The sequence below is a fragment of the Zeus faber genome (assembly GCF_960531495.2).
Source record: "Zeus faber genome assembly, chromosome: 8".
NCBI classification, from domain to species: domain Eukaryota; kingdom Metazoa; phylum Chordata; class Actinopteri; order Zeiformes; family Zeidae; genus Zeus; species Zeus faber.
In genome coordinates this window covers 7,481,579-7,553,667 of record NC_137195.1, presented here as the reverse complement: position 1 = coordinate 7,553,667, position 72,089 = coordinate 7,481,579, and the positions used below count along the sequence as shown (strand labels likewise).

The window sequence follows — 72,089 nt, the reverse complement described above, 5'->3', positions numbered from 1 at the left end:
TTGTGGAATAAGGTTTTGTTTTTTTGTTTTTTTTTGTCCACGTCCTCACGCAGCTCGTTTTCAATGCGCGTTTCCCCAGGTTCCTGCTCTGCCCCATTCCAAAGCGGTATGTCGGATGAGGATTCACGTGCCAGCACCAGCTCTTCCTCGTCTCCCTCCTCTTCCAGCCAGAACCGTCAGAGAGACACGCCTTGCAAGAAACGGGAGAGCAAAGCCAGCATGAGCAAGACCTCCAAACTGCTTTCCACCAGCGCCAAAAGGTAGCCGCAAGGGGTCGGCCGGGGCGTATTGACCGGGCCGCCCGTGTTGCCCCGCGGTGTATAATCGAGTCTTCCCGGACCTAATCTGTCGCCGAAGACTTTGTCACCGTGACAAAATCCCTCTACTTTGGAAAGCAGATAACGCTGGAATTCCAATTTGACGGAAGCAACAGCCGCCGGCCGGGGTCCTCCTTTGGTTTATTCGGATCCTCGTTAGTTACAAGCCACGCGGCAGCCGCTGCTCCTTGGGAAGCTTCATTGCCGGGCTTCCTTTGTTCCGTGGTTCTTTTAATATATCGTAAGATGTTATTTATTCAGCAAGTGTCGCTGAGATAACGGCCTCTTTTCCAGGCGAGATCTGAGGACAACGGCTCATGAAATTCATACAAGCAAATAAACTATTAACACTGACAAGCCAGAGCCGTGGCGTCCGATGGGAGAGGAGCGGGCCACAGCGCGGGCCGACGGGGTCTCCGTAATGAAGTGTTTATATGATAGTTGGTCGTATCATGTTTTGAGGTCGTTCACGTCTTTATTTGATGACGGGCGTATTCGCCGGTTTGATTTGTGTACTTTTCTGTGCAGGATTCAGAAAGAGTTGGCGGACATCACGTTGGACCCTCCGCCAAACTGCAGGTGGGTTCCCGACCCCCCCCGGGGTCCGCTCGGTCCCGCCCGGTAGTTGGTTTTCGTCGAACGGAGCCGCTGACAACAGACGTGGGCGAAACATGCCCAGGGCGAGCGCTCGGTGCTCTGATTCAGTTTAAGAATAAAACGCCGTCGGTGCGTGCCGCGAGAAGGAGACGCACACAACCCAAACCAATGAACAAATTATTTATTTTTAATAAAGTTAATGACGGAGAGAGAGATTTAGAAGAAGAAGACGACGACGACAGGCAGATTGAGAGGGACGCTATCAAACTGTCACCTTTGCTTTGACTGGGAAGAAGGAGCTCTGCGCTGTCAGGCGTGTTTATTTGAAGAAGGGATTAAAACTTGAACTCTCATTACAAATGAGGGAACGGTTTATTGGAGGGAAAAATAATGACGTGTTTATTTGACTTGATTTATTTGACTTGTCTTCAGTTGATGACATGTTGCCTGTGACTGCACAGACATTAAAGTAGAGCATCACGAGGGCAAGATGCCCATGGTAGGACGCATACAGCTTTAATAAACAGCAAAATTACACTTTATTATAGAGAAAAGATGTGTTATGTAGGTATGCAGTGTTTATTGTACAAGTGCTGTATAGAAAAAAAAAATATGTTTTTTGGAATGCAGCCCACACATGAGACACAACGAAAGGCTGAGACGGAGAAACACGTACGACCACAACGAAGTTTCAGTGTGAAACAAAAGCAAATCCAGCACGAGTTTAGAGGACAAACAGCGAGAGCTTTGCCATGATTATCCATATCACCGCGCAGCGTGCCGTGCACCGGTGGCTTAGTGACAACAGAGACCGGGGCGGCTCGTGTTGAGCACCTGTTCCACTCGTCCGCTCAGACAAGCTGCTAAATCCGTGCCCGACGCCCGGGGCGCCGGCGTCACCGCCGCCGCTCGGACAGGCTTGAACGACCAGATTAAAAAAACTTTTGAGATGAAGGATGGAAAGCAGCGTCCCCTTGCCGTGACGGCGGTGGCTCCGAGCCACGGCCTATTTACACCTTGTTTTCACAGTCGTACGCGGCGCTGCTTCCTACTCACCCCTCAGAGGTGTTAACACCCGGCCCTTGAAGCAAGTTTAACCGCGCAAAACAACACAAACGCTCTATTTTCCAGTGGTATCGAAGCATTTCCTTTTGAAATACACCGCCCCCCCACCCCCCCACAAGTAGTTTCTTAAAAGCACCGGCGTCGGTGCCTGTTACAAATGGCTTTTTAACAACGGTGACTAAACAGTCATGCTTTGAAAGTGATGTCAAAGGAAAGTCAGAAGTTGGACAATGTGTCCAGCTAGGACCACGATGATGATGATGATGATGATTAGACAAGCGGCTTGAACCTTGCAGTCTTTAGCTCTGTCTCAATGTGTGAAAGGACCGAGTGTACAGCAGAGAGATCAGTAATATATTATATTGTAATATATTATTATTATTATGTTGGCGTTGGGTGTTTTCGCACAGAAGAGTTCTGGAGACTCCCTGAAGGGAACTAGCAAGGTCCCCCCAGAGCTAGAAACCTTCAAGGGTTTTGTTTTCTTCCACTGGTTGTATTGGCACCGCCAACAGGAGCTCTGAAGTGACGTCAGCATGAGCTCCTTGTTCTGTGTTGTATTTACTCTGTAACCGTCACCGATTTCACCTCCTCAGTCCACCAAAATTAATTAAAATTATTAAAAAAAATAAAATAAAAATTGAGTTGAGAAATAAGCAAGCCAGCTGCTGGATCTCATCATCATCATATCATAGATCTGCGAGACCTAATTTAAAAGTATGGTAGGGATTGTTTCTTTCATTCAATTTACTTTGCAAAATAAATAAATCTACAATAAAAATACACTTTATTTATTTTTTATTTTTATTGGTTTATTTTTTAATTACGGCTGAGTATACCTGGGCTGGTCTCCACCCAGAGCGATGCGACTCCACCGGGTGGACTGTCCTCGGTCCGAGGGAGCGTGGACTTACGTCTGGACCCATCACGGCGCACGTACTTCACTCAAAAGTCCCGCAAAACAGCTCTAAGAACAACCCTCCTTCCTGGTTCCTTCTGTGCGGACACAACAAAAAAAAAAAGAAGCGGGGCACGGTTCCCCCAAAAGTTCTGAGAACGATGAAAAAGTTCCTGCCGTGCGAAAACGCCCATTTATGCCAATATATCTTACAACCCCCGCCCAAACACCACCTGCTCGCTGGAATAACACCGCTGTGTGTTGTTCTGGATTATGGAGTCCTGTCACGTTAAACATCGGAATCTGAGCTGCCTTCTTGGAACCTGGTCGTTGTGGAGGGAATCAAATGCTCACATTTCCCCTGACCATGTCGACCACAGGCCGCTGCTCTACTTACCGTGAAGAAACCGGCGAAGCATGGAAATGAAGTAATTCAACCGTTTCGTGGAGGCAGGACGTCGACTTGTTTATACATCGAAGAAACGGAGTCGCTGAGGAAGCGCCCGCTGGCTTCGTGCGAATGCCTTTTTTTTTTTTTTTTTTATGTTCAGCCACTTGAAAGTCCTGTTTCGTTTCCTTTTTTTTGTTAGATTGTGATTTCAATCGCGTCTTTAATATCAAGTTAATAAGCTCCAAGCGGCTCTCTCTCTCTCGGGGTCCGTTCCGACTTCAAACGGAGCGGGCGCTTGTACCGAGACTCTCCAAGAAGCCCCCCCCCCCAAATCCACAGTTTCAGATCAATAATATGATGTCTTGTAGTCGCGATCGCAACCTCCCCGGGGGGTGGGGGGGGGGGATTCCGGACCACATGTTGGGCGTGCAAGACGGATGGAGGCGGCGCTGCTTTGAGGCGAATCAATACGGATCGTGACGCGGAGGGTTCTGCCGTGAAGGGAAGCGTCTCCTGGACGACGCCCGGGGGAGCGGCAACTTTTACCGACTCCCTCCGAGTTGTGCTTCCGAGTTTTTTATTTATTTTATTTTATTTTTTATTTTATTTTATTTTCTCGACCGCCGAAAATAGTCTGGAGCATCCGCTTGCCGGCGGTGCCTGGAATGATAGATCTCAAGCTCATTTGCCCACATCAAGGCTTTGAACACGTTCCTAAAATGCTGAATGGTTAAATGGTACTTGTCATGCTCCTTTTTACACGAGTCAATACAGGTCAATGAGCCAATACGGATCTCTTAGACAATGCGGGTCTCCGAGTCAATGCGGGTCTCTGAGGTCCCCAAAACATGTTTTGGAAGTTTGCTGGCAAAAAGCGTTCAGATAATGCGTTCTAACCACTGTAACATGCCTCTAAAACCCTCTTATTCCAAAACGGGCTGTTTTTTTTTTTTTTTTTTGTGTTTTTTTGTTTTGTTTCGTTGTTTTTTTTTTTTTTTTTTTTAGTCTGTAAACTCTCGCCAACTTCACCTTCATCAGTCCACCAAAATCAGTCCCCGAACAAATTTGAGGCGAGGAAATAGTCGATCCAGTTGCCGAACCTTCACTCATATTGGATCTACGAGGCCTCGTTTTAAAAACCTCGTTCCGACTTTGGCTGCCGTGCTCCAGGCTCGAGGGGCAGGCGGACGCTGCGGCCCCCGCGCGCCGGGGCTCTGGCACGCGGGGATTGTTTGTTTCGTGTCACGTCAGAAAATAAAATAAATAGGCCTACAATAAAAAAAAAAACTCGCTATTTTTATTGGTTTTGTTTGGAGAAAGGCCGATCCCGCTCCGCAGCCTACATTCGATCTACCGCATGAATACGCTATTATTTATCTATTTATATATATATTATTTTTAGAGAGAACTATTTTGTAATACTTTTTCCACCGTCTGCAGTTTCCTCACGGACGGTTGGTGTCAATTCCTCTTTCTTATAAAAGATTTGTTTGACTTACTCGGACGGGGGCGGTTCTCATTCCGCTGAAGCCCGGCGTGACTTCTGACTTTTGGGGTTTTGCCGCCAAGCGGAACGGCTCGCTCGCCGTCGAGCGGCTGGGTTGTCCCGGCTGTCTTGTTTCACAGGCTGTGTGTTGGTGGTTCCGTCAGAGACGCCACACGTGAGCGCACGCAGCCAAAACGTCACTTTTACAGAGCGGGTCCCTTTTTAAGAAAGTGCCGGCTCACCAGACCTTCCTGGGGATTGGATTTTCCTTTTTTAAAAGCCTTAATGTTTAGAGTTCATAGTCTACAGATTGTATCGCGTTGTGTATTTGCAGCCAGAGTGGCCGTCTCTCTGAGGTTTTCTTTGCCTTTTATGAATCTTTATGCATGGGTTGGTAATAATGCTTAGAATTTTCCGGACGTCCCATTGGGGAATTGCTGGAAAGTCAGGAAATTATGTTTTTTTTTTTTTTTTTTTTTTTTAATCTACAAATCCAACAAATTTTCTCGGGGGGGGGACTTGGAAAAAAAACATAACCTTCAGGCAGAGTATGAGTACTGAAATCAGTTTTATTAGACACTGATTTTGGAGACCCCGTGTCGTTGGGATTTTCGGTAAACAATTTATTCGCAGCTTTGTCGAAACACAATTTGATACAGAATGAAACTCACCAGGTTACAAATATGGAACATGTGTTTTGAGGCTCAAAACCATACCAGATGTGTGCCGCCGTGATGTGGAAGTGGCTTTCGTCGGCGTGGTGGTTTGACTGGGTGTGGATTCCTGTCCCCCGCAGCGCTGGTCCCAAGGGAGACAACATCTATGAGTGGAGGTCCACCATCCTGGGACCGCCCGGCTCCGTCTATGAGGGAGGGGTCTTCTTCCTGGACATCGCCTTCACCCCTGACTACCCCTTCAAGCCCCCCAAGGTTTTTAATGGAGTGGCCTCTAGGGCTGTCGAACGGTGGTTCGATACTCGATGCATGTTATTGGAATTCAAAAAATAAATAAATATATATATATATATATATATATATAAATAAAGTGCATTTGAATCTGAAAATTAACATTCGGGGGGAAAAAATGCAGCGTTTGAGCAGGGTGTATTTTTTATAAGAACTGTTCCACATACATACCACACACATCCTCTCTGTCCGTGCGTTTCCACAGCTCCCTCCGTCGCTTTCAGCCAGCAACACTCTTTTTATTTACTTTGTTTGGAGAAAAGACCGGGGCCCAAATAACTTTTAAAATTGTAATAGATATTTGAATATTTTCAAACATATGTTTTGGGGTTTTTTTTGGAAGGACTTTTCAAATGTTGCGAGTTTTGGCCAATGTTGACAGCCCAAGCAGCTACACAAGGAATCTGTTGTCTCTGTTGAATAGCCTTGCATGACTTGTTTGTGGAAAGTAATTTTTTCCTGATTACGCATATCAAGCACATCAAGCACATCAAGCACATCAAGCACATCAAGCATATCATGCTTGGTTGACGCAGCTGCTTTTTAGGGATTGTGGTTGGGCTCTGAGTTTGGGACACACTTGGTCTATTTTTCTAAGTTGACAACCCTATCTTGTTTGTGGTGAAAACAAATCCCAATCATTTAGCTTTAAAGAAGGCCTGGGGAACCTTGTTCTTATTTGTGCACGGTTAATAATTAGACGTAAGATGACGGCACAGAGCACTTGGAACTCGCAAGTCAATTGCAAACATATTTACGTTTTTATTTACATTACTTACATTTACATATTTAGCATGGTTTGCTGATTGAATAGATGACACTGAGTACATTTGAGCTTAAACTCAACATGCCTTGCATTCATTTGAAGATGTCAGTTAAGGGGGGGGGGAGTTTTCCTCATAAGGTTTATTGATATTGTTTTGCAAATTGCTGTTGAATAAGATATGACCACTGTTCAGTATCTGTTCATTCTGCCAAGTACATTTTCATCTACAAGGAGCTTGTCGTGGTCAGGATCGGTGCGTTGCTGTGCAGACGATTGGCATAAAAAGCTTAACAGCCTGGGGGTAAAAAAAACCAAAACTGTTATAAATTTAAAAAAAAACTAAAATCAAAAAATATAACTCTTATATCAGTTCTAGGCAACACCCGGCGGGCAGGGCGATTCGTTTTCTTCACAGGCATTCCTTTCTATTCAGAGGTGCAGAATGTTTCCCAGCCACTAGAGGACGCTCGTCACTTGCAGAACTATGACGCCCCCTGTGTCAGCGCTCGAGCGTGACACCAGTCTGGACACATTACTTTTCCATAATACAGTAATAAAGTATGACTTTTTAAAACAAACCTTGTTTATTTTTCAACCCTGGGATACAATTTAAAATTTGTTCGAATTAGGTTGGCATTCAGTTTCCCCAATAGTGGAGAATATTATGTTTCCAAAAACGCCCACTCAAATAGAGGGGAAATAACCTTCCATCATCCTTTTAGTTGTCAAGTACGAATGAGTGACTGATAACATGGTTTTAGCATTATATTACTTAAGTGAATGGTAATAACTTGTTCTCAACGTTGAAATAAATGCAGTTTTGATGACAGAATCACTTGAACAATGACAAATGATGGAGGCTGTGGTATGACACAGAAGTACTTTTTCCACTGAGGTCCTGTGTCTTTGTGCTTCTCCAGGTGACTTTTCGTACCAGGATCTACCACTGCAACATCAACAGCCAGGGGGTGATCTGCCTGGACATCCTGAAGGACAACTGGAGCCCCGCCCTCACCATCTCCAAGGTGCTGCTGTCCATCTGCTCCCTGCTCACAGACTGCAACCCAGGTAAGGCGGTGGGAGGGGAGGGGCGGGGAGCGTGGGGGCGCTGCCGCGTCCGTCCCCGTGGTCGTCACGGGTCCCGCGATGCCGACCCGAAACCCTGTTGCGCCCGGGATCCAACTGCAGCGGACGATTTGGGGGAAAATGCATCGATAAATGAAATACACAGAGTTACAGAACCGAGCCCATGCATGTCCAAGGGGGGCGAGGGATCCGAGTCGGGGAGGGTATTTCCTGGATTGATAATGATGACACTGACGATTAAAGTTGAGTTGTTTTTCTAGCCTGTCGATGCAGGGTGACTTGGGGGGGGGGGTGGCGGGGTTAGAATAAAAGAAAGATATAAGGATTTAGCGAGAGGCGTGCACCGCACCTCCGCAACCCCCCTCCCACACAGACCCGACATCCCAGGCGATAGAACGCAACCAGACCCCGAAACCCAATTGGGCATCATAAAATTGGACCCCGTGAAGACCTCCGGGCTGTAAACGCCGAAACGCAGCCGTAAATTCTGCTGCATCTAGCCGCCTCACCGCTTCCCTGAGCCCTTAAGGGGAGGGAGAAAAAAAAAAAAAGCTGTAGATATCCAACGTTTTTTTGCCTTTTTTTCGGCGATCTCGACCGCCGGCGTCGTCAAGCGTTCTAACCCCGCCTCTCTGCCCCCGCCCCCAGCCGACCCTCTCGTGGGGAGCATCGCCACCCAGTACACGACCAACAGAGCCGAGCATGACCGAACAGCCAGACAGTGGACCAAGCGATACGCCACATAAGCCGGCGGCGGACGGCGGCGCGGGCGGGGGGCTGGACTCTGGGTGGTTTGTGTTGGGGATTGTTTCTATCTCAGATTTTTAATACTTTATTGTCTGGTATATATTTTTTTTTTTTTGCTTTCCTGATTAAGTTATCTCCGCAAATATGGTAATAAAGAAAATCGTGAAAAAAAAGAAACTGTCGTCGGGAAGCCTTCTTTTTATAGTTGAATAACCTTCCGACTCTGCAAGATCTCATTGAAGCTAACATCGAAAGCGCACGCTGGTTTGCAAAATGGCGATACCATTTTCAGTCTTTTGACATTTTAGCTTGGTTAAATAAAGAAAAAGCTCAACAATGCACGCTTGGTATGAGAGGAACAACTCCCAGTTGATTAATGAGTGGTGTTCGTTCCTCCCTCAGCAGCTTCCTCTCCAGGGTTTACTAAATGCCACACGTGGTGAAAAGACAGTTAATTCACTTGTGTTTGTAAAAATAACTAAGTCAGCATCTCTTCATCCATCATCTGGTACATTTGGCCACACTCGTGACAATATAATTCTAGGATTTGGGTGGTAGGGGGGGAACTTAATCTATCATCCCTAAACAACGGAGTGTTAAGGGAGTTGGGAGTGTAAGGGTGGTATTTCTAGTTAAAGGTATGTTACAAAAAGTTGTGAAGAGTGCTGGCTGTTAACGCGTTTCCCCAAAATTGTGAATCTTCTCAAATGATCTTGAACAAGGTGAGTTGTCGGTTTTTGGTTCGGAAAAGTTACCTTTACTGTATAAATAAACATTTTTTTGTTGAATATCTAATGTTCTGCTGTTCGCCAGAATTGTTTTTTTATTGCTGTGTTAAATGGAGGTTATTTGGTCCTATTACTCAACGTCCAAGTAATCCGTCTTCCCTCAGAAAGAACAGTTTGCTTCGGTTCGAGTTGAAGTAAACTTTGCAAGCGTAGTTCAAACATTCGTACTTTAAAAATCTACATTTATTAATAATAAAGTGAAAAGTGCCTTGTACTTTTAGAAACGGTAATGACGGTATAAGAGGGTAAAACAATCACCTTGAAAGAAATATCCATTATTAACAAATATAAGTAAATAGCTTATTATAGTATAGTCTCCAAAAATAAATCCCAAAACATTTTGTACTTTTATTTATTGGCACTCTTTTTTTTATTGTTTTAAATTTTCACAGTGTGGAAAGTGTACAATAAATCGAACGTGACTGATTTATTTTTGTATGCCTGTGAATTTTCTGAACAGTTGGCTTAAACGCACAGTACAGGGCGTTGGGTTTGTGAAAATAAAAATTAGGAATGAGAACTACACTCCAAATGTAATGAATTAACTTTTTTTTTATATAGTGTTTATTACAACCGTACCTGCCAATATAACAACCAGCAAATGGTGTAGTGGAAAATGAGTGTGTACCAAAGGTGGTGGTGTTTATCTCGCTGCTCCTCCACCCTGTACCCTTGGCTGCGTCTCCACCCACTTACCCTCACTGGTGTTTGTCTTATACTCAAGGAGCTTAAAGGGGACACATTGTGCTTCTAATACAGTTATATGAGGATGAGGGCCTATACAAATACATAAAGTATGTCTTCATGTATTAGGGACAAAACAAGGAACATTTTAAAGCTCAACCGATGCTCAGTTCTGGATTGGGAAAAGAAAAGTTTACGCTGACACTTACATTTATATTTTTACATTTATTCATTGATCAGACGCTTTGTCAAAAGCAACTTACACACGAGGCTAGAAACAACCAAAGCAAACACATATCAGCCACAACATTAAAACCAGTGGCAGCTGAAGTGAATAACATTGCTCATCTGGTTCCAGTGGCACCTGTCAAGGGGTGGGATATATGAGGCAGCAAGTGAACAGTCAGTTCTTGAAGTTGATGTGTTGGAAGCAGGAAAAATGGTCAAGCGTAAGGATCTGAGCCACTTTGACAAGGAGCACATTGTGATGCTAGATGACTGGGTCAGAGCATCTCCAAAACCACAGGTCTTGTGGGGTGTTCCTGGTGTGCAGTGGTTACTACCTACCAAAAGTGGCACAAGGAAGGACAACCGGTGAACCGGCGACAGGTTCATGGGCGCCCAAGGTTCATTGATGCGCGTGGGGAGTGAAGTCTAGCCCGTCTGGTTCGATTCCACAGAAGAGCTACTGCAGCACAAATTGTTGAAAAAGTTCATGCTGCTATGATAGAAAGGTGTCAGAACACACAGTGCATCACAGCTTGATGTGTACGGGGCTGTGTAGCTGCAGACCGGTCAGAGTGTCCATGCTGACCCCTGTCCACCTCTGAAAGCACCTACAATGCACACATGAGCGTCAGAACTGGACCATGGAGCAATGGAAGATGGTGGCCTGGTCTGATGAATCACGTTTTCTTCTACATCATGTGGATGGGTGGGGTTAGGGTCCGATCAGATGGAGCATCTGTGGGATGTGCTGGAACAACAAGCCTGATCCATGGGGGCCCCAGCTCACAACTTCCAGGACTTAAAGGATCTGCTGCTAACGTCTCGGTGCCAGATACCACAGGACACCTTCAGAGTCTGGTGGAGTCTATGCCTCCACGGGTCACAGCTGTTTTGACAACACGAGAGGGAGCTACACAATATTTGTGGTTATTAGTGGTGGTTTAAATGTTGTGGCTGATCGCTGTACATCGGCACTTGGGGCAACTGTTAGATAGTCTGGCTCGAATGTCAAGGAAGATGGAAGGTAGGCAGACTCGCTAGACATCTTGACTGCTCAGAGGTTAATATTCATTAACAGCGTATTTACACGTAGAATTTAGACCAAATACAAAAACTCAAGAAAAATAACTAAGTAAAATAAAAAAGTAAAAGTAATTAACTCAGTAGATCAAACAAAAGGCGCGTGTTTTTGGCAGCACGGCCGCACCTCACTCTCAGGGAGTAAAGACCCAACTGACTATGTATGGTGTTCAATTCACACCTAGACCGCTTCAGTCGGTGCCATAACCAGGAGGGTTAACCTGCACATTAACCTTAAAACCAGGAAATCAAATGACATCCTCGGGCTCATTTCATGTACATGGCAAAACGGCTTTATAAAAGTCAGGTCTTACGCGTGACTTTAGAACGTATCAAACAATCAAAAGAAGCATTCCTACAGAAACTAAAAATAAACCCCTCCACTTGGTTTGGCCCGGTGATGTCAGCCATTAACAATACCAAAAACCAGGAAATTCCGGGCGACGCCCTCCCACGCGGTAGTCCTGCCCAGTGAGTGTGAAGAAAGGGACAAGCAGTCCACAATGTTCGAACCTGCAGCATAATGAAGTGAACTGAAACCAACTGTGAATGAGCATACGTAGAAATAAGATGCTGTACTGTATAAGATGAACACGTGGGGGATGAGTGGTGAGTACAGGAGCTTTCTCAGCCACTGTCGCAGCAACCTCGAATCGAGGTGCCTGAGCGTCTAAATTCACCCAGATTCAAGTGCAAGATAGCTGTAAGGAACCAGAATAAAAATTGGGTTTTTTTTGTTTTGTTTTTTTGGCAGTGCAATATGATAAGTACTCACGTGTTGTTAGTGCATGTCAATAAGCTATTTAAAACTAGTCAACACGAACAAAAACGAGAGGCGTTAGTAATGGCTGAGATGGGATCAGGTGTTCCTAATGGAGCGGTGGCTCCTATCAGTTGTTGCCTTCCCTGCAGACACGTTCAGAAATAGAAGCGGGTAAAGCAGGTCACGCTGGGATTCCATTTCAACTGCCCTCCGAATGTTTTTACAGCCCCGCTGACTGCGGGCCAGGAGGTTTGCACCTTATGATGACGCTCCGTTTCCATTTGATAGCTCCACTTTGGCTTCTCATGGAAAAAAAATTAAGTAAATAAGGTTTTGCATGTAAAACACATTAAAAAAAACACTGTTTATTCAAATCTGACACGAATATGAATGAGCTGACACAAATATACAAGCTGATTTGAAGGTCCTAGTTCAAGACAATTAGAGCTGTGAAATAACAAAGTAAAATTCCACCACTGGATTTTAAGTCAACCATGCAATTATTTAACAGGCACAGCAGCTCATTGGGAATCAGCTGGATCGGTGCACGGGTGGGGCAAAAACCTGGTAGGAGTTTCATTACATGAACCTGGATTGATGCACTGCTGCAGGTGCTGCATGTTGGGACAGCCAATGGGAAAAGTCCACGTTAACGTTGTGTCGTCGTGAATGTGATTGGTGACCATTTAAAAATGATATAATTACAAGATGTTCCTCAGCACTGGACAAGCAGTGATGAAAAGTTTGGCTCTTTTTTTTTGCTCAATTTTCCTGACTCTCCGTTCGTTTGATTCTGTTGACGTAAAAAGAGTCAGAAGAGTGGGTCCGGCGTGAATTAGTGTGCGTGGGAAATAAATTCAGCTTTAATGTTTGTTTTGTGCGTGATGTGTAAACAATGCTGTAAACAACATAAGGGCCTGTGTCGCACTAGGGCTGCGACACCTTTGTGATGCATATGTTGTGTTCCACATATCTGTGTGGATGAGGATGGGAAGGACGTTCCGCTGAGCAGCGCCTGAGGCCAGACTGGGGGTCAACCGCCGGCAGGAGTAGATTCAGGGAAAATTGCGCTCCGAGAAATGGATGGACGGACGGTGGCCGCTCCACCCATTTAAAATGAGGATTTCCCTCACGCGTGACGGGAATCGTTTTACAGTGTCAAAATGATTTGTTTAGGAAGCATACGTGCAAAAGGTGTAAATCAGTCACGTTTAAACGGAGCCGGATGCCTTCACCCTTTTCCACATACGTTGAATCCTCAGTAACTTTTTCTATTTGTGAGAAGAAGATTTGCCGCGGAGCTCGAGTGGAATGCGTGACTCGCGACTCAGTCACAGCTCTTTGGTATTTAAAACGACATAAAACACCCGTGGAGAACAGGAGGGGTGTGGAGGCATGCTAGAATGGTTAGAATGCATAATCTGAGTGACATTTTTCAGCAAAAAAAAAAGGAGTTCAAAGACATGTTTTGGGGACCTCGGAGAAAAGGAGTAAACTACCGTCTGTGACCTTTAATGTCAGTTAAATTGAATTTCACTTTCTGAGCATATTTTTTTTTAAAAGAAGAGGAGGCGGGAGAAATGGAAATTATCCAGGTGTAGGTCGGGTGTAGGCCCTGACGTCATATCCTGCTTTAGCCACTGGCGAGCTCAGTGTCGTCCCCCCGGTCCAGATGTATCAAAATCTCTTAAACTCAGTCGACAAAGGCGTAAAAACAAATAAAAATCTGAACCTTTAAAAATTAAATTGTTATAAACTTTGTTCGTGGACGGACTAATCGTTACAGAGGAAATCGGAGACAAATACTTTACGTTAATTAAGTATTTAATCTTGTACAAGAGGAGCAGTTTCAGTGTAACAACACAACAGAGTGCCACAGAGGAAGTGCTCAGTTCTCACTGGAGATCGGAGTTTTTTTTATACAGTTTTCTAGGAGTGGCGAAGCTGACGAGTCGTCGAGATGTCGGTCAGCAGACGTGGCGAGGCCTCCGCATGGGTCCTGCTGACGAGACGGTTTCGCTGATGGGGCAATTCCGTTTGGAGAGATCATCTGTTGAAGTTCCCGTATCTCATGGTCGAGACATCACATTATGGCACAGAAAGTGACTAGTTCATGTCTTTTTTAAGACATGAACTCTATTTAGCCTTTATAAGAAAAGCAAAGTACACATACCTTGTACAAAAGTTCACGTGAACAGCACGGCAAAACATGGACGTATAAAATTCTTATAACGGAACCCACCTGCGTCACGTTGACATTCCACAACAGTGTTGGAACTTAAAGAATCCTCCTCAATGAGCTGCATTCCGGCCACGTTTGAAGCTTTAGAGTTCACAGAACCGGTTTTACGACAGATGAACAGAAGACTCCACATGACAAAATCCCCCATTTGGGATATCTGGGCATGGAGTGAATGCAATTTTCTTTTTTTTTTTTTACTCCTATCTTAAACCCCCATGTTGAAGAAAATCTTAAAATTGGGGGTTAAAATCTCTTAACATCAGATTAAAATTTCTCAACATTTAAAGCTAAATCAAATAATGTGCCATGTAAATGAATATGGCGTTAGTATCGTCCACTATTAACAAACTTAACAAGAAGCTGCCGAATAAGTCATGTTTCTTAATATAAAGTGATTCTCTACTGCAGACGTGCTCTGCCCAGGGATGAAGTCATTAATACATCTTTGTGAATTCTTTATAATCTGTTAACTGTTAAAAATTAGGCATGTCGCCCATGATTGAAGAACAGACACAGATTATTTTATATTTTTCCATGTTTTGGTTGAATCCCCTCCCCCATTTAATGTTTTTTGGAGATATCTTATTTTCGTTATCCTTTTTTCCTCTTTGACAAAACTATTGGACTGAATTTAATATGTACTTTCTGGTTACAGGACCCTGTTGGGATGTTTTAGGTAGGTTTCCTTATGTATGAGCTACACATAAAGGTCCAACATTTAAAATAAAGGCCACTGTAGGCTGAACTGGGGGGTGATTACACTTTTATTCCTCAAGTGTTGCACTTTGTCCAAAAAATCTGCTTTGAAGTAAAATGGCGACAACTGATTTCTATTTCTTTGTAAACCTCAAAAATTACTCATCGCTCGACTAAACGTATTCATGGAGTTTGTCACGTGTCGGTCCATATTCAATGTGCAACGCTTTGATGTGAACTGATGTGATCTGAACAAATGGGCAAACTGGTTTAGATTACATTGAGGCCTCGAGACACTTTATATGCATCAGCCAGCAGAGTTTCCAAGAACAAATAAGAGTTTGATATTTCAATAACGTCAACAGATATAAAGTATAAACCACGTCAGAATGTGAACTGTTCACTCAGAGGTTTATTTTTTCCATCCATTTTCCAACCCGCTCATCCTAGTCAGGATCACGGTGGCAGAGGGCCAACAGAGCAGCCCAGACGTCCCTTTCCCCGGCAACTTCCTCTAGCCCTTCCCGGGGGATCACTAGGCGTTCCCAGGCCGGCCGAGAGATATGATCTCTCCGGCGTGTCCTGGGTCTGCCCCGGGGTCTCCCAGTTGGAGGTGCCCGGTACCCCTCCAATGGGAGGCGTCCAGGGTGCGTCCTTTCAAGACACCCCAACCGCCTCAACTGATTCCTCTCCGTGTGAAGAGCAGCGGTTGTACTCGGAGGTCCTCCCGGATTGCAGAGCTCATCGCCCTACCACGGAGAGTGAGCTCCGCCACCATACGGAGAAACCCCATTTCAGCCGCTTCTTTCAGTCACTACCCATAGCTCTCGACCATAGATGAGGGTGGGAACGAAGACCGACCGGTTCGCCTTGCGGCTCAGCTCTCTCTTCACCACCATGGTCCAGTGCCCGCATTAACCCCAGCCACTGCACCTAACCGGCGCTCAATCTCCTGATCCCCTTTACCCTCATTTGTGATTAAGACCCCGAGATACCTGAACTCCTACACCTGGGGCAGTTGCTCCACCCTCACCTGTAGGGGACAAGCTATTTTTTTCCCCATGAGAGAACCATGGCCTCAGATTTGCAGGTGCTGATCCTCATCCCAACCGCATCACACTCAGCTGCAAACCGCTCAAGTGCGCATCGAAGATCACGGTGTGGTGGTGCCAAAAGGACGACGTTGTCTGCAAATAGCAAGGATGCCACCCTTAGGTCACCAAAATGGACACCCTCCAGACCACGGCTACGCCTCGATATCCTGTCCATGAAAACCACAAACAGGAAAGGAGACAAGGCGCAACCTTCTCGGAATCCGACGCCCACCTTGAACAAACTTGGCTTAATGCCAAGAATATATATGGACACAGCTCTTACTTTGAATATATAGAATAAGGACTAAATGGCTCGCAGAAGCGGGCCTGGTAGCCCATAGTCCCGCAGCACCTCCCACAGACCACCTTGGGGAACACGATCGTAAGTCTCCAAATCCACAAAACACATGTTGACAGGTTGGGCAAACTCCCATGCTCCCTTGATCCTCTGTGACAGGGTAAAAAGCTGGTCCGCTGTTACACAGCCAGGATGAAAACCGCATCATTCCTGCTGAATCTGAGGTTCGATAATCGGTCTCCTTTCCAGCACCTTGGCATAGACTTTCCCTGGGAGGGTGAGCAATGTGATTTCCAGATAATTGGAACACACCCTCCGGTCCCCTTTTAGAAAAATAGGGACCACCACCCCAGTCTGCCAGTGCAAAAGGCACTGTTCCCGATGTCCACACGACATTGCAGAATAATGTCGACCAGGACACCCCCCCCACAACAAACAGAGCCTTCAGCATTTCTAGACGGATCTCATCCACTCCTGGCACCTTGCCACTGGGGAGCTTTCCAGCAACCTCAGTGACCTGTGCCAAGGAAATAGACTCTGACCCCCTAGACTCTTCCAGCCCTGCCTCTTCAGAGGACATGTACATCGGGTTTCAAGTATTCCTTCCACCTCTCTGCGATATGCCCAATCGAGGTTTTGAGGTTACAGCCTGGGCAATGTGCCTCTTTCCCCTCCTGAGTCACCGAATGGTTTTCCAGAACCTTTATGAGGCTGCCCAAAAATCCTTCTCCATAGCTTTTGGGAACTCCTTCCACACCCTGGATTTTGCTTTGCAACTTCTGTTGCTGCAGCCTTTTTCCCTTGCCGATACCTCTCTGCAGTCAGGAGTTCCTCGAGCCAACCAAAAGACCTCCTTCTTCTGCTTGATGGCCCCCTCAACTGCTGGTGTCAGCGAGTTCCTGGGTTGCCACTATGAGAAGCACCGACCAGCTTTTGTCCACAGCTCCTAATAGCTCCTTCCACAAGAGAGGTTTTGAATGTCCCCCAACCTCCTCCAGATGTAGGGAGAAGCTATTCCGGAGGTGAGAGTTGAGGTCATTCCGGGCAGGTTCCTCCACCAGTGGTTCCCAGCAAACCCTCATTACACTTTTGGGCTTACCAGGTCTGTCTGGCAGCTTCCCCCTCCATCTGACCCAACCCCCCACCAGATGGTGATCAGGTGACAGCTCAGCCCCTCTCCTTGCCTGAGTGTCCAGAACATATGGCCGCAGGTCTGCTGAACCGACTACAAAGTCGATCATTGCCATTTGGCCCAAGGTGCTCTGGTGCCAAGTGCACTTATGAGCATCTTTATTTTTGAACATGGTGTTTGTAATGGACAATCCATGATTTGCATAGATATACAATAACAACGCACACCTTTGATTCATATCAGGGAGGCTGTTTCTCCCAATCACGCCCCTTCAGGTTCCCTCATCGTTGCCAATATGACTGTGGAGTCAGTGAATGGGGCCTTCTCTAGCATCCCTCCCGGCTTCTCTAAGAAGGCAGAATACTCTGAACTGTTGTTAGCTGCATATACACAAACAACAGTCAGAGTTTTCCTCTCTGCAACTCTTAGTCGCATTGAGGCGACCCTTTCATCAAAAGGGTTATTAGGTGTCCAGCTTGCAGGGCTGGAACCCCGATTGTAATTGCTTGGGAAAAATTCTCTGAATTTTTCAAGCAACAACTATTTGAAACAGAATGTCAGAAGTTACGAAAATGTGTCTCATTTGTACCGGCACACCACAAACATTTTGTGGTATAACTTTCATCCAAATTGATCCACATATGGAGCAGCAATTAGTGAAAAACCGACCAAATTTGACTCAAATCACAGACAAGTCATCGAATGTCAAAGTATCTACAGCCGGGCTAAAAGTATCTGAAACACAACAATAAGAGAAGTTACAAACACGGTTGAGGTGTCGTTTGAACCAGTATGTCACAAACATCTCTTTGTTTAAGTTTCATCCAAATCGATAAAGGAGCAGAAATTAGTGAAAATCGTACCTAATTTGACCCCTAGTAATCAGGTGGTCGTGCTTGACCGGCACGCCACTATTCATAAACAAAATGAACGAGATGAGATTTCGAGTACGACGCTTTATGACGTCATTTTTCTATTTACTCTAAATGTGCAGGTTCTGGTTCAGAATGTACATTGGCACCATGTCCAGTGTGTGGTGTAGACTCTGTCGCTTTGTAGTGGTTCGACATCACAAACTAGGCAATGTGTATTTGTGTACCTTCTTACCTGGTAGATGTCTGTGGATCTGTTCCATTGATATTTTATTTGCCGGGTTCATGAAAAACTACGAAAAAAATTAGTCCACAAAAAGTTGTGACCACGTCGATTCAAATGCACTGGACTGTACGAGTAAGTGATGTGTTCAAGATCCAACGAGGCGTCAGGAAAATAGAAGCTGTGATATAGTAATTACTCACAGAAATACCGCAACGTTTTTCATATTTCATGGAAATGTACCTTATTGAAAATGTAATCTAAGGATAGAAGTCACCACTAAAATTACCTAAGTTCAATTACCTTTGTAAATCTCCGTAAATACGTTAACCTGTGTAAATACGTCATTGTTGACGCTCATGACACCAAACATCGCCTGCAGTCACTGAGACTGCATATGTACTTACACACAACAAGGTAAGTTAGAACAATGACAAGGTTTTGTTTAAAGAAAAATAAACGGTTGTTTTAAAGAAACATCATGTATAAACAGTGTTCTACAGCTGAACTTAGCAAACCTAAATGAAAAGGCAGAAAGTGTTAAGTATTGACAAGTTCTTCCATAATAATTGTAATGCAAAATTTATGTTAAAGTTCCATAATTGTTGTCTGCATTACAGTATAGATAAGTAATACGTATTAAGTCATCTATTAAACTGAATTTTCCAATTGTTGGTTATTTACAGAAAAAATACAATGAAGTACTAATTAAAATTAACATTTATTTGTTATGTTGAAATAACATGTATTTATTATTGTTATTGTTATGCAAAGTAATTACAAAATGTGTCTTTGTTATTGTTCCAGATGCCAAAGAATTGCAGAGAGTGTAAGACAATAAAGAAGCAATTGTCCAAAAATCTAGTCCTCAAGGGCGGTCACAATATTCTCGAATAAAGTACTAAAGAATAATACTGTGGAAAAACACACTTATGAGAAAACTTTCAATATAAGTGTTAATTTGCCATATCTGTCAGTGTTAAAAGACAAATTTAATCAGGATGATTTACAGTTTGGAGAATCCAAACTGTAAATTGATTCTACATGAATAGAAGCCAATCAATTATAATAATAATAATAATAATAATAATAATTAGTATTAGTATTATCGCTGTTATTGTTATGTTGTTATTACTATTATTATTATTATTATTATTATTAATAATAATAATAATAATAATAATAATAATAATAATAATAATAATGTTGTTGTTGTTTTTGTTGTTGTTGTTATTATTATTATTAGAAGGCCTTCAACGTTGACGATCACTCAGTGGAAGACTTCATGTGTCCCGAAAACAATGTGCTCGGGCGCCAGTCGGCGCTTGGAAACATTATGTCACAGCAGGTGTGTCCTCCGGTCCACGCAGGGCTGCGGGGCGGCGGCAGGGGCGGCAACAGAGCGGCAGCAGGGCGGCAGCAGGGCGGCAGCAGGGGCGGCAGGAGAGCGGCAGCAGGGCGGCAGCTGGGCGGCAGCAGGGCGGCAGCAGGGCGGCAGCAGGGCGGCAGCAGGGCGGCAGCAGGGATTCACGTTGGCCGCCGCAACGTGACGAGCGAGCGGCGGGCTTACAAGCGCGGCGCCCTGGCCCCGCCCCCTTCGCCCATGAAACTGTGTCACTGGGTTAAAGCGGCTCGAGCGGCCCGGCCGGGGGGGCGTGGCCGGCCGGCGGGTCACGTGGACAACAGCTGAGCGCAACCACCGGGAACATTTCGTTCCCTTGGCGGCGGTGGAAGCTTCGACTCTCCGTTTCGGATCCGGCCCTTGTCGAGTCACTCGGCGGATTAAAACAAAAAAAAAAAAGAGCAGGCAGGGGGGAGAAAAAAACAAAACAAAAAAACTGTCGTTCGGTTTTCCGACTCTTCGTTCGGTGTTCACGCCCGGGCAAACCGACGGAGGCGGCGGCGGCCATCTCGCCGTTAGACCCTCATTCGAACCCGGGTAGTCACTCGCGGCGCGCGCGAGTCGGACGTTCTCTCGTCGCCGGGGCCGAGTCGTTCGAACGGACTCGTTCGCGGCGGGCGACTCGCTCGCGCGCCTCGCGTCGCTCATCGCGGAGGAGCCACAGGACGTGGGGGGGGGGGGGGGGAGTCGCTGCGAGCGGGTTTCTGTCCGGTCACAACTCACTCTCTCCCAGCCACCCGACGGGCTTCACCGACCGGGCTTCGCGTCCCGATCGCACCAGAGTCCACTTTCGGTCGGACGGACAGCGCAGGCGACCGTCCGCGGTGCACCCCGAAGTCGGAGCGGAACCCGCAGGGCGACCCCAAAGTACTCGAACCCCAGAATAACCCCGGTGAAGCTGGCGGCGTCGTGACAGCGGTTCGGCCAGCGAGCACCGGTTGCTTCCTGCGAGGATCGCCTTTCTTATTCCCCCCCTTTTCCCCTTCCTTCGTCTTTCTCTCCGAATCCCGAGATGCCCGAGGAAATGGGGACAGCCAAGCCCGGTAAGAAAGTTACCACGACCGCCATGATGTGCTCGATGTGTTGACCGGGACAAGTGCAAATCTAGGTGCGGGGAATTTGCCTCGGAAAGAGTTTGTGCGGCCAGACAGAATGTCGAATATATAAACACGCGTCTCAATATATGTTTCTAGAAATAAACATATATTAAGACAGGCGAATGAAAGGGTTATCACGGCGCTGGATTGAACTGTGTGGGGTGATATTTGCACCGTGCAGCACCGTGTTGTTGTTGAGTCAAGGGGAAGAAGTGCAGTGGCATGATAAAAGGACAACTCCAAAACAAAGGAGGTGTAATAACAACAATAATAATAATAATAATAATAATAATAATTCGTTTTACATCTCACAAGCGATAACACAACAATAAATACATTTTTTTTTTATTATTATTTTTAACTCATATTTTATGAGTTAAAAACGTCTGTTTCGCCTTTCTCTGCCCTGCTTTCTTCTTCTTTCTTCCTTTTTTTTTTTTTTTTAATGTTTTTTAATAAACGTCGGCTGCCGTTGGAGGGTGAACCGGGGCGAAGGGGCCGAGCGGCGCCGTCGTCCCGACACAACAGCAGCAGCAGCAGCAGCAGCAGCAGCGTCGTCGTCGTCGTCGTCGTCGTCGTGGTCGTTCCGCTCTCACGTGGCCAGCGTAGCTCGAGCCATGTGTCCGTGTGTACGCGGGCCGCGCGTGCCCCCCTCCCATTGGCCGAGGCGGGGAGGGGGGCGGGGCGGGGGGCGGGGCGAAGGGCAGCCCGGTGACGCGCGCCCGCCGGTTGCGCAACGCGAGCGGCGGGGCGCGCCCGGGCGCCTCTCGCGCCGCGGTCCACGTGAGGGCGGCGCGGCGACCTAGATATTTTGGGGCGCGCGCGCGCACGAAAACACGACGGGGCCACGTGTGGGTGGAACCAGAAACACCGCCGTCATGGTTCACACCGGTTAGATAACGTGGAGTGGGTGGTGTCGAACGTGGCCCATTTAAACACACTACGCTGCATACTAACGCAATTCATATGCATTTATAATAATAATAATAATAATAATACTTAATTATAATAATAACACATTATATAATAATAATAATAATAATAATAATAATAATAATAATAATAATATAAATAAGAATAACAACAACAACAATAATAATAATATCGCTTAATTATAATATTAACACATAATAATAATAATAATAATAATAATATTAATAATAATAATAACACATTATATAATAATAATAATAATAATAATATTAATTATAATAATAACACATTATATAATAATAATAATAATAATAATATAAATAAGAATAACAACAACAACAACAATAATAATAATATCATCGCTTAATTATAATATTAACACATAATAATAATAATATTAATAATAATAAAAACAACAACAATAATAACAACACTTAATTATAATAATAACACATAATATAATAATAATAATAATAATAATAATAATAACACATGTTAGTATGAAGTGTTGTTATTAATATCATTACGTATTATTATTATTGTTGTGATTATTGTTATTGATTGTACCTCCTCTGCCATATACGCCAACTGGAAATTATTATTTACATCAAAAAAATATGATTTATTATATTATAAATATTAATACATATATTTACCGTGCATTAACATCGTGTCATTTAGCTACCATTAACACATTATGCTACCCAGGCAAAACATGTAAGCCCAAAAAAAAAAGCGCTTTCCGTACACGTTTCACTTGGATCTAAAGCTTCCATTCATGGCGTCAGCGCTTGGCTGCACAGACAGAAGTCGTGTACTTGGAATTGCATAATTGAGCTGCTAATGTTTTTTTTTTTTGTTTTTTTTTGTTTTTTTTTGCTGCTCCAGTAATGACCCTGTAGAGTAAAGTCAAAGCACAGAAACCAGGCTGTGTTACATAACCGTGTTATCCAACCAGGCTGGAGGTGATAAAGCAGCCGGTCCCTGCAATGAATAAACTTGGCAGCAAGCACACACACGCAGTGGTACGGTGTTCGCTTGGAAAAGCAGGTCAAGGGCAACATTTCATCCCGTGCTTGCCAAGTTTTTGTTTTTGTTCCTTTTCTGTCTTTTTTTTTTTTTTTCCTCCCCCCTGTGAATACAAACATGTTATTCTGTTCCGGTTGAAACATTAACACAGTTTATCCGTCCTCATCTCTGGCCCCCACAGAACACATCAGTCCCACACGTAGTCATAAAAATAAATCAGGAAGCATTTTAGTTTAACCGACGCCTTAAATCTAGTGCAATGCGTTTGTCCTGTGCATTTCAGGGAACACAAGTGACCATTCCGATCGCTACACGATGTTGCTGTTCAGTTGCCAAACATGATGTGAATTGGGCATTCATGTCAATTAAAAGGCTCATTCATTGACATTTGAGGCATTAAGCTTGTTTCCTAGAAGGACTTTCACCAAGTTTGCCAGTTTCTACTAATTTGTTAGTAATAAAAGCGGCCGCTTTAGTTTTGCAAATGTCAGAGCTGCGTGCAGTTCCTAAGACCAGGGAACAGGGAGTTACAAAAGTAGACTCATAGCTCATGTTGATCTTCTTTTTGTTCTTCACATAATTAAAGGGTGTTGCTTCGGTGGGTTTTCACTGTGTCTATTCTTCATCTCCCCAGGAGGCGTCATCGCCTATATCTCCTCCGGCTCCACCTCAAGCCCAGAATCCTGTATGAGCGACGGCTCCAACGGCAGCTACTTGGGCTCCTCCCCGCCCACCGGCCGGCCCTCGCTGCCCAGCCGGGCGGTGGGCATGGTGGTGGACATCGCTCCGCCGGCCAAGCCCGGGCACCAGCGTGGCCAGGGGTCCAAGAGGTCCGGACACTCCTCCGCCTCCAGCAAGAGCACCATCACCAGTGAGTACATTATTACTATTATTAACCAGCGAAAAGACGAGCTCCCCTCGTCCTATTCCGAGCCGACACTCTTAAAGATCCACGCGGCGCAGGGTCCCAGTCTGACGCTCCCCCTTTTTCTCTGCGTCGTCAGAAATCAGCGGCATGGTGCTGTTGTGCAAGGTGTGCGGCGACGTCGCCTCCGGATTCCACTACGGCGTCCATGCCTGCGAGGGCTGCAAGGTGAGGCGTCCTCCGCTGCCACCCTGCTGCTCCCATTCGCACTCTTCATGGTCAGACCCCACGCGGTCATACTGGACCGTAAACCACCGGAGCCTCCATCACCGCCTCTCACAGTGGGTGGTGTTGTGTCTCCTCAGGGCTTCTTCAGGAGAAGCATTCAGCAGAACATCCAGTACAAGAAGTGTCTGAAGATGGAGAACTGCACCATCATGAGGATCAACAGGAACCGCTGCCAGCAGTGCCGATTCAAGAAGTGTCTTGCCGTCGGCATGTCCAGAGACGGTAAGAATCCCTGGAAATATAGGGGCACGAAGTAGGACAGGTGCGGCGCGTTTCTCCGCCCTTATGGTGCAGCTTTGGCTGCTTTCCTTACTCTTGCCAAACTCAATACGAACTTGTTCAGTCAGCTGTTAGTCTAGTTTCACCAAATGCTAAACAAACTCCGTCGCCTTCTGCTTGCAGCCGTCAGGTTCGGACGGATCCCCAAGCGGGAGAAGCAGCGGATGCTTCTGGAGATGCAGAACGCCATGAACAACATGATGAGCGGCAGCAGCACGCTGCAGAGCATGCTGCACGGCCAGCAGAGCGCCCCGCTGCCCATGGAGACGCTGGGCAGCGACGCCAGCACCTCCTCGTCGCCGCGCTGCCCCCAGGACTCCGAGTCGGTGCTCTCCATGGACACCAACACCAGCTCCGCCTCCTCCTGCGGCTCCGACAGCGGCGAGGATGAGTCCGTCGTCGCCGGGACCGACCGCGGGCAGGGGTCGCCGACGCGCAGCGAGGCCTCGCCGCCGGCCGCCACGGAGTCGGGGAGCGACAGCCGCATGGAGGATCCGCAGCACGGCTGGAACCGCTGGAACGAAGACGCCGCCACCGGCAGGTACCAGCACTGCTACTATGGCAACGGCCAGCACGTCACAAACGCAGCTTACAGGGAGGAAAAGACAATTTACCAGCCGTCCCAGCTGCAGCAGCAGCTCAGCAGCGCCCCCAGTGGTGCAGTGTCAGAAGACGGCCACAGCCTGCCGCAAAGCCAGAGCAGCTTCAACAGCAGCTACAGTGGAGCCAGCCACAGTGTGGACAACAGAGCACACTTGGTGAGTAATCGCTTGATTATGTAATTATTATTATTACATTTATTGGTCGCTTGATAAAGTTGATCAAATTAAAACTCATACTGTGATGGTAGCATAACAAATAATGGACAAAAAAAGTTTCAAATGTTAATTGCAATTTGTTGTATGACAACAGTTCACTACGTACACATTTTTATTTTTTCCAAATCAAACTTTGGAATTGTCATTCCAAAAAAGGAATGACAATTTTTTATTTTTTGTATATTAACAGCCCTGCTCCCTCTCTCTCTTCCCAGGTTTGTCCCATGAACGCCACGCCCTACATGGATCCCCGCAAGCCGAGCCAGGAGATCTGGGAGGAGTTCTCCATGAGCTTCACGCCGGCCGTGCGCGAGGTGGTGGACTTCGCCAAGAGGATCCCAGGTTTCCGCGACCTCTCCGAGCACGACCAAGTCAGCCTGCTCAAAGCCGGAACGTTTGAGGTGCGCGAAAAGATGCCTTGTGTATTTTGTTTTTGAAAATATTATTATTTTACACATTTTAAATTGCCCCGAATGTCACCTGACCCGCCCTCTCTCCCTCTCTCTCCCTCCTCTCCCTTCTCCAGGTGCTGATGGTTCGCTTCGCCTCGCTGTTCAACATGGCCGAGCGCACCGTCACCTTCCTGAACGGGAAGCGCTACAGCCTGGAGACGCTGCACTCCCTCGGCGCCGGCGAGCTGCTCAACTCCATGTGCGAGTTCAGCGAGAAGCTGGCGGCGCTGCGTCTGGACTGCAACGAAACGAGCCTCTTCATCGCCGTGGTGCTGGTCTCGGCCGGTAAGGACGCTCGGGAGATAAAGACAGCTGCAATGTTATACTGCAGCAGTCCTGTTTATAAACAGATAATAATAATAATTATAATGACGGTCAAGCTTTACAACAATACTTATGACAGTCGAGTTAGAGCTAGTGGAGTATTAAATGACCAAATACTATCAAATTGGATCTAAAAAAAAAAAAAAAGAAATAAGCTTTTTAGATCGCAAAATCTCTTTAAACAATCATTATAGAACCTACCCCGGTCTTACCTTATTCCCATCTCACCTGCTCAGACCGCTCAGAGATCCAGGACCTGAACTCTGTGGAGGTGCTGCAGGACAACCTGATCCGCGCGCTGCGGGAGCTGGTGGTGCAGAACCGCGGCGACCACGCGGCGACCACCTTCACCAAGCTGCTGCTCAAGCTGCCCGAGCTGCGCTCGCTCAACAACATGCACTCTGAGGAGCTGCTCTCCTTCACGGTGCACCCCTGACGGCGCTCCAGCGACAATACAAAAAAACAAACAAACAAACAAACAAACAAACCAGGACCTGCCTCTGGACCCCTGACCCTCGGCATCTGACCAATGCAACTACTCACTTGTTTGTTTGATTTTTCCAGAATGTACTGTACAGTTATTATTTTTTTAATATATAATATTTTTGTTGAGTAGATTAGCTGAGGGTCCGACAAGGAAATATCATATGTACTGTATTTATGGAGAACGTGAATAGCTTCAGCTTGTTGTGCACGGACGCGCGGCGCCCCAACGAGAAGAGCACTTCAGCAGCTTGACCACGCCCAGCGAACGATCTACTTTCATAAACTGCATAGTGTTTATTTTTTCTCCCAAAAGCCATTTAATTCCAAAGTGTATTGGCTCGCGAGCGAATGTGAATGTGTGAGTCGCTGTATGAAGCAGAGATTTATTCAATGGGTAAAGCTATCAAAGAACATGTGGCGATCGCTGCTGCTGCATGGCTATCCTTAAGCGAACAACTATACCTGGGTTTGCTCCCCTTTCTGCCATGGCAACGCAGCTCTTGTGTACAGCGTTTTATCGTTTTGTCTTATTTACGTTTGAAAGTTCCTCCCGGCTGCCTGTACCGTCGTCCTTGGGGGGGTGAGTAGCGAGTTGAAGCCACGCCCCCTTTCCACTGCAACCTATACTAACTCATTAAGCACATTTCCATTCTAGACGGTCACGTGTAAACGCGGTTTAGTGTTCCTACAGTTTAGCCACCATGTATTTATGAGAAAATGGGATTTTATGTTTGAACATACAAGACAAATGAGGTTGTTTTCTTGTTTTTTCATATTATTCTACTGTCTGTACAGTGCAGTATACAGTCAGTACAGCACTGACTCTTGGAAGTATATTTCTCATCCATTTGAAATATATATGTCTGTTTCTTCCACTGGCAACATTGCAATATGTAAATAGCCATCTATATCTTTCACAAATGTAGATATATAAATATATTATAGTATAATAAATACAAATACAAAGTGAAACATTTCTTGTGGTAGTTTTCTTTGTTTTTGTTAATTGTGCATAAATCAAATAATCCAATTTTAGATAATGTTGGATGGGTGCTTTCTCATCCTCTGAGGAAAATTCCAGTAGCACACATTCAACAAAAGGCAATAATAAGAATAAAAGTCCTAAAAATTATAGAAAATACAAAATAATATCACAATAAACCTGGAAAAAAAACCATTAAACCTCTATAACAGCAACTCATATTCTGACAAAAGTGGGCACCATTGCATGCAAATATGCATGTGTACTTGGATGTAACAGCGGTTTTGATATTCTTATTACAAAGATATTAGTGAAATGGTCTATTACTATTCCGTAGTCATTCTAGTCGGAAGACGAACGATACGACGAAGGGATAACAGACAAAGGGATAACAGACGAAAGGATAACAGACGAAGGGATAACAGACGGAGGGATAACAGACGAAGGGATAACATTTTATTGAAATAAAATTATGACTCAACATTGTCATAATTGCAGTGACTCAGTCTGTCCACAGGGCGTCGCTGTGCCTTTTGTTTTGAATTGGTCGAAATGGGGAACATGTGTTGGCCTGCACCTCCCTCCCTCCCTCCCTCCCTCCCTCCCTCCCTCCTACCAGGTGCTCCCTGACTGTCCGGGCCCTCCCGCCTCAGTGAGGGATGGGTGTCACCCGCTCGGAGCCTTTATAACCCGGGCGATTCCAAGAGCGCCTGTACCCATCCTTCACCACCGGCTTTACACCTTATGTTGCTTACGTTGCGTTATCTTCAATAAATGATTTGTTGACGGTGGCTGTGGGGACCTCCCCTCTTTGTCAGGATCCTGGACGAGCCGGGCCATAACAAGCGGGGGCTCGTCCAATTTTGAACCTGAGAAATGTCGAGATTTTAGGTGCGTTGAGTAGTGTAATTGTGTTGGGAGGCCCCACAGTGACAGTTTCCGTCATGTTTAGGCTAAGCAGGTGGAATTTGGGACAGTTCAGTTCTCTATCGTGTTGTGTCCTTATTTTGTGTCTTATATTTAATGTGACAACGTGGGGTGTTCATATCAGACCGTCCAAATAATGAGGTAAACTAATGACAAAAGCAATCGCCGTGGACAAAACGTTCAGGCTTCAGACCGCTCTGAATGCTCGGTTTTCAGATTCTCAAATTTGTCCAGAAACAGATTTTGGTGGACTGATGAGGTGAAATCAGCGAAACGTTCACGGAGCAAATAAAACGGAGGAAAGCTCAGGTGGCCCCAATTTGCAATTAATACTACGTACACTGAAACAGCCCGTTTTGGAACACTATGGTTCAAGAGGCATGTCACAATGGCTCAAATGCATAATCTGAGTGGTATTTTCATCAAAGAAAAATTCAAAAACATGATTTGGGGACCCCAGAGACCTACAGTATATTTCCTGGGGGCATGATAGGTCCCCTTTAAGCTGCATATAAACTGTGTGTCCGAGGAGAGCGGTGAGCGTGGATTACGCGGTGTACTGCTGTGGGGATGGTTGAAGCTGGGTGGCTGCGCCATTTGTGCCGTCTGGCTGGAGCGTGCCTCCCAGACGGGCCGTCGCCGCGGTCATCTCACAGGGAGAAATTGCTGATTTCTTCTTTTTTTCGGGGGCCGTTTGTTTATTTTTGTGGGTTGTCCGTGCGGTTAGTAGCATTTGGCTGGGGAGCGCCCCGAACTAATGGCTGGGGCAATTTGTCTTGCCCCATACAGGGGGTGCATAAATACCCACCGCCAGTACGCACAAGACTAGGGTGCAGTTAGTTTGGGCTAGGCGGTTAGGCGGAGGCTCCATAATCACTCAGTCTCACCGTGGTTGTGTATTGTGTGACTCAGACTGCCCTATTTTGTTCTCATGGATGTGCTCATAGTGTATTTAACTCTGTCTACTGTAGTCAATCTGACGGTGTTAAAAATGGACACCGAGCCTAGTCATACTTCGCTCTCTGAGTTTCAAAAAAGAAAAACAAAGGCCGTCTGGTAGCACTTTAACTCCGTTTACAAAGGCAGGTTTTGTTGATGGGGCAGCGCAAAAACTGGAAAGGCGCCAAGAACGGCTGAGCCAAGGGGCCGGCTGTACCTGCCAAGCTTTTGGAGGGAGTCCAGGCTCCAGTGGCTTCGAAGCCTTTTGGCGGGACATTGTCATTTGAGCGGCATGTGCAGCGAGAGGAGGACAAGGCGAAAATAGGGGAGGAGAGGCTACAATTTGGGTTGGAGCATGAGGGAAGGAGGGTCGAGGCACAGCATCGGAAAGGAAGGGAGTCAAAGTGGAGCGATCGAAATTGGAGAAAGCATACGAGTCAGAAGAAGTGACTCAACGGGTGTGCAAAAGTGGCTGTGATAGGGCTGAAAGCTTGCGTCCTCTGCCTTGATTTGATGAAAAAGACACTTTTTTGGGGGGATGAAACGTTGACGTCGCTGTGTGTTTTCACGGGGCGATTGCCGCAGAGCTTTGTGCCCCCAGTTAGGCTGGGAGTGGTGATTATGTGAAGGTTAAAGCCGCAGCTCTAAAAAGCGCACAAATTATTTCCTCATGTCTACGGGCCGAGGATTTAGGATTTAAGGATTTAAGAAAGGTGACAGGCAAACCCATGTTGAATTTGCTCAAGATGTTTTTGCTCATTTGTGTGATTTTAATTGTGGCGGAAGAGTTTAAAATTTCATTTCCTGCCCATCGACACCGCTGCACTGACAGCCACGACCAGCATGTGTCAAAAACACGTTCATCGGCCGCAGTTCTGGCCGATGAATATGTTTCGACCCGCGCTGGCGGCTAAGTAGTTGGTCAAGTCCACAGAGAAGGGCAGCGGAGGGGTCCTCCTCAGGCTTGGGCCGAGTGAGTCTCGAGGCGTCGCCCATGAGCCCGCCCGCCTTGCTGCGAGGCGCGTTCCGGGGACACGCGGAAAGGTTTGGCCCAGCCGGGACATGTCATGCGTGTAAAAACGAGGGGCGCTGGCGAGGGGAACGCCCAATCAGCACGCCCGGCCAAAAACCCAGCTGATTCCGTTGTCCTCTGCCCCCCGTTGACACGTCTGGTGCTCTTCTCTATCTGTCGGACGCCCGGCAGGCGGATGCGGCGAAGTAGCTCAGTTCCCTGCGGTGCCTCTTCCCCGGACACACCGTCGTGCGCCAAACTGATTGAGCGTGACATGGATGCGGGGGATGCTCAGCCTGCGACGCGACACTCCTCGCGGCCGCCCGCGGGGAGGCGTAAGCGGGTGGAGGCGGGGGCAGAGCACATGTTAGGACGCGGAATGGCAGAACCAGCGCGCTCCAGCCGGGGCCTCTCCGTGTCTGCTGGCCGATGAGGCCCCACAGGGGGCGGCACAGCTTTTTGCGCAGATTTCCGGAAAGGTTAACGCCGTCGCCAAACCTTGGCCCAGTTATCCAGCGCCATCGCAACGGAGGACGGCGTCGATCGGGCGGGAAGTGCGAAATTAGTGACTGAACTCGACCTTTTGAAAGGTTATTGGCAGGTTGCCGCTAACAGCCAGAGCCCAGGAAATGTCATCTTTCATCACAGCACGGGGGTTGTTTTCCTACTCTGTCATGCCTTGATGGCTGAGGAACACTCCAGCCACATTTCAGCGCCCTGCCAACGGGGCGTTAGGTGCTCTGACAGGGGGAGCGGCCGCTTTGGATGAGGCTGCGGTGTTCAGCGACACGCGGGAGGCTCGCGTTCCACGTTTGAACGCAATGTTTGACGGGTTGGCGGGAGCACTTTTAACTCTTACCGTGTATTTTAAAAAAAGAAAAAAAAAAGACTTTCACTACTGTACAGTGTGTTTGCCACCTGCTAAGTGCTGCTAGTCAGTGTAATGCTCCCTCGTGTTCATTGTGTTCAGATAGCTGTTTTCCAGATGTGTTTATTTCTTAATCCCTCTCTTGACTTGCACAGCTTTTTAAAACAGATCTTATATTACCTTCATATACAGTAAATCGTGTGTGCGTGCGTGGGTGTGTTTTCCGCATTGTGCGTTTTTAAGCCGTGCTAATCAAACACGGCATTTATAACTATGACTGAGTTCCCAGGACTCCACCCGCTCTCGTCTCCCACAACCGTCCTGAACGACTTCGTCAGTGAGACGACGAACCGGTCTGCGGCCACACGGCGCTGCAGCTTAGAATGCTGTACGTTATTTTGCAGTTATTTCGAGTGTTTGATTATACATGATATATTGTGAGGAGCAAAAAAAAAAATGCTTTAACCCCCAAGGACGTAATGCTTAGTTCCCACTTCATGCACAGATGCAATCATCTTTTTCTCATTGATCTCGAAAATGTTATTGCTCCATCATGGTGGTATTGATTTCTAATTGCTATCGGTATTGGAATTGGTAAAGCCCAAATGAAGCTATCACACGACACAGTGACTCCCAGTGTACTGGACAGGAAATAATAGGGAGAACATGTCGGGGAGGGTTAGATTTATTTCAAACTTGACAAACGTGTCTTTGGGGAGATCAAATTAAGCGGAATGCAGCTTCAATCTTACTATAAGGGTTAACCGTTGAAGGAGTCACAAGACAGTGTAATGCCTCCAATCAAAGCAAACAAATGCTGAAAACCCAAATTGGAGAAATATTAGAATAATAAATAAAAAAATGATGACACCATCGGTGTTCAGATTGCTTATAAGCCTCCATATCACAATGCATTGGGTACCGCCACCGGGTACCAACCCCCGGGAAAATGATGGATTTACGGGCAGCGCGTCACAGGGAGGGAGTCGACCGATGTGCAACCATGAGCGAAGAAATGGCGAACGGTGGAGCAGTCTACTCCGGGTCGATCATAAACCCCGGAATACAAGAACGACTTGTTGGAACCGGTCGAGAAATGTAAACGCAAGAGTGAAAAACCGCAGCGACGTTGACATATCGCAGCTACGAGCGGTGGCAGTCAATGCGGCATCTATGTGAAATTATGATGTCAACTACAGTTGAGCTCTTCAGTGAACAGGCTTCTTTCTTCTCTCTTTTTTCCAAAGTGGTGTTGATCCTTTACACGATTTCTGAGGAAAACGTAAAGTGATCCTGTCTTTACCACAGCCGGGCAAAAGTTGTCTATTCGGCAGAGCCCCATCATGCCCCATCATGCCCCATCATGCCCCATCCTGCCCCATTTTTCATTCACTCTTATCAGCACATGTTTTCATTCTAGTTGTAAGCCATTATCATCGTGATAATTTGTATTATTGAATATTTCAGATTAGATGTTTTTGTTTTATTTTTAGGGCTGAAAAGGAGACAAAACATTTTTTTTTTTAATCTAGGTTGATATTTCACCTTCCCCCATGGATTAATAAAGTGTTATTTTTTTCTTATGCCAACTTCCCAGCCAGTTCATAGAGAAAACTCTTTATTTCTCTGAGTTTGGAAATGCCATTTTTTTTTTATTCAAGTACATTCTTGAAAACATTTTATATTATAATGTTTTTCTTAAACGAGCACAAAAAGTAACCCAAGAAAATATTATTTTATATGTTATTATAATGACAAGATTTTGTATGTGAATGCGGTTGAAAGATAAATGCCAAGTCAAACAATGTTAAACAAATAAATACTTGCAAAATATATGTTAATTTCAAGGCTTATTTTGTATAAAACTTTTTAGATTGAAATTCTGAGAATGGTGTGTGTTTTCTTCAAGGATTTGGGGATATTTGGAAAATATTTGCGCACCGAGCGTCAGTCTAAGGCTTGGTCAGAAGGCTTAGACTTAGAAGGATGAAGAAATTCAGCCATTTCATGTGACCAAATATCCGAGGAACAAGGTCTGTTGAGGGAACACTGCTTCTCAAAATAACAATCATTCATTTCATATAAACACCACATATTGTATGTCCTTGTTAATCTTGTTATAATTACATCTCCTATTTTAAGTTTTGCAGAGAAAAGTGGATCAGAGAATTCTTATCAGCCCTATATATATATATATATATATATATATATATATATATGAGAAAATCAAACAACAAAAAGTGAGAAAGGCAACATTACATATATATGTATTTTCTAACTTTTTGTTATTTTATTATCATATATATATTTATAAATTCTCATTTTTCGTTATTTTATTATCATAAATGTGTGTGTGTATATATATATATATATATATATATATATATATATATATAAATTCTCACTTTTTGTTATTTTATTATCATTTTTATTATTACTTGTTTTTTATTTCTATTTTAAAATTTTTGCTTTGAAATAATCTTTTATCTTATCTATTCTGCAGGGTTCTGCCTCCCCTACACTCTCTTCCTTCTTGGTGAAGCTGAGGATGAGCTGGAGCGACATGCAGAGCTACTGCAGGGCGAATCCACAACGATCCGGCCACCTTGAACATCATGGAGGAACTGAGCCTGGTGGCGGGGCTTGGTGGGGTTCCATTCAAATACCTGGATCGGACCGTTTGATGACCCCAAGTCCTGGAAGGACGTTATGGGTCACGATCAGAACTCATGGAGGTGGTGGGACACCTGGTAGGGCGTCACACGTGAATTTATTTGTAATTCCACGTGAGAAAAAAAAGTTTGTGCGTCAGTTAGGTTACACACACACACACACACACACACACACACACACACACACACACAGAGAAACACATAAATTCCTGTATAGTACTGTAGTTTATAGTCATCTAGAAAAACTAAAACAGAATTAGTTGTAATTATGTAGACGACAGCACTATTTCTTTCATGATGAGACTAAATCAGAACGATGATTTTGATAAATAACTAATAAATGTTTAAAAAACGGTATCAAAGGATTCCGATTATGAGGATGTGTCATATTACTGTAATGCTGGTGGACACACACACACACACACAAACACGCACACACACACACACACACACACAAACACATTTCCACAATGTTTTCATAAAATGTTTGTACTACGATTGTTTTTATTTTGTTTTTATTTTTAGCTTCCAGGTTGCACAAAAGATATTATTTAATGAGGAATGATTTTTCGTGGGGAGGTGCTCGGAAATGCCGCAGAGGGATGAACAACGACCCGGCTCTGATCGAGGATGAGGGGGACAGCGAGGAAGTCTCCAAAAGCGCTGAGAGTGTAACATTGGAGGTGCGGAGCGGGCCGCACGGGAAGGCGTGGCGCTGGGCCGACCAGAGCCCCGGCTCCCCCAGACTCTGGGCCCCCACTGGGCGGCCCGACAACCGCCTCCCGAGCAGCGCTGTGTGGCCGTCAGCCCCCGGCTCGGCTGGGGAGGCTGGGAGCGGCGGTGCCATCCTCCCCGCAGGGTCGCAAAGCTACTCTGAACACGTGCGTCATTGTTGATATCCATTCCTTTCTAAACCGTGTTGACAAAAGCCCCCATGTGCTGTTTTGTACGTTTTACATTAGATTAGATTAGATTAGATTAAACTAATTGTCATTGCACAGAGCACACGTACCGAGGCAACAAAATGCATTTCTCTGCATTTTACTATCCTAGTAACTGACGTATCTGGGAGCAGTGGGCTGCCATGCAGCGGCGCCCGGGGAGCAGTTAGCCTTGCTCGAGGACACTTCAGCACGCGACCAGGAGGAGCCGGGGTTCGAAGCGAACATTTGACATTTCTACTTATATGAAGTAATGTAAGCATTTGCTGTTAAATGTACTAAAGCATCAAAAGTAAAAGTAGAACAATCTTTAATCGTCACACAGCACACCACACTACAACACATGCACGCACACACACACACGCACATGCTTTGGAGTGTGTGTGTGTACTTGTCAAACCTAGTTCCCTTGTATAACGTGTCTACATGTATAATATGACATTATCAATTTTTCTGCAGATGATGGTCATCCTGATTTCAATTTACCCAAAAAATACTTACCTCCAAATACTGTTGTTTTTTTTTTTTATTATAGTTATTAATATTCATTTACATTTATTCATTTGGCTTCTGTCCAAAGCGACTTACATGAGAGGCTAGAAACAAGCAAAGCAGTCATCGACCATTGGAGTAACCTCCATTTCAAGTGCCCCAGCATCTGTTTCTATATTCAACCAGATACGAGTGCAAGATGCTCGAAGGAATCAGGATACAAGTAGTTTGAAGCCGAGGTTATTGTAATAATGATATGTTCATATGTTGTTAGTGCATTCTGTCAATACAACAACTTAAAACTAGTCAACGTCATCATCATTCTCATGTTAGTGCATTATGTCAATCATAACTGGTGTTATTATTATTATTATTATTATCATTATTATTATTCTCCCTCGTGGATGGGGGAAATGACAATAGTAGTTTAAATGTGATAGCTACACATTTCGGCATATTCCTCCACACATCAAATGTGACGGAATGTTAGTAGAGTGCAAAGAATCGAGTCAGAGTAAATTTTTCAGATCATGCAGCAACAATAAATCTGCGTACTTAAGCGACGATCCCTCAAAAATCAGCCTTGCATCCGATAATACACAGGATCTGATGTCCAATCCCTTGAGCTTAATATAAGCCAAATTCCTCGTCTTTCGGAAGCTGAGTTTATTTCAACTGTAACTGTAAGTATGCCTGCACGGCACGTGCATCTCATCGTTTACGTGGAATCTCAAAGGAATTCTAAGGTGAAGGCAAATGAAATAAAGCACAATAAACTCTAAAACCTCGGGGAAGATGTCCAGTCACTCCACTGATGGTGCAGAACGTGGAAACCGCATTGTGGATTTGGATGCTTTGCACGGCGGCCGTGGAGAACCACGACCTGGCCCCGGCCTCGGCCGCGCCGGGGAATGCAGAGAGATTTTAAAAGCTTTGAAAATACATGTTTTGCGGACGCGAACGACATCATTTTTTGTCTTCCCGAAAACTTTTTTTTCCCAGCCGCGCTTCAAACTTGTTCTGTCCTTGCCTGTACCAGACAAATCAAATCCATTAGTGTGAGCTTTAAACTTTAAGATTTTAAGATTTTTAAATTTTTGCTCTTTTAACGACAGGTTTGTATGGGGAATAGTGTGTAAATATACTCTGATATGGGAATGAACTGTTAGACACTTTTTAGGTCTTAAAAACAACTCCTCTGGTGGTTTGTTTATATTCCCTCCATTCTAAAGCATTTTGGTGAGAGTTGCCCAAATCTCAGCTCCTCCCAATATTCTCCAATATTGTGTTTTGTGTTATTTTGTGGGTGTCATTTTGCTTTGTAATATCCCCAACTGACAGCGAATGAATGATTAAATAATTGGTCGTGTAAGTTGCCTTATTCTACTATCCATATTTTCCAGAACATTATATGAAAAACATGCTGAAATGTTGCAGCTATCTGCAATAATTTAAAGTAAAAGCTGTTTCTTCATTTCTACCATTGGCAAAAGATGTAAATTGAAACCAGCCCTTTGCCACCCACTTATGACATCGATTTTGTAATATTTAATTTAAAGATCCAAGGATCCGTTCAGTTATAATAAACACAGAGCTGTCAATATTTATTTTATTCGTATTAAAATAAGTATTGTATTAATGAAGGCTTTGTGTTCATGTACAAACAATGTGAAGCACGTGGTTGAGTTTTGTTTGTTTGAGTCATTGTAAAAGCTTTTTGCAGGTTAATGTTTTATGGAGAAAAATACGACCATAAAATCATTCCACGTGTTCCTGTAGCACAGCCAAAATCGATACTTGAAAAATGTCTTTGTTTTGCTCAATCCCTTAAAAATAAAGAATGCACACTCGGTGGGGAAAAAAAGCGTGACATACACACAGGCACATTCTGTACATACGGTACATGCATCATTTATATTCAACATATTCTCTCCAGCCTCAGCCGAAATCTCCGCTTCTGAAATGGAGCAGGTTGTGGCAGATTCACTGGTTCCAATAATAAATGATAATAAGGCTTTGTGAACTTTGGGCCCTGCCCCCTTAACCTCACAATGAATTAAAATGTAAAGGTAATTAATGCAGCTTTTTGTTGTTTTATCCGACCATGAAATTGTATTTTCCCATCCCATTAAATTTCATGGCCACTCATTTCATTATGCTTTTCAAACGATGTTTTATGGCAAAAAACAGTTTTAATTGTGATTGTTGTTTACCATTATAACAAAGGTCAAGACTTCAGGGTTAAGCAAAACCATTATTTATTATCACAATGAACACATCACAGATGTTCTTCAAATATTAACATAAAATCGTAGGAACCATGAGGAACTTTCATGGTATATATAGAATGACTGGATGGTTCTGATGCGTAGGATCCAATGCTGACTTAATCCATATTCATCATTATGTTGATTAAAACAAAGGATAACCTTAATCCTGTACTGGCACAATGCATCTGGACGGCAATAATTGAAAATGAACTCCCTCAATTGATTATCAGGAAACATGGAAACCAAACATACTTTTAAAATATCAGACTTTAACCTGAATTTGCCCGACACTGCCCAATTGACAGTATATACAATGATTTTTTATACATTTTTTCTTCTTGGCGCCACAATCATCATCAATCTGGACAAAATGAAAAATGAACGGGATCACTTACAAAATGCCCAATGAATTTAACATTTCAAACGCAAACATTCTGTTCCCTGTGTTTCGGGGTTGTCGGCCTCCACTTGAGCCCTGGGTATATTTGGGTTGCCAGGTCCTCGTTTCCCTCCGGCCCCAGATGGCGCGGCGCTAAAAGCCTCGCTACCTCTCCATTAATCAAGATGTTCCCGTTTCCTCTTTGTGGGCTGCTTAATGGGCCCAATACCATCCCTTAAAAGAAATCAAATACAACTCGGGAATGAACTTTGATGGAGAGCCAGTCCCTTGAAAGCTGCCCTATCGTGCTCGTTCTGTTTTGGCATGTGTAGCCGTCAGGAAATAAGAGATATTGCAGCAATAAATAACCCGACCCAGGCCCCCGTGCTCTAAAGTGGAGTTTTACAACCAGTTGTAAAAAAGCAAAGGAAAAGGCCCTTTCCAGTGAATATTTACTACACCATATACCTGTGTTTTTAAAACTTTTTTTTTTTCTTAAGTAACACCAAAAAAAAAAATCAACTTATAAAAATAACTTACAATGGGGCTTATTTACAAACAGTGAGCAGACTGTTTGCTCAAAATTAACATTTCTTAAAAAAAAAAATTTCACAGCCATTTCTGCATTAAACAGTTTAAAAGGAAAATAAAAACAACAACAACCATGCTCAGACATAAGGATGTGGAAATCACTATTTGAAAAGATAAGGAAGAAATCCTGCAGATCCATTTGCAGACCCAACTGAAATCTCCAGCGCTCCACATCTGGTCCACGGACCAGACCTTGACAAAAACTGCTATGTACTGTACAATACTATACTAGATAGAGAGATAGATAGATAGATAATATATATATACCACAGTATCTACTGTACTGCTTGTAAAATAGGAATTGGAATTGGAGTTTTAATCAGCTTGTTGGAAGATAATCACATTAATAATTGTTTATATTTGAACTGTATTCAACGGATCTGGGTCAGAAGTGAGCGCCGCGCCTTCATCAACCGGCGAAAACAAAAGGGTTTAATCTGCATTTACTCTCTTGCATCAGCGTGCACAAAGGGGGGGGTGGGGGTGGTTCGTCTGATCTTAAAACTAGAGATTACTCAAAGCAAAAGTGATGTTATGGGAGGTGGAACCTAATCCCAGATTGGATCCTGACAATCTGCCGTTTGGACGGATTGACGGACGTTATCTGGAGCAAATGCAGTGTTTCCACAAGACGTCTCCAGCACCACGCTCCCCATATCGCCCAGACACGTCAACCCCCTTTTTAAAGAAATCAAAGTGACAGAAAAACCTTATGTAGCTCTGTTAGTGTGTGTGTGTGTGTGTGTGTGTGTGTGTGTGTGTGTGTGTGTGTGTGTGTGTGTGTGTGTGTGTGTGTGTGTAGACAGGTGTTTGGGAGATAATGCAGATGTGTGTGTGTGTCTGTCTGTCTGTGTCTGGTTGTGTGTGGGTTGTGACAGGGGTAGGGTATGATATTACTGTGTGTGTGTATGTGACTGACACTTTCTTTGTGTGTATCTGGGTGCGTCTGTGTGTGTGTGTGTGTGTGTGTGTGTGTGTGTGTGTGTGTGTGTGTGTGTGTGTGTGTGTGTGTGTGTGTGTGTGTGTGTGTGTGTGTGTGGTTTGGATCCGTGCAGGGTATGGCATTACTGTGTGTGTGACAGACACTGTCTTTGTGTGTGTGTGTGTGTGTGTGTGTTAGAGTGGTTTGTGTCTGTTAAGGGTATGGCAGTACTGTGTCTGTGTGATGGACACTTTCTTTGTGTGTCAATGTGTGTGTGTGTGTGTGTGTGTGTGTGTGTGTGTGTGTGTGTGTGTGTGTGTTGAAGGGGGGTATGGCATTACTTTGTGTGTTTCTGAAGGACACTTTCCGTGTGTGTGTGTGTGTGTGTGTGTGTGTGTGTGTGTGTGAAGGGGGGTATGGCATTACTTTGTGTGTTTCTGAAGGACACTGTGTGTGTGTGCTTGTGTGTGTATGTGTGTGTGTGTGTGTGTGTGTGTGTGTGTGTGTGTGTGTGTGTGTGTGTGTGAAAAGACAAGCAAAGACATGAGGAATAGGGCAAAGATGTGGGGAATGAGGATGGGGGCTGGAGAGGGGCAGGAGGGTGCACGGTGCAGTGATGGGGGAGGGAGGAGGATGGAGTGATGGGGTGGGAGTGGAGCGATGGTGGAGGATGGAGGAGGATTTGGGGGAGGCCGGGCCTGGCAGCAGCATCAGCGTGCCACTGGAATGTCTGACATGCGTGTCCCCTGGATAACCCCCCTCCCCTGGTGTGTGGGAGCCAGGGAGGGTAATTAGCCTCCTTTAGCACGCCGCTGCCCTCCATCGCGCCGGGTTCACACACCAAGTGTATTTATACTGCCACACACACTCAGCGGCTTTGGCATTCTGCTCCTGCAACACGGGCACACAAGGCGGATTGGGTTGTTGCGCTATTTTTTTCCATTTTATATTTTATTTATTCCTTTATTTACACTACCCCGCCTCGTTGGCTCTCGTGTTCCTATGCGTTTAAGTGTTTGAAGTGACGTGCAGTCTTGCACATTGAATTTGAAGCTGCCTTTTATCCACTTTGCATGCAATTGTTTGTTTTCCTTGTGTCCCTTTTTTTTTAATGAGAAGCAAATAACCTTGAAAAAAATAAAAATATAATATAAATAAGATGTAGTATTATTATTATTATAGTTGTTGTTGTTTTATTGCTGTGAACAGGCATGGCTGGCATGCTTGTTTAACACAAACACACATGCACACATAAACGTCTATCTATCTGTCTCTCCATCTATCGATCTATCTATATCCATCTATCTATCTATCCATCTATCCATCTATCCATCTATCCATCTATCCATCTATCTATCTATCCATCTATCCATCTATCCATCTATCCATCTATCCATCTATCTATCTATCTATCTATCTATCTATCTATCTATCTATCTATGTAGCATCCCTTCTTTTGCCCCAACACTGAACCCATTTTGTGGCTGACCTACTTTATCTTCACTCCGCTCAGTCACTGCTCATCCTAACTGCACGTTTTTCTTGCTTATGCTCATGATGGCGAGTCAAAGTGGACGTAGATGAGGAGGAATTGAAGTTCAGAGTATTGATTTCTGATTTTGTGGAGACCTTATGGTTTTCGTCGTGAATGCCAATGAGGTGACCATCCCTGTAATCTGCTTTGCTTTGATCACCCATGCGCAAAGAGGGTTGAGATCTCCCTCTTAAAATAAAAAATAAATAAATAAAAAAATCCGTAATAAAAGACTTAATAGGAATCTGCGGCAGAAGCAAAGCAAAGCTCTATCACCCATATATTTCTTGAGCTTGTCAATAGCTTATTTTTATTTTGTTATATATATTTTGTGAATTGAGTGTGTACAGTATAAGCTTACTTTTGTGCCCACTTCACTGAGCTGCTGCATTGCCTGTTTTGTTTTTCAGATTCTCAATTGTTTAAGATTTTTGCTTTTTTTTCTATGTATGTATGTATGTATGTATGTATGTATGTATGTATGTATGTATGTATGTATGTATGTATGTATGTATGTATTTATTATTATTATTATTATTATTATTATTTATTTATTTAACATTTTGAAATCTGATTTTATTATTATTATTATTCATATTATTTTTAAGAAGAAGAATGATGATTGTAGTAATAATAATAATAATAATAATAATAATAATAATAATATAATTATTACTTTTCTCCCATTCCTCGTGTCTTCCAGCCAGAGTTGTGGTCACGTGGGGCCCGTGTCTTGATGACGTCAGAGGGTCATCTGAAGGTCAGCCGCGGAGAGGAGCCGGTTCACGCAGAGTTCAGCGCTTTTATTATGAGGTAATTCCGCGGCGGCGGTGACATAACTAACTAGTATGGAGTAGCTTCCTTGAGAGAGAGAGAGAGAGAGAGAGAGGGGGGAAAAAAAAACAACAACCTCATTTTTCAATTAAGGAGGAAAAATCAGAAGTTGGGACGGAAACTTTGTTATGCAAAACAGGCGTTCGGGTGATTTGCGCGAAAGTGCGCAGCTCCTTCCACAGTTGCGGCTCCCGCTGCAGGACGCGCATTTTTTTTTTTTTTCCCCCCGCACCGCACGAAACTTTGGGACGCAACCTGGAGTTTATGCACGTCAAAGATAATTCTATTTATATTATCATCAACTTCTATCTCAGATGTTGCTGTTTGACTTCAGGGAGACGCTGATCCTTTTTGCATAGAAATATACATTTTAGGATTTTTTTTTTTATTATTATATAAATATATATTCTCGGCAAGATCATCAGGCTTCATATCCTTCACATCATGTTTGACTATATGGATTTTCTGGCCGGAGGACCGGAGGACTTTTTGGATTTTTACAGTCCTTGCATGATCCCAGAGGAGGACCCGCAGTCCGCCTCATGTTTCCCAGATTTGACAGAGTCTGTTTGGCAACTCAGTGGCTCCTCGGAGTGTAAGTGGAAATATGAAAAACTAACGTGATGTATGTCATTATTTAACCTTTTCTTTTGGTCGCATTACAGTGAAAAGATATGTTGACTTCCACGTCTGCTTGTTGCACTTCTATTAAAGTAGAGTACTTGCGTGTTGCATGTTGTGTATGAAAAGAAAGGTTGTTGTTATTATTATTATTATTATTATTATTATTATTATTATAAATAATAATAATAATAATACGGGACGGAATCCTTATAATAATAATAATAATAATAATAATAATAATAATAATAATAATAATATGGTCAGCCTGTCATCAGACTGACGATTTCCATTATTATTATTATTATTTATCATTTTTATAGGATACTTAAGGGGTTCTGGGCGTTGTTTGCCTCAGCCTTTTCCCATAAAGGAGGAAATACGGAATGGTCATTTCATCCTTTTGCAATTGATGTGAATCACTTGCGATTTCAATTTTGAATCATTTTTCAGTGTTGTTGTTTGGGAATTTGAACAAGCCCAGGTGAGTAGGGGTTTGTGTTTGGAGCGACCACCCTCACACTGGGTTCATCTGACGGTCAGCAGCTCAAGAGGTCAGACAAGAGCCAGACTGTGGAGCCCAGTCTCTATCTATCTATCTATCCATCCATCCATCCATCCATCCATCCATCCATCCATCTATCTATCTATCTATCTATCTATCTATCTATCTATCTATCTATCTATCTATCTATCTATCTATCTATCTATCTATCTATCTATCTATCTATCTATCTATCTACTATCTATCTATCTATCTATCTATCCAACTCAGGCACATATAAACTATTATTGAGTTATTATGACAAGCACCACTACCTCTATTCAGAAAACCAAAATATGAAACTGAAACTTCCATCACCATCATTTCCACCACTTATGTTTTGGAGTTGGAGAGAACCCCTGGCCAGTGGGTGGAGGAGGTTGGGTGGAGCTCCGGGTGGAGGTTCTTGGGGGGGGTGTCCTTGCTTGACCCACTGCCTCCGGGTTCAACCGGGGGCCACGAGTTCAAGGGGATGGAGACGAGCGATTTTTCTCCTTTTTGTTCCCTTTTCAAACGCCTCCCTCGCTCCTTTTGTCAGCGCCCGCTAAATGCTGGGACTGTGGAGGTGCAAGCGAAGCAGCAGGATAGATGATTAAAGAAAGAACCCCCGCCCCCCAAAAACAAAAAAACGAGGCAGATGGGAGACGGGAGTGTGTTTCTCTTCGTGTGAAAAATTCGTTATTTTTATTTATCTATTTATTTATTTATTTTTAATGATGGAGTCCATTTGTGACTGATGGTGGGATGGTGTTTATTATGGTAATATGATGGACACACACGTTTACATAGTAATTTTGTGATCATCTCAACAGTGTTAAAAAGTAAGGAGCGTTTGTCCCGCCCAAGTTGCGTGAACCGTGAGGAGAAATTTGACTGAATTCCCTCTGCTTGTGTTTTCTTTTTTTGTTTTTTTTATCACGCCTCACCCCGGAGAGAATTGGAACTTATTAGATAATTGGAAAATGAAGGAAAACAATCACGGTAAACACTAGACAGTACTTTTGCTCAGAAAATCAAAATGACTGCATCACGAGTGTTGTGTGCCGTCAGCTGATTCCTTTCAGTCCAATTCAATTCAATTCACATTTTTTCCAGTCGGGCCGATCAGGTGTCACGGATGCACAGATGCGTTTTTGTTTTTTTACTTACCCTGAATTAGATCCAGAAATAAAGAAGTATATACCGTATCTTAGTAGCAAGTCTGAAAAAGAACCACTGTTTCGGTGTGGCCAATGAAGCTGCTCATTAAAGGCGGAAAGAAGAAACCTGCTCATTAAAGAAGTCACCAAGGAGATGAACTTTCCAAAGTCAAGGCTCTCAGTTTTTAGGTGAAAAGCCCTTAATAAAGGGGCTGCGTGATATTGAATAGATCTCAAAGTTGTTCTTCGTTAGTCTGTGACTTCCCATTATGTGTACTTGAGATGCATTTGTGCAGAGAAAAATAATGCAATTAATGCAATCTACGTCCACCCCATCAGGCCCACAGAAGTAGAACGGTACAAATAGAACGGTCAAGTATAACGATGGGATTCAAAAGGAGAGAGTACTTGCTTACTTTTGAAGTTATTTGCTGAGGTACTTACTTTTGTTTGTTTGTTGCCTTTTGTTTAATTGTTTATTGCGCATTTTAATTAAAGGAGCCCCTTGTGAGATTCTCCCCAGGGCCCGAGGACTTGGCAACCTGGCATCAGCCGTACGATGCCAAGACTGACAAAATGGTTGCCGGATTTGAATCATTTTACGATTGAGTGGTAGTGGGATTGATCCCATATGAACTACGTGTGGCAGTTTCGTCGGCAACACGCCGCCCGAGTGGCGTTTTCAGGGCCCTCCGACACGGAGACACAGGTGATGGAGTAGAAACCATACCGGTTGATTGTAGGGAGGGGGCAAGATGCCTGTGTGTGTGTGTGTGTGTGTGTGTGTGTGTGTGTGTGTGTGTGTGTGTGTGTGTGTGTGTGTGTGTGTGTGTGTGTGTGTGTGTGTGTGTGTGTGTGTGTGTGTGTGTGGATGGTGGTTTTACCTGTTGCTCTTTGATTACTCTCAACGAGCAACAGGCGTTCAGCCACCCTGACCCTGGGCCCAACTACCTAGACTCAAGACAGGTGTGGCTGCTCAAACCGCACCACCCCTGCACCACACCATATTATCCATAATCCAACGCTCTACTCTATATATGTTTCTAAACATACCGTGCCGGTTGACAATGGGGCAACCAGACCGCACAAAATGGTTGACAATGGCTCAAATCTGGTTGCCGGGGGCAACTTGGCAAGCGTTATGGTTGCGCCCCGCTCTAGTGTTGCCCCTCTAACTGTTTACATGGTAAGTAAAGCACCATAAACTGCAATTAATGTCTAAATGTATGCTCCCTGCAAGCGTATGAGGCGAGCGCTGGAGTCCCATCTGAACCACAGTTTTGTCTGCGCTTGGATTGGCTTTGGTGAGAGTGAGCGACAGGTCAGGATACATTTAAGAACAATGGCCTTATTTATCATTACTGATTTGAATTATGATTTCGCTTTATCACCTCCGCGTATGGAACACTTGCATTCCTGTCCGCCGTAATAGGGAATATTACTTGAGAAATCTCTTGCAATTCAAGGTTGTTTACTCACTAAAGAATCTTACACAGTTCTTTAAATACATCAAATGGGTCCTGGTGTTGAAAAAAAAAAAGGTTCAATAACCTCTGTCCTGGTTTCTCTTGGCTGCTAATAAGTAAATACTACTTATTTACTTTTTCCCATTCCTGATCCATTTTCGTTATCAGTTCTCTCTGATGATTACATCATACAAATCATATTTATTCGCTGGATAACAGGAGCTGACTTGGCTGTGGCAGTGCTTTTCAACCGCTGTGCCGCCCCCGCACTAGTTTGCCGTGGGAGCTCGCCAGGTGTGCCGTGAACACTTTTCAGATCCACTCCGAAAAAAAATTTTCAAATAGAAATTAGCTCTTGTGTTGCAAGATCAAAATTGCAAGGCTGCACTAATTCATCTACTCGATCGCTTCCAGACAGCAGACAGCAGACTCGTTCATGGTTCAGTTTGTGTAATGTGGTGAACAAGAGTCAGAGTCAGTCCAGCGTTGAGATGTGAATGGAAATCATTTGAGTCCGTCCAAATTGATTTATTTTGGTGGAATTCAAATCAGCTACAATTAATTCAATAGGAATTGCGCCAAATGCCTTGCACCTTTTCCCCCTTGGACTTCAATTTAGTCTTGAGTAATTATTTTCAGTTTGTGAGTCGACCATTCACTCTTGACCGAGCGAGTCGTTCCAGTCTTGCACCACTAGTAATGTACCCATCAGCCAATAATCCAAATAACCTCAGTTATACATGTTTCTGACATTTTCAGTGGTAAATATTAATTAATTTGGAGTTATACCAGTATAAATTGGGGGTTATACCAGCATACCTTTGGAGTTTTACTAGTGTAAATTGGGGGTTATACCAGTATATCTTTGGAGTTTTACTAGTATAAATTGGGGGTTATGCCAGTATATCTTTGGAGTTTTACTAGTGTAAATTGGGGGTTGTACCAGTATATCTTTGGAGTTTTACTAGTATAAATTGGGGGTTATACCAGTATATCTTTGGAGTTTTACTAGTATAAATTGGGGGTTGTACCAGTATATCTTTGGAGTTATAGCAGTATAGGGGGTTTTACCAGTATACCTTTGGAGTTATACCAGTATAAATAGGGGGTTATACCAGTATACCTTTGTATTTATACCAGTAAACAAGGAGGAGGTATACCAGAATTTCCAGTACGTTCACCTGTATCTCACCCTCCCTCTTGTCTGGATGTGGATCCCCAGCGGTGGAGAGCCAGAGCTCCAGCTCCAGCTCGGAGGAACTGTTCACCAGCCCGGCGTCTCCAGCGCCGCCGCCCCGCACCTACAAGCCGTGCTTCGTGTGTCAGGACAAGTCGTCTGGATACCACTATGGGGTCAGCGCCTGTGAGGGCTGCAAGGTACCAACCACACCCCAGAATCTACTTTTTTTTTTCCCATTTTTTCATTCCATTCCTCTTCTTGAGCAGTGTTCAAAGAAAGTGATCCCTCTTTAGTGGAATGGACGTGCAAGAGGATTTTGCTCCAAAATCACAAAAACATTATTATTATTGTTGTTATTATTATTATTATTATTATTATTATCATCAGACAACACAAATACATTGGCAGTTTGTCATTCAACCACGTTGTTGTTTAAATATTAAGCCTATTCTTTGGGCTGCGTAACCCTTTTTGAGAATTGATTCTTTCAACCCTGTGCGTGCGGGGCGGCGTCCAGGGCTTCTTCCGCCGCAGCGTCCAGAAGAACATGGCGTACACGTGTCACCGGGACAAGAACTGCGGCATCAACAAGATCACCAGGAACCGCTGCCAGTACTGCCGCCTGCAGCGCTGCCTGGCCGTGGGGATGTCCAGGGAGTGTGAGTGTCATCACTTTACAGGGCGTCTTTAAAAATCTTAAAATGTCTTTTGTACAGTATCGTAGCAGCATGGGGGGGAGGCTTTTGGTGGAAGAGGAGTTATTGGTTATTGTCCGTCTAGTTTTCAAAAAATACACACAGCTAAGGTTTTAATTTCCTATTTGTCCACATTTTTCATTCTTTCCATTTCATATTATCATAATAACAAGTCCAGGTAATAAGGTCCTTAAAATGTCTTGGATTTTTTTGTTCTTTATACATACTGGGCCTTAAAACTCATAAAATAGTCTTCAATGTGAAGGTATGAGGTCTTAATGCAAACAGAAACATTGTCTCACTTTATTGATCTATCTTTTTTTTTTATCCATATATTTCCTCTGTCCAAATAATTCAAGTTCATGTATCATTGTGGAGAACTTGGAGAAGCTTTACCTGCAATACTTGCCCAAAAGCCTGTATTAAATTTGGTTAAAATTTGTCTTGAAATGGTCTTAAAAAGTATTAACTTCAACTCTCTGACACCGTGTTTTAACGGGGGGAGATTCAACTTATTTCCAAGTGTGAAACCACAATATGAAATGAAAATGACATGACATTAAAATAGGTTCTTGCACCTTTTTAGATGGAAATGGTAACTGGCATGTCGAAATGATGATAAACCAGATGGTCTGCCAATGCCAAAATTCGAAATAAGCAGCGGACACAGAGTGGTTCTCGATCAATTTTTCTGCATCAACCTTTTGACAACGTATGGTTCATCTCAGCTTTTTGTTCATGAAAGGTCTGACATCCAACTCAGTGGAAACAGCACGGAAGCCTTAAAGGAGCAGATCGTGAAAGTAAAGCCTCCTTCCACACACGCCGAAACGTAGGGCCGTGAAGTCGCTGCGAAGTAGGGCGCCGTAAGTGCCTTCACTTTACAAACTGCAGCTTTCCATTTACCAAAATCTCCAGTGACCTAGATTGAAAAAATAAAATAATAAAAGGGAGGAAGGGAGGGGGAAGGGAGCTGCATTATATCTTGGTATCTGCGTCAAACCGCAAACCGTCATCCCTCAGACATTCAGACGGAACATAAAAACATTACATAAATCACGCTGGATGGGAGGATATACAGTAGAACCACCGCCCGCCTCATCCGCTGAGTGGTGTGTAATGTAAAGCAATCTCACTGCTGGAGTTTACTACCGATATGTCGGTTTGGCCGATACATCGGCCGTTAGTTGACTTTTTCTACCACATTGCGATCTGCAGATATGCAGCCGATGTGCCCCCCCTTTTTATTTTTTTTAAGTATAATAAATGTATTATATATCCTGTACTTGTCTGTTTTACACTACTTTTAAGTTACTCACCAAAATAAGCGCAGAAGTCCAACTAGGCATGATAAATCCATCCACGTTTTAATGTTTAAACTCGCGTTTAGACACGGCTCTGCAAACACGGAGCAACGATGCGTTCATGGGAAAGTCGGAAAACTAATTTCTTTCAGAGGTGATGATGCGTTCACTGGAACTTGGAAAAAAAAAAATACAAAATACCTTTTTTATTTAATATCGTCTGTTAAATTTTTTAATCTATTAAAAAGTTCTTTGTGTGTTTATTTTTATTAATTTGTTTGCTTATAAGTACCATTTTCTCAAATATAGAAACTATAATAAAACAAGTTTTTCAAAAGGATTTGAAAGTTATGCACTCTGCGACAAAATATCGGTGAAAACAATGATAATCGGTGGGCTAGGACTCTACGGGCTAGGACTCTTCAAAATTGTGATCTGCATCAGACCCAAAAATAGAGTTCACACAATGAGGCTGGCTGGAAGTAGGGCATCCAGACAGAGAGATAGACGACAGAGAGATGGAGAGGAGGCTCAGAGGCATGCGAGGGTTGTGTAAGATTTGCTGCTCCCTGCACAACATGTGGAACTGCTGGAAAACGTGTCACGGTGCGTTTCGCTGCTGTTGTTGTTATAAAAGCACCAAGATCTGTAGTTTGTATCCTGGAAAAGATTGCAGAGATGATAGAGGTATGAAATAACGCTTCCTTATAGTTACCTGAATATACCAATCCAGTTGCATTTTTATTTGTACCATGTGTTTCTATATTTTAATTGCATTCTTCATACACTGCCACTGGTGAATTATCCATGTTCTATTATCATCATTTCATGTTAAATGTTTTTACAAATATTTGGCCTTAAAAGTCATTCAATCGGCTTAAATTTGAATTTATGAGCATATAAATGATCAACATAAATATTTGGTGTGATTTATTTTTTATTTATTTTTTGTCAAGTTCTTCTGCAGCAGAGGTGTGAGCTTTGTTAATAGTCATTAAAAAAAGGCTCGCTTGCAAAAACGGGAACATTTTATAAAAGGAACAATCAGTGTCTCTGTTCCTCTTCGGCCGCCGTGTGGTCCGCAGGCGTTTCCGCGTCCTGCACCAGGTGATCCACACTGCAATACAAAACAAAATTGAAAAAACTCTCCCAGCCGTGTCCAACCAGTCAGCGCCAATGAGGCTGATTAGGCGGACCCTGTACAGCTGCGCCGTCACCGTCACCTGCAGACCGTCGCTTAACCACGCCCGCTCGTACCGCCCGACTTAGGCCAGGAATCGTCCGGCCGCCAGCCCACCCCCGAGCAGCAGAGGAAGTCGTCTGCCACCATCTGAGACCCCGGCCTATGGATCACCCTCGACTTAAAGGGCTGAAGAGCCAGGTACCAAGATTCAAGATTCAAGATTCAAGATTCAATGGCCAACGGGTGATCCGCGTGTTGGTATCCTTCAACAGTGGGTGAAAGGGCGCTCCAGGAGGTCGACTGTCCACTTGATGGCGAGGCACTCCGTCTCGACAGTGCAGTACTCCCACTCTGAGAACTTCCTGATGATGTACAGCACTGGTTGGCGCCCTTCACCTGCCGGGACAACACTTCCCCCAGCCCTCTGTCCGATGCGTCGGCCTGCAAGTAGAAAGGGAGAGAAAATGTAGGTGTACTCAGCTCTGGCTTCCCACAGAGAGCTGACTTTACCTTCTCAAACGTCTGCTGACACTTCTCCATCCACTGGACCAGACCTGGTGCACCTTTCTTATCTTTCCTTTCCCAATTATTGCTATTGTCGTGCACAAACTTACAAACCATGTTCGTCCGCGTCTTATTGAACCGCTCCACCAGGCCGTCGCTCTGGGGGTGGTACACGCTGGTCCGAATTGAGCCGAAACCCAAACGCTTGTTGGGCTTCGGCTAGTTAAAAGTAGTGCCTCGACAAGTTCCTGAAGTGTAGGTGACATTAAGGAAGTGCCCTGGTCGGTCAGGATTTCCTTCGGAATTCTGACTCGGGGAGGACCTGAAACAGGGCCTCCCCACACTTTTGGCCCTAATACTGCGCAATGGCACCGCCTCGGGGTACCGGGTTACATAGTCCACTAGGACCAACACAAAACGTCACCCAGGGGCACTGTGGTCTAACGGCCGGATGAGGTCCTTATCCAGTCTTTCGAATACCACCTCGACTAGGGGTAGGGGCCTCAACAGTGATGTTGGTGTAGCCGGAGGATTGACTATTTGGCACTTCAGGACATGCCAAAGTGCCCAGCCAATAGAAGCAAGACATTATCCGCTGCAGTGTTTGATTTTGTCCGAGGTGACCGGCCATCGGGTTACGGTGAACCGCCTGGAAAAGCCTTTGTTTTTTCCCCTTGTAAAAAATGTCATGCCGCACCATCGGATATTTGTGAATATCTCCATGCACACACCTACTCCCTTGTACTGTTACCGGTACATTGTAGTTCCCTTCCGGACCGGAAGAGGGGCCTGGCGGGCCGGCATTCCGAGCCACCGCTCTGAACTCCATCATGGGCAGTCCTGTCGAATGTGGTGGGGTCGCGTGCAGAGCCAGCACCCCTGCCCAGGTGCTCGAGCAGCTGTCTGTGGCCCCGCGGCAGCGCCGCTCTGGGAGCTAATCGGGGACAGAGAGGGTACAGCATGGGAAGGGGAGACAGTGTCCCCAGCACCACAGAACCCGGCTGGTATGTGTCTGCCTTCCCTCGGACAGTAGGAGAACTTTTCGGGAAAGAAAAGAGGCGACCTGCGGCACTGGTAAGCAAAGCGGAGCCTCGGCTGTTCTCTTCTGGGGGGCCGGGACAGGCTGGGGACCTGGCAAAGCCTGTGTGGGTCCTGGTCCTCTGGCCCGGCGGCAACGTGCTCTGGCACCTCCTCCTCCCCGTGGCGCTCCTACCTCCCGGAGACCGCATTGGTGCGGGGTTGCTGTGGTGGTGCCTCCAGATGCCCCTGAAGGCGGCGCAGAGCAGGGACTAATCCGGTCCTCCCGGGAGATGGAGGACAGGGAAACCCCGCGCCAGGGGCTGTGAGGTTTACCGCCCCGTCCGTCTGAAGCTCACACTGACGAGGATGTGCTCCAGCTGGCAGTGGAGGAAATCGTGCTGGTCCTCCAGCTCGGCGAGGCACTTCCGCAGCCAACCTTTCATCCGGCATCCTGCCTTTCCTGGGTCCCTGTTAAGGCACCACGTGTGGGAGTCTCTACCCACAGGTACAGGTGTAGGAGTGTAGGAGTCCTTCTGGCAGTGGCGCACACACATGGCGTGAGTTTTATTAATAATCGTAAACAAAAAGGCTCGCTGGCAAAACAGGAACATAAAATCAGGAATAATCAGTGTCTCTGTTTCTCCTCGGTCACGGTCTGGTCCGCAGGCGTTTCCACGCCCTGCACCACGCAATCCCCGCTGCAAGGCAAAACAACACATATGAAAACTCTCACAGCCGGGTCCGACCAATCGGCACTAAAGAGGCTGATCGGGCCGACCCGGTACAGCTGCGTTGCGTCGGAAAGAAGCCAGTGCTGTCGCCTGCAGCCCGTGGCTTAACCATGCCCCCTCGCCTGCCACAAACGTCCTTTAATTTCAGCTTTTACAAATATTTGGCCTTAAAAAATAATAATACATGAATTGATGACGTTTTAATTTCAACAATAACATTTTGTCTGATTTTATTTATTCAAAATGAGTCGAGTCCTTCTGCATCAGTCAACAATTCTGACCTGTGACTTGAAGGAAAGTGCTCTAATAACAGTTCATAGACCCAGTTCCGATCCTTAGTCCTTACCTTTGGAAATACCTGATATGCTTCACTGAATAAGAGAGAATAAAATGATGTTCAAATTGGTCGAGTATTGAATGTGCCTGTTATGACTTGTTGCCTACGGTATCTATTCAGTCTAAAACGAATCGTTTTTCCCTCACCAGCGGTCAGGAACGACAGAAACAAGAAGAAGGAGAAGAAGGCGGAGGTGAAGATGACCATCATGGAGACGTACGAGCTGACGGCGGAGCTCGGCCTGGTGGTGGAGAAGATCTGCCGCGCTCACCGGGAGACCTTCCCCTCGCTCTGCCAGCTGGGGAAGTACACCACGGTGAGAGGCCGTCTCACCCCTCAGGGCGCCCCCACGTGAACTGGTTGCCCGGTTGCCCCCGGGCGACCGCATTTGGTCCCATTGTGGACCATCTTGTGCGGTCCGATTGCCTTGTTGTCAACCAGCGCCGTCTGTTTTAGAAACTGAACATGTCAGCATCAGGCATCCGAGAAAAACGTTTGAACAAAGTTTAACACCATTCAAATTGTACAAAAAGACAAGTTAAGATTTAGATGATTGTATTGTTTACCTTAAATATGAGACAAAACACAAAATGTAACCCCAAAAATTAACAAATCAATTTATGTTAATTAATGTCACCCCTTTATTGATGTCACTGTAAATATTGAACGAGGATTATAATAATATAGGATCAATATCACATCAACTATGAAATGGTAAAAAATTGATAAACCATTTTCAGTGCAACCAAAAGCTGATGCAAGGTTGGCAACCACATGGTGTCAGGCCCCTTACTGGTTCAAATAAACACCACACCTATCTAGTTCAATCAGGCCAGATGGAAAATTATGTGTTTCAATGAAAGACGACACCATCACTAGTGTGTGTGTGTGTGTGTGTGTGTGTGTGTGTGTGTGTGTGTGTGTGTGTGTGTGTGTGTGTGTGTGTGTGTGTGTGTGCGCGTGTGCGTGTGCGCGTGTGCGTGTGTGTGTGTGCGAGAATAACAGGTAAAAAAAAAAAGTACAATATCTATATTGCTGCAGACCTCCTGCAGTTCCTTCAAGGACCCCTAGGGGGCCACAGACCTTAAATGAGAACCCCTTTGCTCTTGTAGTTACATTAGATTAGATCTCGACGACGACTCGAGACATTTCTCCTGACGGATAAAAACATGTTTCCAATTTTTTTCCAAATGTGAATCCTAAATGGAACACCCATGGAACGGCCTTTGACACAGAAAATAAAATCTCCAAATGTCACAGCGGTCCGGCAGGATTATAGGACGCGTCACGCTGAGGTTATAAATGCGTCTCCATTACATATTTACCATGTGTCATTAAGGAGGGGTGACCTGTGATAAACCCCCTGAGTCAAGAGGTGCTTTCATCATCAACCTGTTATCAGTTCAGGATTAAACGCTCTGAGATCACATTGGACCATCTCCAAAAATAGACTAGTGATGGAAAGTGTGTGAGAAATACTCCATCCCATCCTATTCCTGCTTCCTGTCATCCTTTCCTCACGATCAGAACCACAATCTGTTCATTCCACCAGGTACATTTTCATATACAACTTGTCTTGGTTTAGGATTTGTGCATTAGTGTTGCAGAAAAAAACAAAACAAAACAAAGGCTGAACAGTCTGAAAAAAAGCCCCAAAAGGCCAAATATACATTACAATGCTGTTACACTCCGCCTCGTGTTCCAGATCCTTTGAGAATGATTACGAGTTTAAATAAATGCAGACTAATTAACTACACTTAACCAAACAATAAGCCAAATAAAAAGAAAATACAGATTATACAAAAAAACAATAACTGGGTCTAAGAAACAATTTTTCTTGGAAGATAGACTTTATTATCTTTTTTTTGTTATTAAATCAAACACAATGCAATCAATTTGTGTTTGTGGAGAGGCCAGACATGAACAGAGTGAATGTGATGGGGACGTCGACGTTACAGATGTTCTTCTGAGCTCCTATGCAATAGTAATGGCTGAATTAACTTGTTTAACAGAGGTTTATTTTACAGTATTTTTTATTTATATGTATATGTATATGTATATATGTGTGTATATATATATTTATGTGTGTATATATGTCTTTTTTGGTCATTTTCCTGCAGGAGTCCAGCTCGGACCAGCGCGTGCAGCTGGACCTGGGGCTCTGGGACAAGTTCAGCGAGCTGGCCACCAAGTGCATCATCAAGGTGGTGGAGTTCGCCAAGAGAGTCCCCGGCTTCACGGGCCTCACCATCGCCGACCAGATCACGCTGCTCAAAACCGCCTGCCTCGACATCCTGGTACGTAGGAGGGCGCCAAGATGACTCCAAAAAAATATTTACTCTGTGTAAATAGTTACTCTGACAGGGGGTAATAAATCGCAATCAGCTGAATCTGAATATTCCACCAAGTACTTTTTCATATACTTGGAATGGGTGCGTTTCTCTACAGACAAGTAATATTAATAAAAAGCTTAAAAATAAAATAATATAAAAATAGACAAATATACAGAAATAGAAAAAAATACAAAACAGAAATAACTATATATACTTATTATATATATATATAGTAGGAATTTATTTAAACTCGTAATCTTTCTCAAAGGATCTCGAACACAAGGGAGAGTGTAACAGCATTGTAATGTAATATTTGGCCGTTTTGGGCTTTTTTTTTTTCAGACTGTTGAGCCGTTGTACTTGTGTACTTGGTGGAATGAACAGATTGTGGTTCTGATCGTGAGGAAAGGATGACAGGAAGCAGGAATAGGATGGGATGGAGTATTTCTCACACACTTTCCATCACTGGAGTCTATTTTTGGAGATGGTCCAATGTGATCTCAGAGCGTTTTATCCTGAACTGATAACAGGTTGATGATGAAAGCACCTCTTGACTCATGGGGTTTATCACAGGTCACCCCTCCTTAATGACACATGGTAAGTATGTAATGGAGACGCATTTATAACCTCAGCGTGACGCGTCCTATAATCCTACCGGACCGCTGTGACATTTGGAGATTTTATTTTCTGTGTCAAAGGCCGTTCCATGGGTGTTCCATTGAGGATTCACATTTGGAAAAAAATTGGAAACATGTTTTTATCCGTCAGGAGAAATGTCTCGAGTCGTCGTCGAGATCTAATCTAATGTAACTACAAGAGCAAAGGGGTTCTCATTTAAGGTCTGTGGCCCCCTAGGGGTCCTTGAAGGAACTGCAGGAGGTCTGCAGCAATATAGATATTGTACATATCGTTTGTTTTTTTAACTTTTTTTTAATACATATATATATATATATATATATATATATATATATATATGTATGTATATATGTGTGTATACAGTATATGTGTATACAGTATATATGTGTGTGAGTGTGTGTGTGTGTGTGTATATGTGTATATGTGTATATATATACAGTGTACTACATATGTATATATTTGTATGCATGTTTGTATGTAGAATAGACAGAAAATAATAGAACACTGTATGTATGATATACGATAAGTGTGATTCTATGCACTGGATAAATTAAATTTATGTAAAGGTACAGTATATAAAGGTATACTGTATACAGTATAAATGGTATAATTTTTCTTTTTTAATTTTTTACAACTGGTATGAATTATTACTATGTTCTTACTGAAATGCTTATAAGATTTAATTTAGTTTGTAAAATAATAGAAAAGGCCTCGTTCTGAGGACATTGAACAGCATAAAACGATTGACCCAGTTTGTCAGTCAGTTCACCAGATAGCCTTCCATAGTAGAAAGCACATTACATCAAAACACACACACACACACACACACACACACACACACACACACACACACACACACACACACACACACACACACACACACAGGTAGGTAGGTAGGTTCTTCCACTTTATGAATCACTCCTCAGTGATTAATTTCTCTGACATTTATAGTTTATATTCCATTGATTACAAGGACAGGCAGTAAAGCAGATTCAACATGGAGGTCAGAACCATGACACAGGAAGTATCCCTGAGTTCAGGAAGCCTTCAGGCTGCTCGTCAGGCATATTTATGGTTAATAAAAACACTTTTAATTGTTATTAGTATTGGAATTTGCCCCACATGGATATGACCCTGTTCATAAAGCCTTTTATGTAATCCAAACACCGGGACGGGAGTTTTGTACTGTAAAAGACGCTGCAGGTTCTTATGCTGCTGCTGCTGCTAAAATGAAAAGCTGCTGAAAGCCAAAAGTAAATTTAAGACACGGCTTCCATAAACACAGGTGTCAGTGGCAAGTTGAACCCATGTTTAACCAATGTCACATGCTGACGTTTAGATTGTCAAATTCTTTTTTTTTTTTTTTTTTTTTTGGTTTATTTTTATTGTTTATTAGGTTTTTTTTATTTTTTTTTAGGCTCATATACTTACTTTTAGTTAATTCTTAGATTTATTGCTTCTTGGTATTTTTTATAACTTCATTACCTTTCTTTCTGTCTCCATCTTGTAGGAAACTGTTGTATGTCCTTAAACATGTTTTTCAGTTTATATACACCGATCGGCCAAAACATTAAAAGCAGTGACAGGTGAAGTGAATAACATTGCTCATCTGGTTCCAGTGGCACCTGTCAAGGGGTGGGATATATGAGGCAGCAAGTGAACAGTCAGTTGTTGAAGTTGATGTGTTGGAAGCTGGAAAAATGTTCAAGCGTAAGGATCTGAGCCACTTTGACAAGGAGCACATTGTGATGCTAGACGACTGGGTCAGAGCATCTCCAAAACCACAGGTCTTGTGGGCTGTTCCTGGTGTGCAGTGGTTACTACCTACCAAAAGTGGCACAAGGAAGGACAACCGGTGAACCGGCAACAGGGTCATGGGCGTCTAAGGCTTATTGATGCGCGTGGCGAGTGAAGTCCAGCCCGTCTGGTTCGATCCCACAGAAGAGCTACTGCAGCACAAATTGTTGAAAAGGTTCATGCTGCTATGATAGAAAGGTGTCAGAACACACAGTGCATCACAGCTTGATGTGTACGGGGCTGTGTAGCTGCAGACCGGTCAGAGTGTCCATGCTGACCCCCGTCCACCTCTGAAAGCACCTACAACGGACACGCGAGCGTCAGAACTGGACCATGGAGCAATGGAAGGAGGTGGCCTGGTCTGATGAATCATCTTTTCTTCTACATTATGTGGACAGACGGGGTTAGGGTCCGATCCAGTGGAGCATCCGGTGGGGTCGAGGGCCCCACCTCACAACTTCCAGTCTTGTGGAGTCCATGCCTCCACGGGTCACAGCTGTTTTGACAGAACGAGGGGGAGCCACACAATATTCGTGGTTATTAGTGGGGGTTTCAATGTTGTGGCTGATCGCTGTATTTTGTCCTTTATTTCCCTTTTGTTCTTCCCTATTAAAGGATGTTTCAATTTCACGCCTTCAGGAGGCCACATGGGAATATAATGTTCAATTATAATATTAAATACAGTTGTCTCGCTTATTTTGACACCTCAGGGAACTCATGTGTTTTTAAAATTCATTCATTCATCTTTGTATTGGTATAAGATAATTATGTTATTTGTGATTTTAATTGCGCCTCCTGGAAGTGAGTGACCTAATTTTTGTCCCCATCTTCTCTTCCGTTCACTATCTTATGCCTTTTTGTTTTTCTGTTTTTCTCTTCTATCGTTTTTAATAACTATCACTCCATGATACACGGTTGTTACACGGTTATCGAAGAAAGAACTTGAAAAAGAAAAAGCTGCATATTTTTATTTATTTCAAATTAAGGCGAAAAATCCTTCCTCGTTACATTAGAGCAGTGATTCTCAGTGGGTTGGTCCCAAAAGTCTCTAGTCTCTATACAGCGCCATTTTAAGTGGGGCGCAGGGGGTACACATCCACTTCTTTATACAAATCTCAATATATATTTCTCAAAGTTTGCCGAATTTCCGATATTGAGCTTTTATTTTGAAACATTGTTTACGACTGTGTCTTGTGGCTGTCTTCATCCATCTCCCCCCGATTGTGCTTCCTCTCTCCCCACGTAGATCTTGAGGATCTGCACCCGCTACACTCCGGACCAGGACACCATGACGTTCTCTGACGGACTGACGCTGACCCGCACCCAGATCCACAACGCCGGCTTCGGACCCCTCACCGACCAGGTCTTCACGTTCGCCGGCCAGCTGCTGCCCCTGCAGATGGACGAGACGGAGAGCGGGCTGCTCAGCGCCATCTGCCTCGTTTCTGGAGGTGATGACGATAATAATAATTATAATAATCATAATAATAAGCTTTATTATGGAGCACTTTTCAAAGCAAAGCGTGCTTCACTGGGAACATAAAACATTGTGTCCACTGCATATTCTACATCCATATACACCCTTGTATATATATTGATTCAAGGATATTTTGCTTAGGTTTTTTCATATATGTTTTTTGTGTATACTGTATTTTTGCTTTCCTTGTGTATATATATTTTTTTCTTCCTACTTTTTTTGCACAGCCTTCCGAGTTTGTCCTTTCACAATTTTACTGCACCGTCCTTGTATGGATGCATGACTTTTATGTCACAAATAAAGAATCTTGAATAATAATAAAAAGGGAAAGAGGTACAAGGAGTAAATATACAGATAAAAATAATAATAGTAGTAATAATAATAATAATAATAAACTACTTTAAAGACAAAAAAACAATATAAGGAATATAAAAATATCTATATATTATTAAATAAATGAACTAAAATCCGGATATGCTTCCCAGTAAAATTGCATTTTCTTTTTTCTTTTTTTTAACTCAGATTTAAGATTTCAAGGCAAGCACTGACTCACACAGCCTTTTTTCCCCAGGCAGGTTGTTCCAGAGCCATGAGGTCCTGATAGCAGTATATGTAATAGTTTATCATCGTTCTAACCCTGGACTCTGGAACAGACAACAGAGCGAGGGTCTTATTTGGGTTTAAAAGGTCTGAAATAACAGCTCTGAGTCTGCAGGACACTAAGCGCTTTAAAAGTAATGAGTAAAAGTCTTAAAATCAATTCTGAATCCTGCAGGGAGCCGGTGGAGTGCGGCTGAAACTGGTGTGTTGCAGTAATGTTTCTTGGTCCTCGTTAAAAGCCTCATGGCAGTGATTTGCCATGAGGCTGGACAATGTGGGGGCGGTTTGATGTCTTATGGTAAATTAAGACGAGTAAAAAGGCTGTCGCAGTCAAGAGATAAAAGCATGTAAAATGTTCTAAAGGGAACAGCTCTAGAATGTACAATAAGACTGACTGTTGTTTATATATGGGATTATGAAAGAAGTTTGGGCCAGCCTTGTATAATGCTCCGTTTAAATTGATAAAATTGCCATTGAAGTTGAAATTGGCATCAAATAGGACGCCAGACTTCTCACAGCAGTTGTATTCTGAGTCAGCCACAAGAGGGCAGTGTTTTACCAGCAATTTGCTGGGACCCAGTGACGAGAATCTGTTTTGTCAGAATTTAGCTGCAGGGAATAATTTGACATCCAGCAGTGATATGTTTTCTGTTTTTTTGTTTTTTTTTCATTTTGAAGCAGTAGTTGGTCATGCAAGAAACACTTTGAACCCAACCTTTTAACCTTTTTAACCCTTTAATAGTTTTCTTTAATAGTTCTTAGTAGTCTATGGTCTATGGCAGGGGTCGGGAACCTTTTTGGCTGGGAGAGCCGTAAATGCCAAATATTTCTGAATGTATTTCCTTGTGACCCATATAATATTTAATGAAATTGAATGCAACTTAATGTGTGCATTTGTTAAGTAAGGCACACATTTTTAACGTATAACACATCTCTGAGTACTTAAAAAAGCGCTATATATAATACATTTCTCTTTATTCTTCTTAATAATATTGCTGTTATGCTGTAGCTAACCAATAATAAATAAAATACCTTTTTACCATTAATGCGACTTGTGGTGCTGCATGGTTTTGCTGGTGGCCTTGTCGTCTGCTTCATACGTAGTGAGGTTAAGCTTCATGCTGCGTTGAGGCTTCCATCAGTTCAACGTGAGTGAGGTTGCTCTTCATGTCTCTCAGGTGCCAGGAAGACTGCTCACATGCGTATGTCGAGCCAAACATGCTCAATACGGCAACACTCACACATGCATTGTGTGCTATGTGACGGGAAGCTCCTTCCGAGTTTTAAGAATCAGCTGATCTTCAGGTTCAAGTTCAAGAGATTATTTGTCACATACATATTTAAGTTTTTTCCATCTCTGTCCACTTGTGTTGAGCTGATTGGTCCGACTGGAGGCAGGGAGTGTTCTTAATGTTCGTCTGTCTTATGTATGGGACAAATAATCTCTTGAACTTGAACTTAGAGAGGGGATCTCCGTTCCTCCTGCGCCCAAGAGGATCATTATTATCCACCATTATTATAATAATCCTCAGTGATATGTATATAATTGTGCCCTGCGTGCCGCATGTTGAAATGAACAATAAAACTCTGGCCATGTGGGCGCACCACGGCCAGAAAAAGTCCGTCTCCCTCCCTAAACCCTCACCTGTGGCAGAGACTCCCACAAGTGGCGCCTGAGCAGAGACCCGGGGGGGGGGGCAGGGCGCCGAGTGAAACATTTATATTTTGAATTTGATTTTCAAAATTGTAAATTCACTTACCTGTTTTACTTTAAAATGACACAGAATAATTATTTATTACTTGTGATGAAAAATTTTAGCTCAAAATTGTCTGCGAGCCATATACCGTCATCGAAAGAGGCATATTTGGCTCCCGAGCCTTCGGTTCCCGACCCCTGGTCTAGGGTATAATCTGGCCCTAAATCTGTCTCTCACCAAAACTGCCTGTTTAGCTCCAAGGGAGTGAACATCTCTGCAGTATGAATTCTAAATCCAAGGTTGTGATCTTTTATTTTGTTGAAAAAATACAATTATTGAAGTTAATTTGAGTTTGTGGGATGATAAAGAAATTGCAGAAATTAGAAACATGGGAGCTTCACAGTGAAGAGCAGGTGTTGTAATGTGTTGGTTATAACCAGGGAGACTCAAAAGCATCAAAGTGGACCTTTGCAGCATATCATATCATGTCAATGTATGAATTTAAAGTACCACATTATAGGAATGAAAAGGCTTCTAATTGACCAAAGTGCTTCGTGCTCCGCCCTACACAGACCGCCAGGACCTGGAGGAGCCGTCCAAGGTGGAGGTTCTCCAGGAGCCGCTGCTGGAAGCCCTGAAGATCTACTCCCGCAAGCGGCGTCCCAGCATGCCCCTCATGTTCCCCAAGGCCCTGATGAAGATCACGGACCTGCGCAGCATCAGCGCCAAAGGTGAAGGAGACACAGAGCAGCGAGCACACTCACCTCCGCCTCCCTTGTCTTGGTTTTGGGGTCACAGGGTCAGTTTAGTGAGGAAAATCATAATAAATTATATTGTGGGGAAAAAAAAAATGGAAATAGTCCCTGATCGGCCACTATTTGCTTGTCGATCAAAACAAGGCACGTGTCTGTATTTCCACATGCAGGACGTTCAGCGGGGCACGGTTGTCTCAGCGGTGGATCCGTTCAAAATGTTCTGATGGCAATCGCTTCAGGTTCACCCCCAATGATCGGAAAATAAGCCTTAGGTGAAAGAAATATTGTTTTCCGAACAAGCTTGCGTAAAACCGGTGTCATCATGAGATGGAAGCCCATCTGTCCCCTAACATGGCAAAAAAAAACATTTAGAAATGATACCCGAAAATCTCTGTTTTAAGAAATGGCGATAAAGAAAATACAGACTTTTTTTTTTTTTTTTTTTCCCAACAATTTTTCAACTCGACAATGACCGCACAAACTGGGAAATGGCGACCCCTTGTGGGAGTTTGGCCCTCCACGTAAGAAATCAACTAAATCTGATCTAAATTAGAATAAATTCAAGTTATGATCTGAATTTAAGTAAAATACGCCATTTTTTTAAGTGTCTGTGTTTAATAAGTTTTTTGTTTTTTTTAATTTTCCATTTTTCCAGCAGGCAGGTTAAAAATATATATTTTAATCTCCCTGCCACAGCGACTAGTGGGAGAAAAAGGGTGACTACAGTCCATAGTTTGTCCTCGTCCCCGTGCGGGGGCTCCTTTAACCCCTTTGAAGAGAGAGTATCTGGGTCTCGCAGGAGCCGAGCGGGTGGTGTCGCTGAAGATGGAGATCCCGGGCTCCATGCCGCCGCTGATCCAGGAGATGCTGGATGATCTGGAGAACCTGGAGAAGCAGCAGAGGAAGCAGTCGGAGGAGGGCAGGGCCGACGCCCGCGCCGGCCCCAACCCGAGCCCGAGCCCGGCCTCCGCCTGCACGCGCCCCCTGCACACGGGATCCCACGGCTGAACGCGGCGAGGGAGGGAGGGGGGAGGGGGCCCGGGCGACGGACCGTCGGGGAAACGGCCGCGCGCATACACACCGGCGGCGCTCATTACCTTCGCCCTCCGTCACGGAAGCTCCACGGGTGGCGCGGGAGCCGGGGCAGACATGTTGATACTGTGACAGCGGTAGAGAAGATTAGACACAGAGAGTGAATTAACTGAGTTTTTTCATTGTACCTAACGAAATATATACACGTCTTTATCAATGGAGCGTACTTTGCAGCTGGCGAGGCGTTTGAGTTAAATGGTTTATCGTCCCCTCTCGTTGTTCCTCCGGCAATATGGTCCCTTCATAGCTGTTCTCTACATGTACAGTGACAGACCGCAACTGTATTTATACTTATATCATATATCACGCGGATTAACTTCTTACCTCATCAAATAATGGCTCGAGAGTCACGAGAACAAAGTTATCAAACCTGTGAACAAATGATTTTTTATTATTTTTTTGTTTGTTTGTTGGTTTTTTTCCCTGTGTGGGGAAATTTCAGATCTCTTATTTTCTGTCAGGTTCTACTGTCGGGATTCCACATTGGTTTATTTGCTCTTTGTGTTAAAAAAAATAAAATAATAATAATAAAAAATGAACCGAGCTTTTTGCAGGAAAATGATCTGGGATGCAGGGCGAGGTTGTTTGTGCAAAAGGGAAATGTAAATACAAAGCAGCCTGACACTAACATATGCACTATTAAAGGTGTCATGAGCGCACAGATAATGTTTATTACTGCTATTAACTGATGTAATATTTTAGCTTCCGTCATAGAGTAGTTCACTTGAGGTCGATACTACGACTGGATATTGTTTTTGTTTTTTTTATACACTTTTCGCAACACTTTGACTTTGATACTGCATCCTTAATCATACATTCCAATGCAATTTCATTTTTCCATACCAGAAAAAATAAGTTAATTGCCATTTACTGCTTTAAAATAAAAATGCCTAATGTTTAACAAAATAAAATTATATGACAAATAGATTTAACTGCATAAATGTTTTATTTTTTGGCTCAATGGCTTTTATAGTGGGGGAAAAAAAGGCTTCTCTTGCCGACCACGGCGGAATAATCCCATTGAACTCATTTCTGGGAACGCGGTCTTCACTGATACTGCAGCCAAGATGCACGATGGTCCAGGTATTTGTCTTGTGCTTTTATCTTAAATCTGACCTGGGCGTGTGACATTTGACCCCCCATCCATCAGGACCTTGCAGGGGCCCCGTGGGGGACGTGACCAGTCCCAATCAAACGGGCCTCTGGGCCTTGTTTGATTTTATCTCATAGAAAAGAAAAAAAAAAAGCTGCATTTAATTTGATTTCCTTTGTTTTGCTGCTCCTGCTGTCAAGTTACTGCCGTTGCACATATATTACGTGCGTGTGTGTGTGTGTGGGAGTGGGAGTGGGAGGGGGATATTTGTGATGGCCATATTATTTCTCATACCTTTTGAAAGCGGACGGGGAGCACCTCAGTTCTCTTTTGCACTCGCACTGCGCGCAGCCTTGAAAAAGCACTCTGATGCCGTGTCATTAACACAGGACACTGTATCTAGGTAACACAGCAACTTGAATAATTGGATGGAACACAAATACGATCAGGAGATCAAAAACGAAAAAACAAAGCGGAATAGGTTTGAATAGGTTTTTATTTTGCACGTACGGAATGCGACCACATGGGGTTTCGGGAACTTAGGTACCCTGTGTAGGAACCCCTGTGGATTGACACACCTGGCCGTCCAATCTGGGGGTGCTGAACCCCGACAGGTGTACAGGCCGCCTGTCAGCCTGGCCAGTCGCTCGCTTTGGATATTTGCTTTTATATATTCCTCTAAAATATATCCACAGGCAAACTTGTGGTATAAGGTCCCCGCAAAAGTAACACATGATTCAGCGGCATCGAAGTCGATAGGCTTCCCCACAGTGTGTCGGCGCACACAGATGGGATTTGTGGCCCTGGAGCAGCAGCGTGCGCGTGGGAGAGACTCCGTGCACGGCAGATGGTGCTGTTACCGCCCTGCACCCTGACGCCCATGCACACTGCTCAGAAGCACTTTTATTGGCCAGGAGCGTTCACACATTCAAGGAATTAAGACGTGATGAGGTTGCACGGCGCACTGTGTTCATTACATATATAGAAACGTCAGTAAAAGATAACATGAAAGGAATCGACAGAAAGACAGGTTGAGGTTTTCATCCATTTACAGAGGGACCCGTGGAATGGATCCATGTGCATTTTTTTTTTCAAATAATATTGATATGGATAAAAGATATACAGTAAATTATGCAATGTGCCATGCCATGAATCTACAAAAACCCAAGGTCCAATAGAGAAAACCGACAAAAAAGTCTGTAGTTGCCTGTAACTTTTAGAGTATTTCTTATTTTGCTTTATACGACATGACACATGCTGTAAAAATATCCCAAGTGTAAAACAAAAGATGAGGCTTTTTTTATTTTTTATTATTATGTCAGTGCTTTTTTTCCATGTTTTACGGGCGTCTGGGTGCTATTTGATTGTTCCATAAATAAGATATGATGGCCCAAGGAGGGGGCGCCTTGATTGACAGGCCTCTCATCTGGGTTTGCGCCAGGTGGGCGTGTCCCTTCACTCCCCCCTTGACCCTGGAGGTGTCACTCGCCCCGCCCCTGGTGCTCCAAGACCCCGCCCCCTCAGTTTAAAGGGCCTCCTTCCTGCCAAGATGGCGGTGAGTGGGAAGCAAATAACAAAACGTTTGTTCGAGAGGTATGCTACTGGTTTGCGGTTATTTTTCAATAAGCCTTTCACGAATAGTAGAAATCTACAAAACCTTAACTTTTCAACAGCGCCTAGCCGAGTTTCAGTCGAGGCTCATATTACCTTTTCAGTTCTTTTTACCCCCAAAATGTTCTGTCTGTTAGCTTTGAGGGACTTCTCTTTAGACATAGAAAGAATAATATGCATATTATTCTTACTCTTAATTAAATAAAATCAGAATTAAAGTCATTTATCTCTCGATCTATCTATCTATTTGTCTGTCTGTCTATCTGTCGGCCGGGCTGTATGAAAACTAGAAAAGAAAACCTTTCAAAGTTGGGGATATATTTTTATTTAAATTTTTTTCTTATTGTGCACGGCTGTAAGTTTTTGGTTGTCAGTTTTGTTTTATGGGGCCAGACACTATATGTTGGGATCTTTTTCCTGTTTGGGGCCAGATGAATCATTCTTATTAATTCAAGATAATTACACACAGGCCTACATTATGCTACCAAGGAAAAACATTATGGCCATGACTAAGGCCTGAAAATGTGTGTATTGGTTGAATGGACCTGACAGGTCGGTCTCTGCTGCTGTCGTTGCATATGTTTGGTCTTGATTTATCAGTTGCATTGCTGTGTTTACATTGCAGACGTGTGTGTGGTTGTGTGTGTGTCCGCGTGCACGTGCGCGCGCTCCCTGCGTACATGTGTTTCCCCCCGTGCGCGCGACCTGAGTTAGTATTTCTCTTTGTGCTGGTTTATGGGATGGGGGTGCAGGGGCCCGGGAAAGTGCAGCCCAGGGGCCTCACCTTAATCCGCTAGTGTTCACAAGGTCAACTCTCCCAACGTACAGCGGACAAATCATCACCGTGTGTATGGCCGTGTTCACATCCCGCCAGGGGCCGCACTATAAACCCTGCTGCATTGTGTTCAGTCCCTTGGAAATTGGCTCCAGAGTTTCAGTTTATCACCGCAATCATGGTGCACAAGAGCAAAATCATATCTAGCTGCAGGCAGCAATGCATGGAGTCCGGGTTAGTCGGTGTGACGTGTGTAAGGACTAATACAAACGTATGTAACCCCCTCGCCAAACAAGAAACGCCGCCTCTTTTTTTCCAAATGAAGCTGTCTGAGTTTGGCTGTGAACCAGGGCTTGTGCGGGTTGTGCACGGCGCTGGAGCAGCGATCGGCCGCGTTCTCCTATCTGCCCAGACAGTTAATAAACTGTTTGTATTTCAGGAGTTTGTGTCTTGTGCCTTGTGTCTTGAATTCCTTTTGTTTAAGTCCCAGAGGACGACGAGGACGGGGTCCAGGTGCTTTCTCTCCACATACAGTATCTGATCGGCAAGCAGCCGCTGCGCGTCCCCGTCCAGAATGAGGGATGTGAAGTCATGATTAGATTCAACTTCACTTTATTGTCATCACACAGAGTGCAAGTACTGAGAAACACGAGATGCAGTTCAGCATCTAACCAGAAGTGCAAAAAAGTAGTAAGGTGCAGAGTATGTATAGTGGAATGTATAGATAAATACGATCTATGCAGTATGAACAGAATTGACAGTAGAACAGTGGGAGTGAATGCATTAGATATATACAATAGAAGACTATGAACATGAGCAGCAATAGCAGTAGGGAGTGCAGGTGTGTGTGTGTGTGTGTGTGTGTGTGTGTGTGTGTGTGTGTGTGTGTGTGTGTGAATAACAGGTAAAAAAAAAAAAGTACAATATCTATATTGCTGCAGACCTCCTGCAGTTCCTTCAAGGACCCCTAGGGGGCCACAGACCTTAAATGGGTCTGATGTATGTATGTATATACAGTATATATATATGTATGTATACATACATACACACACAAAATATATAGTGCAGGTGTAAGTACAAGTAATGCTAGTAGTAAGATGCTGTATACAGAATGTGACGTATGATATGAATCTTTCATTGCAAGCTTAGCATTAGTGTCTGGAGGGGATATAAGCCGCGGTCACAACGGTAGATGTCAACTCTCTGGGCAGATAGAAAGCTCCTCACTTCATCTAAACACGAGGTATTCTGGTTGAGCAGAGCAGTGACTCTCGGTGAGAGTAGTGTCCCTGCACCAAGCTTTGTTTACATAAATGCACACTCAGCCACCTGTGGTCTAACCCGGAGTCATCAGCTGTTCGATCCGGCCGGAGGACGTGGCGCCCCCCTTAGCTCGACGACGCTGGCGAGCCGTGTTAACGTGAAAGTCGTGATGTTGCAGTCCGTAATCCATTTATGAGTAGCGATCCGCGGCCGCAGCTCTGCAATTTTGTTCTCCAGGCGCCGAACATTGGCCGAGAAAATAAAGGGTAGGGAAAGCCACTGAGGAGTTAGCATTAGCCTACCCTTAGCCCTCCTCTCTTTCCCCGCTTTTGTTTACGATATCGACACCAGCTGCGAGCCCTAGTCGGGTTGGCCGTCTCCGTTGTCTCGGCGCCCTGAATGAGGCGAAGATTGCCGAAAAAGTCAATACTGCAAGATCCGATGTCAGGTTTGATGTCACGCAATGATGAGGCAATCAGAAGTCGCCCAATCAGTCTGCAGTAATTCCACGTGACCGTTTCGGAGATGAGAAAAACACTTATCCCACCCAATATGCAAGCTTTATGGATCCGATAAGGATCAAACTTGGATGGCAGCATGTCTAGAATGCCCCCCCAATACAACTATCCATCCATCTGTCGGTGGATTCCAAGGTTTCTGAGCGCCAGACAGTTAGACGCCAATTTGTTCTGAACAAGTGTCTAGACCTCTAATTATGTTCAGGGGTAATAAATGTAATGGGCTCCAGCTAATGGATGGTAAATGGCCAAAATTAGGGAAATGCTTTGAAAAGTAATGAATAACATCTCAGGAAGGAGGGAAGGGATTTATTTTTTATTTCAACCCAAGATAACATCACAACATATTATTTGGGTCGCCCAATATAGTGTGGAAAGGGCAGTGGTGGAGAACGTCATCGTGTGTGTATGTATATATATATATATATATATATATATATATAGATATGTATATATTTGTGAATTACTATGACACTACCCATGCTACTTTTTTGAGAATTGCAATCAGGATCTCTGTGGTTTGATTCCACCGACAAAATGTACATTTAAGAGCAAGTACATATATTTTTTATTGAGTAATATTTGTATAAAAGTGTGGTTTACTATTTTACTGGAGTCATTTTGTGTCAGCTTTTATTTAAGTAGAAGGTCAGAGTACTTCTCCCACCACTGCCAGAGGGCGTTATTCGGAGTGATCTTCCTCACTGTCTCCCAGCACATGGGCGGCGATCGCAGCCGCCCGGTCTCAGGTACGGATCACGACGCCACAGTGTGGAAGTGTCAGCCCAACGGCGCGGGATTGGGAGCGTGTTCCTCTTCACCGGAGCGGGGATAAGTCACATCAGTGTCAGTCGGGACGCACGCACCGGGGCCTCCAACGCCCGGGCGCGTCCAGATTCCTTCCGCCCAGCTTGTGACGTGCCGACAACCGCTGAACACTAAGCGGCGTTTAATAACCCAACACTGCACACACCCAGATGTACGGCGAGACTCGCCACGACCAGGTGCGGTCGCTTCCGAAGCGGCGTGGACGGGGTGGATCTGTCTTCGTGGTTGTCGAGAAAGTTTCTCAAGAGCATTTGGTGCTTTTCGGTTCAGTAATGCTATTTAAAAATCAGACGAGCACGCCTTCCGCGAGAGATTTGCGAGAACCGTGGACAACGGGTTTTAGCGTCTCGCTGAAGGACCCTTTCACAGGAGACGTAGCTCTTGACGGATGCGTCGGCGGTTATTGACGCTGTCACCAACAAAGTGTTGCAGTCTGTCCGTGCGGTGGGCAATCCAGCAAGCACACGGGGCGTTTTGGACACACCAGATGTTCACAGTGTCTTTTCCCCATCGTTAAGGGCTGCGATGTATTTTCATAGAAAGGTTGGTTGGAATGGTTATGCCTATCTTCCATAGCCCCTTGTCTTTTTTCAAATAATAATAAAACAAATATATGTTTAAATTTAAAGTTCAAAGATTTATTTATATACATATGATTTTATTTATTAATTATTATAATTATATGTTTGATCAATTATTATTTTACTACATGGTGTTTTGTTTTATTAATGGCATTTTTCTTTACCCCAATTTCTTTTTGTATTTTTTCTCCTTGGCCTGCCTTTTGCCATTGTCATTTTTTGTGATTTTGTCTTCAAATCAGATTTTATTTTACCTAAAATAATGTGAATGGAACTATTTATCTGCATTTGATAAAATTATACATGTTTCTTCCTGCTTTCTCAGTTTCATTCGGTAGCGTTTTATCTCATATAAAATAGAAATAACTATTATATTAGTGCACGTTTGACAGCGCATCTGACTTCGTAACAGTGACTGGCCCAGCACTCTCTATCGAGGAAAAAATAACTTTTGGTTACCAAAACCTCAACTTCATGCATCCTAACTTCATGTTCCCTGGTACCATCTATTCCCTCTCCTACCTCTTTTCCTCCTCCCTTCTCTTAAGAACACACACACACACACACACACACACACACACACACACACACACACACACACACACACACACACACAGGTGGACTCATCACAGGTACACACACTGCCAGCATCTGCCTCGAACACCTTCCTGATTGCATCCTTCTCCCTTTCTCTCCTCTACTGCCATAGCTATCACAGGAAGAGGCCGTGTGCCATAATTACTGTTCCAATTTTCGTAAACTGAACTGATTATGTTTTGTCAAGTACATATTGTTGTTTGTATGTTTATTCATCTCACCCGCAGTGATTCCCCCTCCCCCTCTTGGAGAAGTAATGACGATGAGCGGTTTATAGACCAAAACATGGTAAGATCCATCTCCAAAGAGGGGGATTGGTGGCGGTCCTGTATAACAAAAAAGCTGCGCTCTCATCATCCCACAGGTCGTCCAAAGGGCAGAGTTATTTCAAGGAATTCTTGATGATTAATAAGGAGTGGTATTGGGAAATGATTGGGAATTTGAACTTCACTTGCGGATTAACTCTGTCTTGGATGCCATATACAGTATACAAATGAGCTGTACAAATACCCCGTGTTGTATGCCAAGCATGCTGACAGCACAGGTAAAAAAAATTATAAAAAAAGAAACCCTAAAGGCAGCGTGGCGATGGGGCTTTATGTAATGGTTCCCATTAAGATTCAGTGTGTCCCATGCTAGACTCCACTCTGGGCCCGCTTTAAATAGAAAGGCGGGCCAGAAGTTTGGCAGAGTTCATACATGGGCACGAGGGTGCTGCTGCCACCGTAATGGGGTAGTGATGTAGAATTCACACAGAGGGGTTTTCAATTTCGTGGGGAATGTACTGTGTGTAATAAACGCTGCTGTGAATGTCAATGGCATTTGGAGTTGTGGAGTTGCATCTCGAGGTGCATGCGTGCCTGTACCTAATTGGAATGGTTAAATTTGAATTCTGAATTTGAATTCGCTCCGTCTGTCGTCCTGTACGATTGGTGGTTATAAGTGGAGTTTGCCACGGTGATTGTGACGCATTGATATTCACACTAGACTTTAAGTGCGGGGCTTAAAACAGTCTTAATATTCGCTAAATACCTACTACGGCGCGCACTTTAGGTTTTTCCACAACGTCTTCTAAACCCACTCGTGTCTGACCTGCATACATCAGCTCATCAAGAGATTGCACTCTGACGCATTTCTGATCAATGCGCAAGTGATTGGTTCCTGGCTGACAGTTGCCCATGGCGACAGACTATTTTGTGGCATCGCTGCTGTGCATCTCTCATATTATCTTCTGTGTATATTATATACTGCATTTAAAAACACTACTTTCTAAGTCTAATACGACTCACCTCTGACCTGTGTACACAGTAGTGTATATATTCACATTGATAAGGCTTGTTCTGAACCCTATATTGTACAACCCTTACATTTACAACTGTCTATTGTCGGAACAGAAAGCTATCTTATTTCATCATTATTATATAGCATTACATTTATCAATAATTCAGCAATTCACCACCACCTTTTCTAATAATTGGAAAATAATTCAAATAACAACACTTTTCATATATTGATTACTGAGTAATCTATATGATAAAACATATTTATATTGTCTAGGCATGTAATTCATGCAATAATGCAGATACTGAAACAAATATGAAAAAAACATATTTCACATTGGTCTTATAACCATTGTAGATGTTTCCGTCCAGTTTAATCCCAAAGTGGTGTAAAACCGCTCCAACAGTTCTAGTAAAAAGTAACCGCCAGCCGACAATCACATGCGGGGATCTGCCAAAACCTCTGGATCTGGTCTGGATCTACAGCTCTGATCACTCATATGAGCACCCACATGACTTATCCTTTATTTAAATCCATCACCCGCCATATTTGTAGATAAGTGATGGCAATGGCAATTATGGGGGCGGCTGAGAGACGTGTGAGTGATGGCTGCCATTATGTGAAGGTGGGCCGTTAAATGAATTGAACTTCATCAGATGGGATCCAATAAAGCAATG

General features: G+C 44.1%; 3 protein-coding genes across 4 annotated transcripts in view; all 3 read left to right on the top strand.

Annotated features, from left to right (window-relative positions):
* Positions 1–8,495, top strand: part of LOC307233947 (ubiquitin-conjugating enzyme E2 E1) — a 10,630-nt gene extending 2,135 nt beyond the window's left edge. For both annotated transcript variants that reach the window (XM_080005426.1, XM_080005427.1), the window contains exons 2-6: positions 80–260; positions 846–896; positions 5,551–5,683; positions 7,406–7,553; positions 8,220–8,495. In XM_080005426.1, the coding sequence (XP_079861552.1) occupies positions 109–260; positions 846–896; positions 5,551–5,683; positions 7,406–7,553; positions 8,220–8,317 (582 nt within the window). In that variant the 5' untranslated portion in view covers positions 80–108 and the 3' untranslated portion in view covers positions 8,318–8,495. The remainder of the gene's footprint in view (positions 1–79; positions 261–845; positions 897–5,550; positions 5,684–7,405; positions 7,554–8,219) is intronic.
* A 12,062-nt stretch (positions 8,496–20,557) lies between these two features.
* nr1d2a (nuclear receptor subfamily 1, group D, member 2a) lies at positions 20,558–27,363 on the top strand. Its single transcript, XM_080006082.1, has 8 exons — positions 20,558–20,863; positions 23,514–23,750; positions 23,884–23,972; positions 24,110–24,254; positions 24,435–25,069; positions 25,345–25,530; positions 25,656–25,866; positions 26,142–27,363. Exons 1-8 carry the CDS (start codon positions 20,833–20,835, stop codon positions 26,339–26,341), a joined length of 1,734 nt encoding a protein of 577 aa, XP_079862208.1. The 5' UTR covers positions 20,558–20,832; the 3' UTR covers positions 26,342–27,363.
* A 14,835-nt stretch (positions 27,364–42,198) lies between these two features.
* On the top strand, positions 42,199–62,781 carry LOC307234196 (retinoic acid receptor beta-like; the record flags this gene model as incomplete). The annotated part of the gene is made up of 8 exons (XM_080005800.1): positions 42,199–42,287; positions 46,697–46,901; positions 47,222–47,363; positions 52,628–52,794; positions 54,599–54,775; positions 58,491–58,695; positions 61,591–61,749; positions 62,573–62,781. 8 exons carry the CDS (start codon positions 42,199–42,201, stop codon positions 62,779–62,781), a joined length of 1,353 nt encoding a protein of 450 aa, XP_079861926.1.
* Positions 62,782–72,089: the final 9,308 nt, after the last annotated feature.

Bases quoted from the DNA above. Each gene is read 5' to 3' on its own strand.
- nr1d2a (XM_080006082.1), top strand. From the start codon at position 20,833: ATGCCCGAGGAAATGGGGACAGCCAAGCCCG. The intron at 20,864-23,513 runs GTAAGAAAGTTA...TCATCTCCCCAG, and splicing joins AATGGGGACAGCCAAGCCCG to GAGGCGTCATCGCCTATATC. The intron at 25,867-26,141 runs GTAAGGACGCTC...TCACCTGCTCAG, and splicing joins CGTGGTGCTGGTCTCGGCCG to ACCGCTCAGAGATCCAGGAC.